At 34.4% G+C, this 71,131-nt stretch overlaps 5 protein-coding genes, 1 long non-coding RNA gene and 1 pseudogene across 9 annotated transcripts; 1 reads left to right on the forward strand and 6 right to left on the reverse strand.

Annotated features, from left to right (window-relative positions):
• Positions 1-5,210: 5,210 nt before the first annotated feature.
• Positions 5,211-18,059, reverse strand: LOC143608980 (187-kDa microtubule-associated protein AIR9-like). 4 transcript variants are annotated; one of them, XM_077083864.1, is made up of 38 exons: positions 17,899-18,059; positions 15,549-16,297; positions 15,295-15,366; positions 15,001-15,066; positions 14,452-14,523; positions 14,293-14,358; positions 14,144-14,206; positions 14,003-14,068; positions 13,798-13,897; positions 12,026-12,127; positions 11,518-11,750; positions 11,327-11,441; positions 11,137-11,257; positions 10,874-11,049; positions 10,645-10,780; positions 10,452-10,552; positions 10,276-10,323; positions 9,997-10,181; positions 9,795-9,912; positions 9,598-9,725; positions 9,337-9,505; positions 9,098-9,216; positions 8,788-8,956; positions 8,431-8,515; positions 8,256-8,329; positions 8,046-8,165; positions 7,763-7,958; positions 7,565-7,686; positions 7,270-7,477; positions 7,119-7,192; positions 6,887-7,025; positions 6,599-6,777; positions 6,358-6,513; positions 6,158-6,289; positions 5,992-6,050; positions 5,877-5,909; positions 5,647-5,778; positions 5,211-5,540 (listed from the first exon to the last, which is right to left on the reverse strand). In XM_077083864.1, the coding sequence occupies exons 2-38, from the start codon at positions 16,245-16,247 to the stop codon at positions 5,364-5,366; spliced, it is 5,010 nt and encodes a 1,669-aa protein (XP_076939979.1). In that variant the 5' UTR covers positions 16,248-16,297; positions 17,899-18,059; the 3' UTR covers positions 5,211-5,363. The 4 variants fall into 4 exon arrangements, with proteins under 4 accessions (XP_076939979.1, XP_076939976.1, XP_076939977.1 ...); XM_077083861.1 differs by having other exon boundaries at positions 8,046-8,168; XM_077083862.1 differs by having other exon boundaries at positions 8,046-8,168; positions 17,894-18,059.
• A 6,938-nt stretch (positions 18,060-24,997) lies between these two features.
• Positions 24,998-30,294, reverse strand: LOC143609004 (multiple RNA-binding domain-containing protein 1-like). Its single transcript, XM_077083882.1, has 16 exons — positions 30,278-30,294; positions 30,087-30,173; positions 29,877-29,995; positions 29,372-29,484; positions 27,844-28,256; positions 27,641-27,772; positions 27,469-27,558; positions 27,275-27,389; positions 26,858-27,195; positions 26,728-26,778; positions 26,343-26,514; positions 25,967-26,071; positions 25,791-25,892; positions 25,544-25,717; positions 25,336-25,467; positions 24,998-25,189 (listed from the first exon to the last, which is right to left on the reverse strand). Exons 1-16 carry the CDS (start codon positions 30,292-30,294, stop codon positions 25,073-25,075), a joined length of 2,277 nt encoding a protein of 758 aa, XP_076939997.1. The 3' UTR covers positions 24,998-25,072.
• Positions 30,295-32,943: 2,649 nt separating this feature from the next.
• On the reverse strand, positions 32,944-38,122 carry LOC143608990 (uncharacterized). The gene is made up of 15 exons (XM_077083872.1): positions 38,040-38,122; positions 36,784-36,891; positions 36,561-36,675; positions 35,806-36,368; positions 35,600-35,731; positions 35,427-35,516; positions 35,203-35,317; positions 34,798-35,121; positions 34,640-34,704; positions 34,393-34,558; positions 34,005-34,109; positions 33,827-33,928; positions 33,590-33,763; positions 33,341-33,475; positions 32,944-33,172 (listed from the first exon to the last, which is right to left on the reverse strand). Coding segments are annotated over exons 1-15 (2,331 nt in total). The 5' UTR covers positions 38,042-38,122; the 3' UTR covers positions 32,944-33,037.
• A 3,383-nt stretch (positions 38,123-41,505) lies between these two features.
• On the reverse strand, positions 41,506-43,265 carry LOC143608970 (pentatricopeptide repeat-containing protein At4g21065 pseudogene; annotated as a pseudogene).
• Positions 43,266-51,276: 8,011 nt separating this feature from the next.
• Positions 51,277-55,091, forward strand: LOC143608961 (vacuolar protein sorting-associated protein 2 homolog 2-like). Its single transcript, XM_077083848.1, has 11 exons — positions 51,277-51,564; positions 52,576-52,620; positions 53,321-53,355; positions 53,431-53,481; positions 53,570-53,674; positions 53,740-53,811; positions 53,895-53,966; positions 54,075-54,155; positions 54,247-54,282; positions 54,399-54,457; positions 54,828-55,091. Exons 1-11 carry the CDS (start codon positions 51,531-51,533, stop codon positions 54,886-54,888), a joined length of 651 nt encoding a protein of 216 aa, XP_076939963.1. The 5' UTR covers positions 51,277-51,530; the 3' UTR covers positions 54,889-55,091.
• Positions 55,092-55,258: 167 nt separating this feature from the next.
• LOC143609005 (putative serine/threonine-protein kinase PBL21) lies at positions 55,259-58,252 on the reverse strand (the record flags this gene model as incomplete). Its single annotated transcript, XM_077083883.1, has 7 exons — positions 55,259-55,324; positions 55,380-55,589; positions 55,665-55,877; positions 55,953-56,092; positions 56,588-57,259; positions 57,847-58,064; positions 58,149-58,252. Coding segments are annotated over 7 exons (1,623 nt in total), but the record flags the coding sequence as incomplete, so codon positions are not given.
• A 3,775-nt stretch (positions 58,253-62,027) lies between these two features.
• LOC143608989 (uncharacterized) lies at positions 62,028-63,261 on the reverse strand. Its single transcript, XR_013149360.1, has 5 exons — positions 63,098-63,261; positions 62,927-62,971; positions 62,715-62,801; positions 62,572-62,631; positions 62,028-62,055 (listed from the first exon to the last, which is right to left on the reverse strand). It is a non-coding gene; the product is annotated as an uncharacterized LOC143608989 (long non-coding RNA).
• Positions 63,262-71,131: the final 7,870 nt, after the last annotated feature.

Raw genomic sequence — 71,131 nt, forward strand, 5'->3', positions numbered from 1 at the left:
AAATCGTCTCACCCTCCAATCATTGATCGCCACATCATCATCATCTCCCCACCCGGTGACAAATTCCCATCGCCTCCTCCACTTATCGCCCCTTTGTCGCCTAGGAGGCGGTGTTCTCGTCCTCGTAGCTCACATTTATAGCCCCGCTACGCATAGCCTAGAACGTACGGATTGGATATGTGCATTTAATTTTGCTACAAATGAATGAAAAGAAATATGGTTTTCAATTTTTCATATGCCCTCAAGAAGAAAAGGACGAACAAAAATTTGTCTTTATCATACACGCCAATTCCTAACCGAGGCGGTTATAAAATATGATGCAAATTAATGGACTTAAAGTACGATCCTAAGAAAATTTGAGATTTTATAATATCTCAAATATTATGTAAATAGCTTAGAAGAACAGGGCATGTGAAACTTTGAATCAAGTTACAAAAGTGTTTATTCTTAAGAAACTTGTACATTGATGCATGCATAGCTTAAACATTATAATCCACACCTTAACTTCAACAAAATTTGTATCGGAACTTTGAAAAAAAGTAAGCACGCTGCAACTGTTTGTTCGGGAAATTTTTAAACCGTAATAACTTAAAAGGTACAAGAAAAAAACAAAAAATAAGAAGTAATGTCGATGTAATATGTGTCATCATATTGTTGGTTCAAGAATGAAATCAAATAAAAATTATATCCATAAATATGAAGGAACAAAAGTGTAAGTATTTTTTACCTAAATAAAACGTAGGTGGATGATTATGTATAAAAGACATTTTTTTTTTCCTTAAACTATTAACAAACTGCGTTAGCTAATGTAGAGCTAACTTATTTGATTGAGACATTTTTTTAGAGGGAAGGTTTCATGTTCAAACATGAACAAAAAAAAATAGAATTATTAATGTAAATTGTAAATAAAGTGACATTTGTTGTTGTTAAAAAAAATAATTGTATTTAAAACTGTACCATAAGAATAAAAAGTTATTGTAGTAATGTAGGGCCCATTAGGTCATTAATCAAAGTTGATTATATGTATATGAAGTTATGAACTCTCACAAAGAAATCATCTTCTCCATCTTAGTGAGAGAACCCATAAAGATAGAAAGTGTAAGAATCCTAAAATATCTATTATTATAATAAACAAAAACTATTATTGTGTCACATGGTACCTAATTATCTCATATTTTGCCAAGCGGCATCATTAGTGTTCAACTTTCAAAATTATAAATATCTAATTAAAACAATTAATAAATATTTTAAACATTCCATATTAATGTTTTAATAATAATTTTATAGTAGTAAATAAAGTAAAAATAAAAAAAACATATGTAGAACTTTTGAAACTCATTTTAGCGTGTGTAAATTTGTGTTGTATGTTTTTAGTTTATTAGTTATTAATTTAGAGGGTGTCACGATTCGTTTTTACTCTGAGCAATAGAAAAATGGTTCATCTCATTTGATTGTTTTGTACTATTTACATAATAAACTTTTTATATGTATTGATAACTTTTGCTAAAGTGACATAACTCAACACTCAGGGAGAATAGTAGATTAAGGGTGATGCATACCAGTACTTTTTATTTCAGATCTAATAATTATGTGCATTTTATTTTGTCACGTGTTAACTGATAGTGAAACCCATTGTGCTTATTCATTGTCACAAACTTGCATCATCAAGAGTTTCGGGCCAAGCTGATATAGAAAATGAGTTGTTTTGATCCCTAAAAGGCTAAAATACAGTGTTGTCATTGTGAGTTTTGTTTTCTTGATCTCAAAATTGTTTGATATATGGGAGGAATGACGGTTTGGTTATTAGTGAGATACTTATTTGTTGTGACTAAAATCTTTGCAACAATTTTTTTGCTCTGATTTACGTAATGGGTTATAACAAGTTTCACTTGAAACATGCCCATTTTTAGTATTGGAACATTTCGGGCAAGTTCAACTTGTATTCGCCGTTTAAGTTTGAGACAAATTTGCTACTTATGTTCACTTATAGCTGGCAAAAAGGACGGGTCGTGTCAGTCGACGCAACGCATAAGAACTGGTTTGGTCGGTACAAGTTAGGGTCAAAACTGGTAATTTTAAGAAAAATATTACTTTTGGTTCCGAACATGTTATCTACACGTTTTTTGTACCGTTACACACAAATATAACACTCACTAACTTTATTAGTATTACACTTTACCGATATTACCAAATATACAGTTGCTCTTGCTTCTAATTTTATAACCTAAGGCATGAATTAGAAAAAAAAGACATGAAATAAGCCATACAAGTTTATTTTTTGTTAGTTATGGATGATTCATAATTTAATATCATTAAACCCTCAATTTGAATCATTTGATAATTTTTTTACCGATAGAAACTCTTGCAACTGTGAGTTCAGTAGCAATATGTGTTGAAACTAACATAAAAATATACTAGAAGCCGTTTTTTTTTACATTTTTCAGCTCTTGAGACTTTTCAAGAGTTTTGATGTGTTTTTTCTATATGTTTATTGCAACTTGAAAAACCCGTGTAATACACGGGTTTATAACCTAGTATAGAATAAATCAAAAACATATATACTAAATCAAAAACATATTTCAAACTATTCTATCATATATTGCGTGCGCGTGCACACACACACACATATATGATTGATTTCTTTTGAGAACCACTTTGAGTTTTAAGAACTTGAAAGAACTCAACGCAACAATTTTTTTTCAAATTTTTTTTACACTCATGTAATACGTAAGTGTAAGTAATGTAAAAAAATTACGGTATTTTTTTACACACCGAATCGACTTATTACACATGTGTAACTAACATTTAAACTTGCGTAATCATCAAAAATACTTGTTCGCTCTCCTGATTCATTTTTTAATCAGATTTATTCTCAGCCACATATTTTATACTCATTTAATTAAATGTGTGCTCGATATTGAGTTCTTAAAGTTCTTACAACTCATCAAGGTTCTCAAAATAACTCTCTCTCTCATATATATATATATATATATATATATATATATATATATAGAGGGTAAGGATCCTAAGAGAACTCTTTGCAAATGGAGAACTTTGGGAACCATTTTGGACCACTAAAAACACATTTAAAAAAATATTTTAAAAAAATCATAAAACAAAAGATAACAAAAAATTTAAAAAAGTAAAAAAACCAAAATTCTTATATTTCATTCCGGTTTCATTAAAAAAACGTCGTATTATACACATATGTATAATTTTATTTAATCTTTAATTACGTAATATACACATATTTTAAAATGGAGAACTTTGGGAACCATTTTGGACCACTAAAAACACATTTAAAAAAATATTTTAAAAAAATCATAAAACAAAAGATAACAAAAATTTTAAAAAAGTAAAAAAAACCAAAATTCTTATATTTCATTCCGGTTTCATTAAAAAAACGTCGTATTATACACATATGTATAATTTTATTTAATCTTTAATTACGTAATATACACATATGTGCAGTATCATTTATCTTAAATTATACATATGTGTATATAATTTAGCTAAACCGAGTTTTTTTTTATGAAACCGGGATGATAAAATAAGAATTTTGGTTTTTTTACTTTTTTCATATTTATGTTTTTTTTTATTTTATGATTTTTTTTATTTTTGGGTTTTTTGTGGTTCTCATAGTTCTCAATTTTAGATATATTCTCTCATGATCCTGATCCTATATATATATATATATATATATATATATATATATATATATATATATATATCATAATGCATCCTATATTCTAATAGAGTAATCTTCATCTTTGGAATATCGGCTTGGATCAAGCTTTAGGATTGAAATGAGAACATTTAATTTAGGGATGAAATAGGGACTAATGACCGGGTTTTGAAGTTCATCATGAGAAACATTCGTTAAAGCATGAGAAACTAGACTTTTATGAAAAACTTTCTCTAAAACATGGGAAACTTGACTTTTATGAGAAACTTTCTCTAATGCATGAGAAACTAGGTTAAGCATGTGACACTAAGTTTTTGGCCATGTGAAAGTCCTAACGAAAGTTAGGCAAAAGTTCTATGAAACTTTTTGAGAAAATTTTTGCGAAACCGTCGTATCAATGCAAAACAGGATAGCTCCTATGAAACTGTATGCAAAATTAGCTATTATTGATGGTTTTGTTATGTGAACCTTGTAAATCAGTCCAAGTGAGAAGTTTAGCCGGTCAGGAACGTGTCAAGTAGTTCAGATGAGTTCTAGACTCCTTCTCCATTAATCGTTTTGGGGCTGACATGCATACCGTGTGACAGATGTTTTTATAATAGTAGTGGTTGTTGTGTGTGTATTCTCTTTTGATTATATATGATGATGTTTATAGTAAAGTGTTCTACATGAACGAGTAGTACGTCTTTTGTGGACAAGTAATATGTTCTTTGTGAACGATCAGTATATTTGTACGGATGCGTAGTGTGTTACAACGGGAACAAGTGGTAGGTCCTATGTGGACGAGTGGTATGTCCTGACGGGGACGAATGACATGTCCTTCCACGGGCGCGTTGTATGTTCTTCATGTATGAGTAATGAGTCTTATTGATGAGTTTGATATAGTTATACACTTATACATATTGTTGTATACTTGTATGTATTGTGTATAGTTTATATGATATGTTTCGGGTACTCTTATACTACACGTATGGTAATGTGTGATAGGTGCTCTTGTGGTACGAGCAAGTTAGGTTTGGTAGGCACTCTCATGGTACAATGTGTCATGTTAGGGTAACGTGTATGTGTTTTATGTATGTTATTAAAGCTAGAACTCACTTAGCGTAAACCGGCATTTTTAAAAATACATAACCTCTTAAAAAGTCGAGTCATTGGGGTTATTAAAAATACATATTTTTTTTCACAAGAATATACATAATATATTATATTTTTTTAAAAATTCAGGCATACCTCATACCTGAGTGATAATGGACAAAGTTCAGTTTCTTCTCAGGCCTTTTAGAAAAAGAAACGTATACATTTACATGTAAAATACAACAAAGTTCAGTTTTTACCGCGCCTTTTAGAGGTTATTAAGATTGTTTATGTTTTCATAGATTAATAAACTATTTTAATAAGTGAATATATATAGATAAAGTTAAATTGATCTAAATAAATAATTTAAGTCACTTATTTTTATAAATAGTTTTAACAAGCAACCCAAGTTAACAACCACAACTTAATGCAAAAGGGGCATAAATAGAAAATAAACATCCATAAAAAAACAAACCACACAATTAAATACATATAACACATGCATTCCAAAAAAAACATATACATCCAATGGGATATTTATCAAGAAACCGAAGGCAAATAATAATCAGAAAAGTTTCAAATACACAAAGATTTGATCACCTGATCATGAATCAATCTTGAGGAGGGAATTGAGTGATGTGCTGTTGAACTTTTGAGCAAACCCGCGAATCACTAGCACAATCACGTCTCTTAAATGTCGGGTCTGAACCATTAAGTCGACTTCATTATCACTGTCCACAACAATCCGCAGCCGGTGTTGATCATTCCCAAAAATCTCCACCTACACAAGTTCATGACAAACGAAATAGTTTATAAACTTTAGAAACTTGATACCTAATATTCTAATAATTTATGTTATTACGAAAGCGTTGAATGAAATCACATACATGGAATGGAGGGGTGTAGCTTCCACGAATCTCGGTTGTCAGGAATGATGTTTTGGAACCGGGTTTCACAACTTTAACTCGTTTTCGATTAACTTCCAGTATTCTTCTTTCAAGACCACCCGCCCCAGAAACCTTTAAAGTAATAAATAGAAATGGAAGTTAGGATAACTGTGAAATGACAATTTTACCCCTTCACCGTCCTTTGCGTGTGTTAATGAATATTATTTTACCTTCTTTGAGGATTTGTCTTTGACACATAAAGCCTGGCAAAATGACAAGCATGTTATGACTTTATAAAGTACGATTTTAAAATAAACGAGGATTAAAAGATTCATAGTTTCATACCTCAAACTTAACGGAACCAAGATCAAGCTTCTGCTTTACTTCTTTATGAACATCGGGTTCTGCAGATAGATACAATGAGATGAACAAAATCAGAAATTAAACAGTAACTTGAATTTATATTTGGAAAAAAATATAATCAAGTTTAAGAAAAATAATACTGGCTTACCGACAATTATTGGTTCTGTGGAAGCAGAAACCGGATGGCCCTCAACCCCGTCTTCTCTTATGGGAGTATAAATAGCAACCAAACGGTAGCCCACGTCATCAACATTTGCGTCATACATTCTTCCTGTCTCGCCTGCAAGAAAACAAATATTTCTAAAAAAGATATAGAATAAAATTAAAAATATGCAAGTTAGAAGATACCTGGAATAGAAATTAGATCTGGACTGCCAACCATTGATCTCAGCCATTGGATTTTACTCTTACCTTCCTTTCCTCCACTATAATTACCGCGAACTGAGTATAAATTAGTATGAAACCCTCTGCCTTCAATTTCCATCTTTTCTATTTTAGGAAATCCTAAAAAGAATAAAAACAATATATTTATTCAGAAATGTGATCCCTGGTGATAATGTGAATGTATAAAGAGAAATTTCTAGAAGACCTGGAGAAACAGGGGCGGTTACGTAATATGCCGGTTCACTAGATCTTCCAAAGGTGTCTATTACAATGCACTCGCATTTGAATCGACAACCAATGTCGTTAAATTGAAGCTTATATGAGCAAGAACATTGTGATTGGATTGGCTCAAAGTGTTCGTTTCCCGTTTCAGAAGAAATATACCTGTTATTTAACATATGATGATAAAATAAACACTCTTTATTGCAAAAACAAAATAATAATAATAATAATAATAATAATAAAGCATAAAGAAAAAAAAAGAAAAACATACCACTGGTATCTGACATGTTTCTTGTATTTTTGCCAAACGTTTTGTTGAGCATCGCTTTTTGGGATAACTTCAATAGCAGTAAGTACTTCCCCCTCAACTGCCTTACCAGTAAGAGTAAGCATCTCAATTCTTGGAAGCTCTGAATGCCAATTTAATTATTAAAAAAAGGAAAATAAAATACAGAAATGACTTAATAAAAAAGATTAAAATAAAAAATAGCTTAAAAAGGTACCAGGGAGAATGACATCAGTTGGTTCAGACAGCTTCAGCTCTCCAACAACAGAATCAGAACGAACAGGTGTATATCTTCAAAATGCACAAAACAATTATCAAATGCACGCACAAATAAAAAGAGTGATCAAGAACAAAGGTGGAGAAACTACCCAAACAGCAATCTGCAGTTGTAATCTGCATCTGTAACTTCATATGTTTTAGAGTTAGCATCATTAATAGGAACCGTTGTTCCCTCCAAATCTTTTCTAAACCAACTAAAGATGCTTGATCCTTCACGACCACCAAAGTATTCTCCTTCACCAAAATAACTGCTTAATGACAACGCCTTCACGCTAACTTTTGAAACTACAGGAAAACCTGCCAGAATATTTGGCATGAATATTTAAATAATTAATATCCATTAGTAGAAATTATGCAAATACACGCACACAAACATTAGTCTACCTGGAGCCACTGGATTGTTGCAAATTGACACCACGGGTTGACCAGATTTTCCATCAGAACGGGTCGGGACCCAATACAATGCCAAATAAGCACCCACATCTTCCAGTGAGGGAGTGTATGTTCTGCCACAATATCAAAATAAACCGAATAAATAATAATTAATATTTTTTTATTTTAAACCACATTCACAAAACTTACAAAGTTTTCCCGCATGTAGTTACATCTTCACAAGAATCTGATATATCCAAGAGAGCAGATGCATCAATCTTGGAGAGACATCTGTACCAAATATACTTTCCATCCCCTTCTTGTCCGCCAAAGTATGTTTTAAGAGGAATTACAGTTTCTTCCTCACAGCAATCCGGGAATACAAGTTCCACACCAATAGGGTCAGCTGTCAATTCATTGACAGAAATTATAAAAAAAAAATTACAGTAACATTGTCCACAATCAATATGTAATTCAAAATGAACCTACTCACCTGGAATGATTGGGCCAGATACAATGCTCTTTGGGCTACCTTTAAGCCCATCTTCACGCACAGGCGTATAAACAAGCTCCACGCATCCTCCCACATCTTCTAAAGTCAAATTTAGATGCTCTGCTATAATTGTACATCACTTGTTAAGCATGTAATTAGGGAAGCCAACTGTACTATAAAGTTATGTACAAAAATTATTTAAAGCCTCACCACCAGAATGTAGTTTCTCCTTGCAACCATTATCCTTCACTCTAAACCATTCAAAGAAGCAATCTCCTTTCGCCCTAAAAGAAATAAAGTACATATTTTGATATTTAGATATGTATTCTTATGATATGATCTTCCTATCCTGAATATCTTTAGCAAAAAGGAAACTTGGTGTTACCCTCCACTATAAGATGCAGTAAAGGTTAAACGCCCTCCTTCCACCAATGACCCATCAAACTCGAGTGACTGGCAAGTCGGTGGCCCTGAGAAACAGAACATTCGGAACTTTTATAACAGTTGTTTGACTATAATCATGTCATCATTCAAAGAAACTTTAGCATACAGGTCTAAACTAAAATTGTGTTGTTTGATGTGCTCGGTTTGTCTGAGTAGTTTCTCAATGTCTTGAAAAGTTTTTGAATCTGTTGCTAATGAAAGGTTTTAGTTATTTCTTGTTCAAGATTGTTCAGTAGTGATTATCCGTTGATTTTAAAGGTTTTGCACAAAAATAAATACAAAAGATTCTGCAGAATACCTGGAGATATTGGTCCAATCTGTTCAGATAACACAATAGGCCCACGGGCCAGATCCTTTCTCACAGGTTCACATGAAACAGATATAAAATAGCCAATATCATCGGCTGAAAGCACGTATGATGATGTGGCAGCATTTGCAACTTCCTTTTGCATGCCATCCGAGCTTGTCTGTACATAGAATTAACCATTAATACGCTGTATGAAATGGCAATAATACAAACTGTAAACAACTTACAACAAAACCATATAAAAGAAACTGTTATCAAACAAAAAACACAAGCTTTATATGCCAAATTATAAAAAAATTACCCTGAACCAACAGAAAACAGAGTTTCCCTCTTCACCACCCCAATATTGTTTGTTAACACATAATGTTGTGCCTTCAACTGCTGTCCCAACTACTTGTAGAGAAAGCAATCTAGGGTTTCCTGATAAAAGTTAATTATGACAAAAACCAACATTAGAATTAAATTCCAAAGTACTCACACATACATAATAGTATTTTTATAGCATAAACATATGACAAATGTGAAACTATTATTAATTACCTGGCTGAATACGTTCTTGGCCCATGCAAGTTCTTGATTCCCCCATAATCCCATCATCACGTAAGGGAGTACATCTAAATGAGATAAATTTACCAATAGCATCTTTAGTGACATTATACTGAAGACAACCCGAAACCTCAGGTATCAAAATACCAGAGTCGGTTTCAACCTGCAGATAGCCATGTAATATGAATGACAACGATACAGTGATGATAAATAATATGAAATTATAAAAATTTGAATATAGAAAATTGGAAATACCTCATGATGATACCAATTGTAAATACTCTTTCCCTCATGACCTCCGATGTACCCATAAGATGCTGTCAGTATACCACCTTCAGTGTAGTCGCCAGTTATGGATAAGAAATTTAAATTTGGCGGAAGAGCTGCAAAGATTTAATTGTGTTTTAAGAACCATTTGCTACCAAGCATATTAAAAAAAATAATTAACGCACTTTCAACTGCTCTGTCTGATATAATGTACCCCGGTTCACCAGATTCGCCATCGGTGTGAACAGGAATGAATTTGGCAACAATGTAGTATCCCACAGCTCCTAAAGGTATGCGAAATGCCTGACATGAAACACAAATAACCTTTTAACAAGAATCATGTGGTAACAAAATGTATTAAGGATAATCTATGCTTAGACAACCAACCTTAGCCAATTTGGAAGTGCTCACTGCTTCAAGACCATTTTCACCATCAAGAATTGAAGAATTTGTTTTGAACCATTGAACTTTGCTAGATCCTTCTGTAGCTCCAGTTACATTACCGGTTACTGTAATCTTACTTCCCTCCTTTAAATCACCAATTATCTTCAGATTTGTTACTTTTGGTGGAGCTGAAATTTTTTTTTAGAAAAAAACAGACATTGATCAACTGAAATATTCGTGTATATTCCTTCAAAACCGTTAATTCCTAAGTAATATAAATACCTCGTTTGACTATTGGAGACAATGCTGAAGTAGATTTCCCTTCCTGGCCTGTAAGTTTGATAAATTATTGTAATGAAGATTAATAATCAAGCTTCAAAGTGACAGTTTAGTTAGATAATATGTAGTTGAAGTAGCCTATAACTACTTTAATTTACAAAAAGAAAGTCTAGACTAACCCTCCAAATTTACAGGAAGATATACAAAAGCCAACCGCAAACCAACGTCTTCCTTGGACAAATTATACTCAGTAGTGCCAGTTAGCACCAAGACAAAGTCTCTGTCAAGATAACATAATTGCAGAATATACTTAAAACACGTAATAAGATGATTATGCTAATAGAAAAACAATAGTTGGAAAAAGGTGCAAACCCTGTATCTTTACTCTCACGTAACCATTCAAATTTGCTTGGTCCTTCTTTTCCACCAAAGTACACACCTACGCCTCTAATAGTATTTCCTTCTGTAATATCTCCAACTATTTGGACATTATTAACTGACGGTGGAGCTGCCAACAAAAAACAGTTAGAAATAACTAATTATGTGTGTATTCCATCAAAATATTTCATGATAATTAATAAAAAAACAATAGACAACACACCAGGTTTTATATAATCCGTGATTGCATATTGAGGTTCTCCTTTGGTTCCTTCTTCTGTTACAGGAGTGTACATGTAAACCAGACATGAATCAACGTCTTCTAGAGTCAATTGATATTCTTCATTTTCTGCACCAACAATCACCACTGGACTACTATTCCATCTTCTCCTTAACCAACTGAAAATTAAAAAATAGTAATGAGTTTCGTAGCAAAAGCAAAAGAAAATAAAAAACAATTTTACTGCAGTCTATGAAAATGATCACCTTGAAATGCCTTTTGCTGGGGTCCCGCCACACCATGCAACCTCTGGGTGGCCTGTAATTATATTTCCCTCCACTAATTCTCCACTCACATCAAGCTTTAGAACCTTTGGGCATCCAGTTCCTATGCAAAAAGTTAAATATTAATGGTCAAACTTTAGTCAACTATATTTGATATGTGAGGAATATGTACCTCGAGACACAGGTGAAGATATAGCAAAAACAGAGGGATATTTAGTATCTCCCAGTACAGGTGTACACTCAACCCTTAAAAACTTGCCCACATCATCATGTTTTGGCCAATATACCTTGCAAATAATCAATTCATAAGATGAAATACAGTTACATATAGAAACATTAATGATAAGCGAAAACATGTGTTACCTCAGCAGTAGCATCTGGAATTGGGGTAAAGTTTGTAATAGTTGTGCCTCCAATGAACCATTGATAACTCAAGACTAAATCTGAATTTTCGGTTACGGTTTTATCTTTGGTGAAAATGAAGTGGCAGTTACAAGCATCTTCTTCAAATGGTTGATCAACTGAGGCTTCCATGAGCATGTAACCAGGAGGAAAATGGTCTTTCCATTGTTCGACCAGGAAATTAAAAGTTGACTCTGGTCAATGAGTAAACGGGTCATTATTAGATTAAGGCAAATTTCATTCAAGTGATTAAAAATACTTTAGCAAAAGAAGACAGCCATCAAAGAGCATAAATAAATGTTGAGTTGTTGATTAATCAGCTAACATAGATTATGTCTGCCTCCCAACAAATGTGGCTTTCAAGCTGATTTAGTTGACATAAGTAATTCAACCTCCAAAAGGGTATTAAAAATTTGAATGTGTCATTACTGACATCATTAAACAAGCAAACTAAAATTGTATAACTCACCCGGGGCTTGTTTAGAGCTGCAAAACTCCCAACCTCCTGCAATGCAGACTGCTGTATGTGCAGGGTAATGCTTTGCGATTGCAATTTCTTTAGGAGAAAGATCTAGCAAAATTGCATTGCAAATGCATGTTAGAAAACAATTGATGGAAACTTTGTAGACAAATTAAATTCAACTTTTGTATAAACATGTGATGCCAAATTAAGCTGAATATGGTAAGTAAAATGGTACCGCAGACCTTCAGCAATGCTCAAATAATTGCAAAAAAAAACTTCAAATACTTTAAGAAACAATACAAAACACAAAATTGTATAAAGATTAAATACTAATACACTTATACACATATGAAGTAATATCAAATAGAGATTTATCAGATTGCATTATACTCTATATTGAAGAAACGGGCATGTGTTAGCAAAAACAATCATCAGAAAATACTAAGTAATACAGTAAATAACTACCAGGGTGAATATGCGTGTGCTTTATAATACATAAAATATACAATCATCAGGTTGTAAATACAAATTCTGTAAACTCTAATCAAGCAGTTATGATGTTGCCCACATATTTCAGTTAATAAGATTGGGATGAGAATCAGAATAAATTATAAAAACATGAAAATAAAAATAAAATTTACGCAAAAAATTTATATTAGAAAGATCATGAGTTAAGTGCCATTTTCATACCCGTGGTTTGTTTAATTACGTCACTTTAGTACCATTTTTTAATTTATTGCAAATGACTACCTCAGTTTTTTAAAGCTTGCGATTTTAGTACTTTTTTCTACCTTCGTTTATTTTTGTCCGTTAAATCAAGGGTACTTTGGTAATTTTGTTATTTTCTTTTCTTTTTAACACCTTCCCCTTAATATCTACAAATCAACCTCTCTCCTCTTTCCATCATCCCTGTAGAATCTGATTTATGCCCTAGGTTTTTTAATTCACTCAAAACCCAAATAATAATCCATATTCAATCACAGTAAACAACATCAATGGTTTCCACCAAGTGAATCTAACTCACTCCATCATCCATGGATATCAAAGGAAGTTATTCTTCATTTATACACTCTTAATCTTCAACGTTTCTTACTGAATAAACACCTCTCAATTAGGTAAGCTCGATGAGCTAGTCAACAACCTAACCGAATTGGTAAGCTCGATTATTATTATTATTATTATTATTATTGTTGTTGTTGTTGGGTTTTTTAGTGAATTTTGGTAATTTGCTTTTTTCGATGATGGAGATGACAATGATGGTGCAGCGGCGACAGGGATGATGGAGGCGGGTCAAGATGGTGAATGTAAGTGGTTGGTGGTGCGAGCAAGAATTGGGTGCAGCCGTAGTTTTGTGCGTTTTTCCGGCAAACAGACTGTGCGCATGTTTTCCCGGCGAACTGAATGTGCAATTTTCCGGAGAACAGAAGGTGCCTGCGGCTGTGGTTGGCGGCGTTTTTCCGGCAAGGATCAAAGTAGGAGAAATGACTTGATTGGGGGATTTAGGGTTTGGATTGTTAAGATCTAGAGATTTGGGGATTTATGGATACAAAGGGAGAAAGGTGTTAAAACGAAAAGAAAAAAATAATGAAAGTAACAAAATTACCAAAGTACCCTTGATTTAACGAACAAAAATAAACGGAGTTAGAAAAAAGTACTAAAATCGCAAGCTTTAAAAAACTGAGGTAGTCATTTGCAATAAATTCAAAAATGGTACTAAAATGGCGTAATTGAACAAACCACGGGTATGAAAATGGCACTTAACTCAAAGATCATCATACCTCTATCATTGAACTTCTTCAGGCTTGGGCCAACAAGCAATATAGAAGCTGCTTCTATATGTGCCATCTCAAGTATAGGATTCTCCTCTAACCGTAAATGCTGCACCACATAGAAATAGAAAGTACATCAAATTAACCCACATTCAGATGCACCTCAAGTTCTTTTAATCAACACATATGGATGTGAAATATAAAGTGAGCTTACCTCAAGTGATGGTAAACATGGAAAACCCTTCAGTGTTGATACTTTATTCTTGCTAGCAGCCAACACCTGCATTGAGCCAAAAGGTCAGAGAGAACATAAACAAAAACACACACAAAAAACTAATAAGAAATGAAAAAGAACCTGTAACCGTGGCTGACTTGCCATTGAAAGAGACTTTAACTTATTTTGTGCAACCGATAGGAACTGTAACAAGAAAAGAAATTTACAAGCACATGAAATGTTGGCAAAATAAACTTTGATATAATAAGAGCATGGACCAAATACTATACCTCCAAATTTGGAAGTGCAGGAAGAGTCTTAAGTGATGTGATTTGATTCCCAGCAAGGTAAAGTTGCTGCATGAGTTTAAAGAGAAAATGATATTGTTAATATAAAACCGTTTGTTACTTATGATCATTTAGGAGACAAATTAAATGTGAGGAAGTAACCTGCAAGGATTTACAGGCTTCAAGTGGTTCAAACCCAGGCCCTTTGAAATCATTAAAGCTCAAATCAAGAACCTACAAATAGGCCATAATAGTCATTTACATATACCAAGCTCAAGGGAAGCCTAAGACAATATCAACACTAGTCTCCTTTTATGCAAATTAACAAGAACGTGTTTAACCTATGAAGATTTTCAGTGACTCCAACGTTCTCATTTGACTTCTGTGTTAGTTTTTATATATTTTGAGAAATTATTGTGATGCATTTCAGATTTTCATATCAAAATCGATGAAATAATTAAGGAGTTCAGACACAATGTCACACCAGTTCAGGTGCAAGTGCAACTCAGTCCAGTCATATTTATAAATGTAGCACAACTCAAATTTTAACTGTCAATATGTAACATTCATAGAAGATTTTCATCTAGTATAGAGTTTTAAATCCTTATGGTCAAATACATAAAACTGGAAAATGTAGAAATGAACTGATCAAAATGAATCAAACAAATCAAACATCCTAATTGTTTAGCTGGCTAAAATTCATGAACAAACCTTCACCCGGTTTAGTATTTCAATGCCTTCTAATGATGATAGCAGGTTGTCTCTGAGATAAACAAACTGTCACAAAAGAACATCAGTTGACATTTCTCATAATCATTACAGTATAATAACTGAAAGAACACATATGCATTGAAAATAAATTAACACTCAGGAAAAAAGTCTTAAACGTAAAATGCAACAAGCATAAAATATTATTATCTTTTAGTATAAAAGTAAATAAAGATTCACAAACAGATAATGAACATAATAACAAGGGTAACAACCATACCGTACATATCAGCTTACCTCCAAATTAGGAGACAAGTTGAGACCATTAGCTTTCAGACTGCGGATTCTGTGACCCCTAAGATCCAACCTCTGACATAATGAGACACGAGAGAAAAAGGAGACATCAGCATGACATCAGAAATTTTAATAAAAACTGGGGAATAGCAAGTAGAACTTCACTTGAACTCATAGATATTATTCTTGTATATAAAAAGCAAATTGCTAAATAAACTTCTAAATAGAAGATGTGATTATTAGAAGCAAATTTTTACCACATCATCACCAGCTTTGGTCTCAACATGTGGAAGCATGATCAAACGAGAAACCCTAAATGAAGGGGTTGCTGCTTTCCTCAGACTCGATGCAGTTGACATTCGTTCTCGAGAAGATGATAAAGATCCGGATCTTGATCCACTAGAATCTGCTGTTGAAGAAGAAGAGAGGTTTGACTTTGACTTCCTCTCTGTGCTGCTCTCAATGTTGTCAACAGATGTTGTAGGAACTCTTGATGATGAAGACGATTTGACATTACTGCTCACAGTTCTAGGAGTTCTAACAGCGGGAGAAGAAGGGCTGGAAGCTTTGCCAGCTGGCGAAGGTAGTGAACTCCTACGGGGTTGTTCAGGAAGAGACCGCCTTAATGGTTCTTTTGTGGCTGAACTAACACTGCTAGTCTGTTTTTTAACTGAAGCTTGTTTTTCTTGTGAACTCCCAGTGCTATTCCTCCTAATTGCAGGAGCATCAATAGAAGTAGTAACACCATGATTTATAGTTGGTTTTCTTGAATTCGGTTTGACCACATTAGAAACAGTCTTTGGTTCGGTCCTCTTTCGGGTGGGTCCAGTACCAGACCCAGATGACTTCAAAGATGATGAAACGGTTGGTTTAGTAACACTTCTTGTTGTTGCTTTGACATCCTCAGGAGTCGAGACCTTGTCTAAAGATCCCTCTTTCTCTTCCATTTCACTCATGAAGTAACAAACTTGACACCACCGGTGCCAATTTGGTCAAAATCAGTCACCTGCTGGTCAAGAAGATAAGAAATGAACAACAAGATACAGTCATAAGTCTTTCACTTTGTAAAGATCATATAAAAATGAAGCTTTTTGGGACAGTCGGAGTACACATTGCAAGTAAGAACACAATTTACCGACCTGTGCCAAAGTCATATAAAACATGTAAAGGAAAATGCAGTTTGATAACCATGTATCTAATAGGCATTGGGAACAAAAATTGCAAGTAAAAACACAATTAACATACATAAGAAGCAAAAGACGACAGCTAATCAGTATTATGAACATAAACAATGATCTATAACCTACAGGCAGTTATGTCTAAGTGAAAACAAACAACCATCTATGAAAAAAATGATGCTAGTTCTTGAGGAAACACAGATAAGAATAATGTGAATACAATACTTGCTAAACTAGAGGGGCTGTGTGAGTACATATACATAAAATGTAAAAAGTTACAACAGTTATCACTACAATGAACATAAACCACAATGTAGAAGTTAATCATGCTAATTCCTGGCCAGAAAAACCTAATGGGACAGTGCGAGTATAAATCGCAACTAAAACACAATTCATATACATAAAAAGTCAAAAACTAAAAACAGTTACCCTACAAGTCCACGATTAGCATAAACTCATGACAAATATTAAACTAGTTCTTGAGCAACATTATGCAGGTTTGATACCTAAATCTATTGTTACAGAACTAGCACAAATTACAAGTAAAATACCAACATGCATATGCATAATTATAAACCATTAAAATGTAACAAAATACAGCAATAAACCACTAGCAGTAACATAAACAACAATCCATCCCCAAACTTATGCTAGGTTTAAATTAACGAATACCTATAAACTGACATGCATATGCATAAACCATTAAAACGTAACAAAATACACCAATGAACCACTACTAGTACCATAAACCACAATCTATCCCCAAACTTATGCTAATTCAAGTAGAGTAAGTTAAATTCACGAACACCTAGAAATTACAAGTAAACACACAAATTGTAAACCTATAAAGTCAAAAATTACAACATGTTCCGCTACAAGTTCACAATTAACCTAAATTCATAACAAAAATTTATACTAATTCAGTAATTCTCAAGCAACATTATGCAGGTTTGATACCTATAACCTAATGAGTTAAAAAACCGACATGTATATGCATATACCATTAAACTGTAACAAAATACACCAATAAACCACTACTAGTACCATAAACACCAATCCATCCCCAAACTTATGCTAACTCAAGTTAAGTAGGTTAAATTAACAGACACCTGTACATTTCAGGTAAACACACGAATCGTAAACCTAAAAAGTAAGCAAACACACTAATCACCACTAGAGTGAGCTCATATGCAGGTATGATACCTAAACCTAAAGTTCCAGAGATAGCACAAATTGCAGGTAAATAACAACATGCATGTACACAAATGCAACAAATTACCACTAGCAGTAACATAAACAACTATTTATCCCCAAGCTTAAGCTAATTCAAATTATGTAGGTTAAATTCACAAGCACCTGTACATTTAAGCTAAAAACACGAATCGTAAGCGTAATTAGTAAGCAATTAGAGTGATTATGATTACGTCACTACTAGAGAGAAGGCATAGAAGGATCCTTGACGATGAAAACTATGCGAATGTGTGTTGATAGTTGCGTGTAGCAGAATGTCAGTTAGCCAGATCTGGTGAAGCTCAGTGATTACAGTAGTTGAGCAGACATTTGAACAAGATAAATTAGGGCTAATTATTATTATTATTATTATTATTATTATTATTATTATTATTATTATTATTATTAAAAAAGAGTAAAGTGAAAGTGATGTGAGGTCTGCAGGGGGGAAGAAAGTAGCCAAATTTTCCAACAAGCTTCTTTTCGCGCCCATGATTATTATTATTATTATTAATATTAATTAATTAATATTCTAGATTTTGTTTTTTTGTCTTTAAACTAATGACTTTTATATTATTATTTTTTTTAAATTTTAAATTTAATAATTGGGTGTCTATTATAGTAAATAAACAATTGGAAGTAGATAATGGAAGTTGATATGCATGGTGGATATTAATCAATCATTTTTTATTTATTGATTAGGGTATAGGCCCGCGTGACAATCGGGTAGAATAACATGTCACTAAACATAATCAACTTAAACATCAATATAAACAAACATATATTTCTTTAACTATTAAAACTTGATAAATTTACATTGTCACTAAACACATCACCATACCAACCTAAAATTAATAGATTTATATTGACTTATTATTAAAACTTTCAAATTACAAGAAGTTAATTTGAGCATAACAATCAAAACACATCAACAAAATAATTAATAATGTTCTTTGCTATTAAACCATCATCAACATCTTGAAAACTTCAACCAAAATAAAATCACTTTTAACACCCCTGAAAATTGTTACAACACAATAACAGATTATATAAAATATAAACCACACAAAACATGTATAATAATTAGTAACATATAAACATTACTAAAGTTGTTATATGGAACCAATAAATCTTAACTTTCAAATTATAGTTATCAGAAAGTGTAAAGAGGTGTTGATCATCTACTACTTGTATTAAATCTAACAACAATATCTAAAGAATTTACATTTTACCTTAAATTCTGAATATAACTGAAATCTTAAATGTTATTAAAATTATTAAATATTGTCTAAACTTTTTACACATAATTATAATTAAAGTTATGTAGTAACAAAAATTATATATTGTTGAATAAATTGTGTAAATTAATATTATTATTTACAAAACATGCATCATATCATGGATTTTAATTTGAATGGAATATTTTATTTTAATTTTGGCAGATATTTTGGGTTTGAAAAATTATTATGACTAAATTTTTAGTGCAATAATGTATGGTATAATCAGGGAATTTAAAGATAAAAAAATATTACATGGTAAAATCTTTTGTGTCATATTTTAGGGATTCATTCAACATATATACTCTTAAAGATTAAATATGGAAGTTGTAATAATGTTAATTAAAATTGTGTAATCAAAAATAATATATTTTTTACTGTGTTGATTTAGTTAAATCGTTAGAAATTATGATTATTAAAATTAAACTCTATAATGTATGAATTCATATTATTTTGAGAATCAGAATTTGATATTCGGTTAGATATATATATTTTATTTTTCACATCTAGGAATAAATATATTAATTAATTTAGTTGAAAGTGACATTAAAATCATAATAACTTGAAATATTTAGATATGGTTATTAAAAATGATTTTTTTTATTTAAGGCATGAATATTGAAAAAATTATAAAATGGTCAATTATTTATTAAAATTCGGTTAATTATAAACTGGTGAAAATCAAACTGTATAACATATTTCTGTAAACTTTATATAAATGGTGAGAATCCGAATTTGAATGGTAAAAATCGGTTTCGAAAATGTCATATTAAATGTGTATTATTTAAAATGTAAAGTATGATAATATTGGAAAATATAATAATGTTTTAAATTGCGTTGACATTGATGATTGGCAGTGATATTAAATTTCAAATGAATCAAAATGATTAAAATATTATAAATGGACTTTGACCCAATAATACAAGATTGATTATATAAAAATCAAATAAATTACATAAATTGTAAAAAATACATGAATAATAACAAAAATATACATCAATATTAAATAAAAAATAAGAAATCGTATCAACAAATTCCCGATCCATGAAATTAACTATATCAAGTTGGAGACATAACCTGAAATGAAGAAAATTAAATACTAATATTAATATCACAGTTAACTAAAATATTTGAAACATAAAAAATGCTGTTAAAAGGGTAGGAGCTTACACTGTTGCATAAAATTTGATTATAAAAAATATGATAAACGATTATGTGAAGGGTCCGTATTATATAGTAGGATGTGAAGAATATACATTTTGGTAAACGTATTATGTATAAAAACTTTCTAAACATAAGTTTGAATATAATTAAATCGGTTTATTATAAATATTTTTTCCTAAAATAACCGATTAATTATATTGAAAATGTATATTTAGAATTGTTTACTATATTTAAGGTCAATCAAAATCAGTTAACAAAGACAATAATAAGTTGCTTAATTTAAAAATGAAATAATAATAAGAATAATATATAAACATTAAACTCTCTCCTTAATTATCGTTTTTATAGTCAAACATTATAATATATTTGAATTTCAAATTAGTGAAAAATAAAAGATTAGTGTAAAATAAAGGATTAACATTTTTAGAAACTTTTAAAATATATTATATTTGGAAAAATAAAAGATTGATCATAAAACAAAGTAAATTTAGAATCTATGATTATATACTATTATATAATTTTATTTAATATTATATAAAACATAAACTATTTCCTTAATTATAGTTTTTTTAGTCAAAACTTTAAATAAGGTACGTAATAATTTGAATTTGAATTTCAAAGTATAGTCAAAAGGTCAATTAACAATGGAATCAGTTATCACCATTAATATTTGTATAAAATTATATAATAAATTTTATTTGGAAGATGAATATAATATTATAATTTAATATGTATCTTAAAGATCAGTATTATAATTTAGTTTAGTAAGTTTAGTATATTTATAATCTACTAAATGTTAATAAAAAATTAGTAATTTTATAATTAATATTTCAGGAATATTAAATTAAAAATTAAAGATCATAACCCAATAAAACATTAAACAGTACTGAAACAAAACTGGCCGGAAAAATATAAAAAATTGGACGGAATTTATGATTCTTAATATTTAGTAAAGAAAAAATAAAAAATTGGACGGAAAAATAACATAAATTAGACATAATTTTAGAACTGAAAAAAACAATAAAAAGTTGGGCCAATTTGAAAAATAACATATTTGTGTTATAACATTGATATTATGGAAGATTATAATTACAATTTATAACCGGATAATTTAAATGTGTCTTACCGGAAAAACGAAATAATGATATTTTCCATTGATGAAGGTGATTTTTTATTTAGAAATTAGAAGAACATGTAAAACAAAAAAAAACAGGAAAGAAAAAAATATAAAACTTCAAATAAATATAAAACAACCATTGTTATAGGTATAACAAATAACCGGAAAAACTTAACGGAAAAACTTACCGGGAAAATTTGACGGAAAAACTTACCGGAAAAACGTAAATACGTCCACATATTAGCTTCATCGCCGTTTTTTATTTACAACCTAAACTGATTTTAATAAAATCAGTTAACAATGAAAATAAAGATAAAATGTTAGAGGAAACAATAACCGGAATAAAATATAATGTTGCCGAAATATATATCAACAATCGGAAATTTTTTATAAAATATAAACTTACCGAAAAACGATTAATACAAATCTAGATCTAGATTAGTCGGAATATTTGAGAGGAAATAAAAATATAAAACTTCAAATAAGTATAAAACAATCATTGTTATTGGTATAACACATAACCGGACAAACTTAATGGAAAAACTTACCGGAAAAACGTTAATACGTCCACATATTAGCTTCATCACCGTTTTTGATTTACAACCTAAACTGATTTTAATAAAATCATTAAAATCAGTTGACAATGAAAATAAAGATAAAAAGTTTAGAAGAAACAATAACCGGAAGAGAATATAATTCTCCCGGAAATACATATATCAACAATCGGAAGTTTATTATAAAATATAAACTTACTGGAAAATGATTAATACAAATCTAGATCTAGAGTAGCCGGAATATATTAGAGGGTGAAAAGAGATCCGGCTAATAGAGAAAGAAAGAAAAATTGTTTAGGGTGAAAAATTATGAATTATTAACTCAAATATACATATGATTTATTTCCATTTTTGAGTTAATTTCCATTGTCCACTTCCAATACAATGTGATTTTTAATATATAGAATATATTTTTCATTCTTAAAGACATCAAGATAGTTTAGTTGGATGGTTTGTGTGCTATGTATTAAGACTTTCATCTCGCTTAAAGCCCAGGTTCGAATCCTAGTCCACACAACTAATTTTTTATTTATTTAAAAAAGGTTTAATGACACGTGGCAGGATATTAGAGCACATGAGAATGTAAACATGCTGACTGGATTGCACATGTGGACAGCCTAGAAGAAAACCATGTGTGCTTTAATAGTATTTAAAGATTGTTGGTCTTGAGTTTTTTCAATGGAGTTTTAAGTTTGATTTTTACTTATATTATTTTTTGTGAATATTGGTATTGAAAGATTTGAGCTAGGTTTTGCAAGATTGTCAGTTTGAGTCTCGATCCCATCCGGGTTTTATTCCACCGTGTGTTACGTGAGAGAGTTATGCTCTTATGGTGGCACAACGACTGTCGAGTAACGACCCACGGTATGGTTTCCCGAATGAACGTCCAAGCCAAACTCTGAAGCTAGTGTTGACCCGGTTAAGACAACATAGTCTGGATAAGATGGGGCAACAAGACTCTCCAATTTAGAAGGCATTATGGTTTAACACACAAGAAAGTCGCCGTTCAAAAAAACTAATGAATATGATATTATCATATATTTTTTTAATAACTGGGTGCCTATTAACAAATAAACAATATATGGGGAGAAAAACCCGTATACACATTTGTATGTAATGCATGGTAGATAAATTATATGTAGCAGGTAAGAAAAAAATGAATAAAACATTCATATGTTTTGTTTGTTTTGTTCTGTTATTGATACAAATGTCGGTATATCACTCTTAATGATAAACTAGTTTTCTTGTACCTTTTATTGTTGAATTAAACTACAACCCACCAAACAACTCTTTACATATATGTGAATTTATATTTTTAATCTTGATATTGATAGGAAAACCAAACTTAGCATTATTATTATTATTATTATTATTATTATTATTATTATTATTATTATTATTATTATTATTATAAACCTCTTCATTGTCTTTTAAATACCTCGATCTTTTTCTTTCTACTCCCTTCTCTCATTTACAGTGTTTTTCAAGGACTACTAGGTCTCGTTTACACGTGTGTATCATCCCTCTCTCTTTCATGTCTAACACGTGTATGGGCGTGGAGCCGTTGGACAATTGTTATGCTACAATAGCAAGAATGATTGCTATCCAAAAACATCTCACGTGCCACACTTCAGAAGACATTCAAAATATTAATTTTGTGTCTAAAATAGTAAGGTATGAATATATAGCCCATACGTTATACATGAGTCTAACATATATTTAAAACCATCCCTTAAATAAACAAGATTGTATCATAAATAGCTATTCAAAATAATAGATAATATTTGATACTTATTAGTGTAGAATAAAATAAAGTCCAAATAAAAGGTATTAAGAGCCATTGAAAAGATTAGCATGTTAATTCGGGAAATAAAACTATACTATAGGCTGACTATTCATAATTAACATAAAACAATATATTCAACGGTGGATACACGATACAAGTGTAGTGTTTATGTCATAACTAGCAAAGTAATGTGTGTGTCTTTACTCGTGAATACAATCATAATAAACACATAAAAGTTTTGGTGAATTCAGTAAAGAATATATTACAATGTATTTTTACCTTAATCGCGTCGAATAAAAACATATTTATAAAAGGTTTGACAGAATAAGTAATCCTTATTTATAAAATTTGATTATCAAAATTTTAGTTATTATTTTAATAAAAAGGAAAATTCCATGAAGACTTTTCATGTGATAACCTTTTATCATAGTGGTATTGCTACACTTTAGAAGTGTTACAAGAATCAATCTTTGTGAAAAAAGAAAGGAATAATAATGAGAGAGTTAGTGCCTTAATGGGTATCCAATGGACACAAATTGAGTTTTACTTTCTTAAATATTTAAAAATATATATAAATTTACACACCAACCCTCACGTGAGGGCGATTGTGAATTAGGACCGAGGTTTATTTGAAAAGAAAAAAAGACAAAACTGTATCTCACATGAGAGACACGCTGATGGGTTTAATAACAAGACTTACAGTGTTAATGAATTCGGGTTTAATTGCAAGTGAAATGAAACCGCATGGACGAAAATCGCAAATTTAAAACTATTTGACTAAAACCAATGTTGTTAAAACCGGACCTGACCGGCCGGTCGAACCAGTCTGACCGGGAATCGGTCCACCAACAGGTCCGATTCTATGCTGCTCGCTCGGTATCCAGAAAACCGGCCGGTCCAAACCGGTTCACCGGTCCGACCGGAAAACCCGAACGGTCCAACCGGTTTTCCTATTAAAAAATATTTTTTTAGAAAAATTTGTTTTTCTAGCATTTTTAAACCGAATTTGTTTGGCCGGTCTGACCGGTTCGATCGCTTGAATCGGTGAACCGGTTGCCCAACCAGTTCGCTATCCGGTCCGGTTATAAAAACATTGACTAAAACTGTATATTTTGATAAACCACATGAACAAAACCTGCAGTTCATTCATATTAAATTTACAGATTTAAAGTTTTGATACACAAATGTATGATATGACATTTTAACAAGACTGACATATTTCAATAACATTTGTATATAGTTTGTCCCTTTCTAAATAATTGTGAACTTCAATGCCTGCAATAATTGAAATGGGCCACAAAAAGTATTATTTCTTAAGGTGATGGATTTTGAAAATGACAAGTGATTTTAATGACTGTATGTCACACATATATCAAATACTACATAACATAAATATAAAGAATCTTTTTTCACTAGTGTTACTATGTTCCCATGTGGGTCCCATAAAAAATATGAAAAATACAAATGACAAAATCTTAAATATCAAGTCGCTTCCTTTTCAGAGATAATTTAGTCTGGTTTTGAAACTGAGCTGCGGTTCGAGCCCGCAACTCGTTTAATCTCTCTCCTTCCTTTGCTGCTCTCTCCAAAACCTGTAATCAACTTGATTTGTCACACACCATAGTGGACGAGTTTTTCTTTAACCGTTCTAACTTCTAATAACTTATTCAATTAATTTTGAAAATGACAAAAAAAAAATAAAAAATAAAAAAATAACGGTAGAAGGATATAAGCATACCAGATGACGTCCATATAAATGAGTGTTTGATAGAGCTTGAAGAGCGTTTTTCATCTCTTGTTTGGTTGCATACTCGACAAAAGCAAAACCTTTATGCTTCCCGTACCCGTTTGGCAGCCTTAATTTCTTCAACTGTAAATACATAAAATTGTTTAAAAAAATATTTTTTTTATTTTTTTGAAAGGCGAAGAATATAGGGAAAATTTACCTGACCGAAAGGACTAAACAGTTGGCACAACTCTTTCTTAGTAGCTTCAAAAGCTACATTTCTCACGATTAACTTTGCTGAACTTTGATCCTCGACCGCTTTCTCTTTCTCCGTTTCGTTATTCTTAACATGTACTAATTGTAATATAAGAGCGTGTCCATCCAAAACCGTTCCCTGTAACGAAAACATGTTAGCATCACCATCTATTTAATCTGAATACTGAATACAACATGATGCATTATTATACCTGTAAATCCCTGCAAACATGTACAGCGGTATCCACAGAATCAAACTCCAAAAATCCAAAACCCGATGAAACGTTTTTCCTGTTTTTCATGTGCTTTTGTATCTGCAAAAAAAAATAATAATAAAAAAATTAAAGCAAATTGTTTAAGGTGGGATAGTGAAGGTCGAAAACTATACCCGAACACTGTGTAGTTTTCCTTTCTTTACGTGCCCAATAAAATGCTTCTTCAAACTCTCGTCTGTAGTTTTAAAGTTCAGATTCTTGACATAGAGTGACCGTGACTGATAAGATCATAAAAACAAAAAAGAATATTATACATTATATAAAATAAATCACACATCAATAAAGAGAATATATTTCTTCTAAACGGTTATAAAAAACCGGTCTTGGTCGACCTTGAACTATATTATCCTAATAATAATGGATTAGCATTTTAAAAACGGGACCACTTTCGACATAACAAGTTATTTCCATTTTTATTCCACCCGTTGAGATAAACATAGCCCAAATAGATCAATTTATAAGTAAACTGAAAATGGGCCAAAATGCAACCTCAACTCGTTCTGTATCCATATCAGCATTCTCTGTTCCTTCCAGTTGTTCTAATAATGCTCGTTTGGTCTGGTGTTCTGCAACAACGGGAGTTTCTTTTTCATCGGTCGCGTACGTTGGATCTTCACTCAGAATATCATCAGGGGCCCACTCCAAAAACAAAGGAACATCTCTAAATCACAAAATAATAATAATAATAATCATCGTACTCAGTATATCCCACCAATAGCAAATCTATGGTAGGGTTTGAGGAGGGTAAGATGCAGAAAATACTATGCAGAAATTAATAATAATAATAATAATAAAAATTAAAAAAAATGATACATAGTTTTAATTAGCTATAATACTATGCAGAAAATTCAATTAACAATAAGCATGAACTTACTTGTACTGTCTGTATAGTAGACCATTAAATGCTCGACGAGCCTCACCAGGTATGGATTATGAAATCAAGTAACGAGTAATTTTAATTTAACATAATAGCTCATTATATATATAATTCAGGTAACGAAAAAGCCTGATAACATACCAAACCGAGAGTTTTCGTTGAAGGGAGAATAACTTTGTCAACGCTTCCAAATTTACCAAACATGCTAGCAAGTTCACTTTCAGAAGAACCGTACGGAAGACTCTTTACTAATATAACATGGTTACTTCTTTTTCCACCGTCTGTCTTTTTACTGGCGAAATTCTCTAAAGCAGTCACGTTAACACCAGCATTTGCAAGAGCCTTTTTTGTCTTTGCGATCACTTGTGTTTCTGCTAACGCAATACGCACAGCTACATCGGAGGCTTCTCGGTCTAGTGATTCACTTTTACTTCTACCAAATTCCCTAGCAATATTCTCAACAACCTATTACAAAATAAAAATAAGTGTCGTCACATTTTCGAAAATTTATAAATTAATAATATGATAGAAGTAAAAACCATACGGTATCTTGTCTCATTAATAAACTGTTCCAAGCTCTTGTATCTCCAGAAATTTCAGATTTCTTCCTTTTTTCTTTCCTTTGTTGCTTAAACGTCTTCGAATGTTGGTCAAAATCACTGATCAAACATATATAATTATGACTTGTATAATAGAATAATAATGGATTTGATAAGTTTACGAAAAAAAAAATCTTACTCTTTTTTCACAGGAACAATTTTCGGCTTTGCTGGCATAATATGCAGAAGTCTGCCTTGAAAGATAGAATTGTCAAGATCTTCTAGTGCCCTGTACATATCAGCATATTAATTACAAAAACAATATCTTGAAAATTTATAACAAGAAATGAACATTTGAAAAATATGCAAACCTGGCTGCAGATTCTGGGAGTGCGTAGAGAATATAAGCAAGTCCTTTTGATCGCTTCGTATCTTTATCGACCATCAGATGAACCTGAGACAAGTTGCCAAACTTGCTAAAATGCTCCCTCAAATCATCTTCCCTGTTTTTTTAAAAATAATATCATTATAAATCATAAAATGTTAGAACTTGAAGGAAGATTAAGAAACATACGTGGCAGTATACGGGAGGTTTCTAACAAAAAGACGACCGGTTTGTAAAACATCATCTTCATTTTCTAAACTTGATGATAGTTCATCCACGTAATCTGTTTCATTAGGTTTGTCAAATTCTGTTTTAAATTTCTTTTTGCTTTCCCATACTTCTTCGACTTTCTTGTTACTGTCTTTTTCTTGGGTGGCTTCGAGCAAATCGTTTGACCAAAACTTTGACTTTTTACGCGGTTGCATGACCTGAAGAAACTCCTGGAACTGAAGGTCACCATCCTCGGTATTATCTTTCACCTCCGGTGCTACTTTTTTACTTGCATTAACAGATTCATTTTTCTCCTTGATTGACTCTTGTTTCTTAAGACTATGTCGGCTCCATGGACGTGACATTTCAGGACCACCCTCTTTGCGCGCAATCTGCATATAAAATACACTCGTTTTTATTAAAATCTGTTGAAAAGTCGATAAACAAACATGATAGAAGATGCATAATCACAAACAGTGGCGAAACTTGAACTCGAATGTCGGGGGGGGGGGGGGGGGGGCGAACTCAAAATGTATTTAAAAAAATCATAAACGAGGGAGACGGCTCAAATTTTTGGCCGAAAACGGGTAAATTTAAACTACGTATAAAACTTTCGGGCGAAAAAAACGGATACATTTACACTACTGCGAAAAAAATAGGGAGTTTTCGGACGAAAACGAGTAAGTTTACACTACATATTAAATTTTCGGGTGAAAAACAGATAAAATTACACTACTGCGAAATAAAATAGGGAGGTCGGGCTCAAATTTTCGGGCGAAAACGAGTAAGTTTACACTACGTATTAAATTTTCGGGCGAAAAAACGGATACATTTACACTACCGCGAAAAAAAATTACGGAGGTCGGGCTCAAATTTTTGGGCGAAAACGAGTAAGTTGACACTACGTACTAAATTTCGGGCGAAAAAAACAGATACATTTACACTACCGCGAAAAAAATACGGAGGTCGGGCTCAAATTTTCGGGCGAAAAACGAGTAAGTTTACACTACGTACTAAATTTCGGGCGAAAAACAGATACATTTACACTACCGCGAAAAAAATACGGAGGTCGGGCTCAAATTTTCGGGCGAAAACGAGTAAGTTTACACTACGTACTAAATTTCGGGCGAAAAACAAAAAAAAAAATTACGGAGGTCGGGCTCAAATTTTTGGGCAAAAACGAGTAAGTTGACACGACGTACTAAATTTAGGGCGAAAAACAGATACATTTACACTACCGCGAAAAAAATACGGAGGTCGGGCTCAAATTTTCGGGCGAAAACGAGTTTACACTACGTACTAAATTTCGGGCGAAAAACAGATACATTTACACTACCGCGAAAAAAATACGGAGGTCGGGCTCAAATTTTCGGGCGAAAACGAGTAAGTTTACGCTACATATTAAATTTTCGGGCGAAAAACGGACACATTTACACTGTTGCGCAAAAAAACAGGGGGGGCCGGGGCCACCCCTGGTCTTAATGAATCTTCGCCATTGATCACAAACCTCACAAGTAATCCTGCAAGTATCCATGAAAGAACCATGGATAAATTTTAGAGCTTCCGCAGCTTCGTTCTCGCTCCGGAAACCAACATAACCAAATTGTCTGCTTTTACCATCTCTGAAAAAATATTAAATCCAACATTTATAACACTATAAGGCCATCCGTATTGAGGCGACAAACTAGCAAAAAGGGGGCGCTTTTTTTTGTAACCCCCCCCCCCCCCGGCGACAAAGGGGTGAAATGTGTGTCTTTGGGGGGCGATGAATTCTTGTCGCCTGGTGTGTGTTTGTGTTTATTAATATTATATATGTGTGTGTGATATATATATATATGGCTACAACACCATTACACCCTTAAAACAAAAAACCACAATTTGCTGACTAGGCGCCACATGGCGCAAGTCGTCCCATTTTGTAGCCCCTCCACTACACATAGCCTAAAAAACTAAAAATACGCAGACACCTAACGGCCCAAACATATGGAGAATTAATAATCATAACTAAAGACCAGATACAGAAAAGTATCGCATGAGTCTGGCATCGGTTACTTCTCCTTTTTGAGAGAAATAATATCTTAGGCGTTCCTCATTTGCATGCCTTGGCAAATTCTTTACACATATTCGAGACCTTCAAAAACGAGTCGTGTTACAAAACTGAATATGGATGAATATTAAATACAATAGGCATACTGTAAGTAACTTATTCTATGTTCAATAACTTAAATGCAAGTGTTTGAAGAGTAACAGTATATAGCAATTGCATATGACTTACATAGTTGCAGATTAAATGAAAACTATTAAATAACCTGCAGAGAAAACAAATATAAAGTTATTACTAGAAAAATAGTTTTTAAATAATCTCAAAGAGCATAAATAACAAAATAACAGAATTCATGCAGATAACAAGTACTGATATAGTGATATCATTATAGACTGTTTGTTTGTATTGATATTATTATTTAAAAATATAATAATCGCGGATAAAACTAGAAGAATTAGAGGTGTAAATTAACCGAACGGTTTGGAGGATTTTGTACGGTTAGCTAAATGAACGTACATGAACATAGGCCGTGCTCGTTCAACTGTGTTCGTGTAAGTTCGATAAAGTGTCCGTTTATGACTTGATAATGTTTGTTCACTAAAGGTTTCTAATATTATTTATAATTTTTAATTACTTTTCTAACGTTATCATATAGAATTAAGCAAAACTATTAGCTATAAAACAAAAACATATACGCGTATTATGCAATTATTTATAAACCGTTGACAATAACACGGAAGAACGTCGTGTTCGGTTCGTTTACAGCCCTATACTGAATACATAGGTTTTTGGAGTTGTAAATGTTAATTACCGCAGTAAACTAAAGAGCAAAAGCAACTAATGGAAAAAGATAGATAGTAATAATAGGTTAATTAATTAATCATGAATACCAACTGAAAAGAGAGCATGCCTGATTGCTACGAGATTGGTGGTGAATACGAAACAAAGTGGTTGAGATGATGACGTAGTAGAACCCTAATGTTTACCGAATTACAGTGGTTGGCTTTTGGGTTTTTACTTGAGAAATCGGGCTTTATCATTTATCGATGGACAATGGAAACGAGTCAAGCTGCTCATAAGCTACTCGAGATTGGTTCGTGAAAAAGCTTGATTGAGCTGAGTCTGAGCCCGAAAATAAGCTCATTAATTAACGAGTTCAAATCCGAGCATTACTTGTCAAGCTCGAGCCCAACGGGCCTATCCTTTTTATAGTATTTTTTTTAATATATGTTCATAATTATTAATTAATATAATAGATAATGTTATAAACAAATAACTAAAAAAATATATATGTAATATATAAACTTATAATTGAAAAATATATATATAATTATAGATAAAAGATAGAATACAATAGTATCTTAACGTACAAAGATACATATATTCACGAAATTGATACTTGAAATCACATCACAAGATCTTGGAATCATCTCAATTAATCATCGATTCACCGAAAAAAATTGGACCGTTAATCGATCAATTTTTTTATATTTCTTCACGAAATCCGTTTTGAACGTAATATGATTTTCTTGAGCGTTTTTTTGTATTTTGGCTTTGAACGTTTTTTTGTATTTTTGGCTTTGAGCGTTTGTTTTTTCCTTGAGCGTAATTCGCATACGTTTTTATACGTTAAGATTATTGTACGTTAACCTAACTCTATAACTATAAATACATAAAAATTAATTAATAAATAATAAACGCACCAAGCTCGAGCTTTATAAATAAATATCGAAAAGAGCTAAGCTTGAGCCAGTCGAGCTTGGGTTTAGCTCGGCTCGTTTGCACCCCTAATTGAAACTCATAATATTTAACCTTTATAAATATTCGTTTTTATAAACGATATACTGTAACTTGTATTTGTTTTTATAAACCAGTGGCAAACGTACTAGTTGTGGCGGAGATGTGAGAATTCAGTCGGAGTCAATTAGACTGATTAAAAACTCGACAAAAATAAACCTAAAAACTGGTGAACAAATAAGTAACAAAAAAGCTTGAGAGAAAAAGTAACAAAGGATGGGGTTCAAACCTCGGTATAAAGCCAGTTTCGTAAATTGATTACAGAAAAATAGTTATTAAAATTTAGAGGACGTATGATAATAACTCTATTAAAATTCATGAATATAAACGCAATATTTGGAATCTTTTTTTATAATTATCGAGCTTGCGTTTATTATCTAACCAAAAATTGTTTGGGTTCATTGACCGAAATGGATCTGAATAACTTAGGCCATGACCGATGTTCAACGAATTAGATAAAGAGTCGTTGATACAAAATAATCAAGTTTTAAATTGGTAAATTATAGCATGTACTTGCTTGATAAATCAGTTGACATGTTATTAACTACAAACATGTATCATGTATGTCTATTTTGTTGAACCTGAACATGTTTATTATATTGTTTAATTCATTTAAAATTTTGATACTGAACTGATATTAATGATTCACTAGTATTTAAAACCCGCGCGTTGCGACGGAGCTGTTAAACTATATAGAAAACATAGACATGAAATCGTTAAACTGTGAATACGTGTTTTGCACGTTAACTTGTGCGTTGAGCCACGTTAAAATGTGAAATAAAATACTTTGGACTATGATATATATAAAAAAATAACAAAAGTTGTAGCACACATCATTATTAGAGCGGCCTAAAAGATGATATACTCAATAAATATATATACTCAACAAAAAGTGAACTTGTTAACAAAAACTATATGTAATAGTATTTAATGGGGACACATTATTTTACTTCAGTTGATGAGGTCTACATGGGCTTCGTGTGAGCCCACTATTATAATTTAAATGAATAGCTGGGTGAAAACAAAAGACACAGGCAGGCAAGTGTGGTATGACGACAAAGAAGAAAAATAAGTAGCAACCAAAGCTAAAAGAGTTGTACAATTCTACAGTAAAATTCCACAGTAACTTTGTGAGGGGAGAAGAATCCACTTTTTAATATATATAATAATGTCTCATAACTCATGAATATCAAATAATATATAAAATAAATATATTAATATTTTTTTCACCAGTGTTACCATGTGGGTCCACAACATAGAAATATATTAAAAGAAATACATATTACAAGAAAACATGCAAAACTGGGCTTCCTAACTTATAACATCAAAATCCTAAATATCAAAATGCTTCCTCTTTAGAGATAATTTAGTTTGGTTTTGAAAACCGGTGCTCTCATCAACAAACTGGGCAGCGGTTCGAGCACGCAACTCTTCTATAGTATCTCCTTCCTTTGCTCTCTCCAATACCTGCAATCAACTTGGTTAGTCACACAATAGACCAAAACCGATCCTTTTTTTACCAATTCTAACATCTAATTATTACTCCCTCATTCGATAAAAATATTAATTTTTTTATTTGTTACATAATAATAGAAGGATATACTAAGTTAAAACTTTTTTCCCAAAAAAGCATACCAGATGACGCCCGTATAAATGAGTGTTCGATAGAGCTTGAAGAGCGTTTTTCGTCTCTTGCTTGGTTGCATACTCGACAAAAGCAAACCCTCTATGCTTCCCGAAGCTTGTTGTTGGCAGCCTTAAACTCTTCACCTGTAAACACATAAAATTGTTTAAAAAACATATTTAACAAAAGTAAATAACCTATTAATATAATTTTTTCTCAATAAACTTTACCAAATCAAATAAACCTTGACAAAAGCTTACCTGACCGAAAAGACTAAACAGTTGGCGCAACTCTTTCTCTGTAGCTTCAAAAGCAACATTTCTCACAATTAACTTTGTCGAACTTTGATCTTCGCCCACTTTCTCTTTCACTTTTCCATTATTCTTAACATGGCATAATTGCAATATAAGAGCATGTCCATCCAAAACCGTTCCCTGAAACAAAAGCATGTTAACATCACCATCCATACAATCTGAATCCAATACGATACATCATACCTGTAAATCCCTGCAAACATGTACAGCGGTATCCACAGAATCAAACTCCAAAAAGCCAAATCCCGTTGACACGTTTTTCCCATTTTTCATGTGCTTTTTTATCTGCAAAAAGATAAATAAAAGTAAGCAATTTAGAACAAATTGTTCAAGGCAGGATAGTGAAGGCCGAAAACCATACCCGAATACTTCGTAGCTTTCCTTTCTTTACGTGCTCAATAAAATGATTCTTCAAACTCTCATCGGTAGTTTTAAAGTTCAGATTCTTGACATAGAGTGACCGTGACTGATAAGATCATGAAGAACAAAAAAGAATATTAAAAGTTATAAACATAAACACGTCAAAATAGAAAATCATTATAATTAATCAGTGTCATAAATGATTTCAAAAGCAATATTATCCCAATGATACAAAATCTGTTTTGAATAAAATGATAAAGCAATTTAAAAACAAAGGCACTTTCGATATAGGTCAACCTATTTCCAATTTTAATCCACCCGTTAGACCCGTTGAGACAAAACACAATCCAAAATGACCGATTTATAGGTAAACGGGACAAAAATGTCACCTCAACTCGTTCTGTATCAATATCAGCGTCCTCTGTTTCCAATTTTAGTAATGCTCGTTTGGTCTGGTGATCTCCCACAATGGGTGTTTCTTTTTCATCAGTTACAACCGTTGGATCTTCACTCAAAATGTCATCAGGGGCCCACTCCAAGTACAAAGGAGCATCTCTGAATTACAAGTATATGATACATAAATATTGAATAGTTATAATATGCATACTATTTACAATCAGATAAGCATGAACTCACTTGTAGCGTTTGTATGCTAAACCTTTAAATGCTCGACGAGCCTCACCGGGTTCAAGAAAGACAACCTGATGGTTTATGACATCAGCTAATGAGTAACTTTAATTAACATAATAGCTCATTGTATATAATTCAGATAACGAAAAGGCCTGATAACATACCAAACCGAGAGTTTTTGTTGAAGGGAGAATAACTTTGTCAATGCTTCCAAATTTGCCAAACATGCTAGCAAGTTCACTTTCAGAAGTACCGTATGGAAGATTTTTTACCATTATAACATGGTTACTTCTTTTTCCACCCTCTGATTTTTTACTGGCGAAATTCTCTAAAGCAGTCACGTTAACACCAGCATTTGCAAGGGCCTTTTTTGTCTTTGCAATCACCTGCGTTTCCGCTAATGCAATACGCACAGCTACATCAGAGGCTTCTCGGTCCAGTAGTTCACTTTTACTTGTACCAAATTCCCTAGCAATGTTCTCAACAACCTATTACAAAATAAAAATCACAAGTTTGTCACATTTACCAAGATTAAATGATAAGAAACATAATATAAGTGAGGATCATACTGTATCTGGTCTCATAAATAAACTGTTCCAAGCTCTTGTATCTCCAGAAAGTTCAGATTTCTTCCTCTTTTCTTCCCTTTGTTGCTTCAACGTCTTCGAATGTTGGTCAAAATCGCTGATCAAACATAAATAACTTTGACTTGTAAAATAGAATAATAATGGATATGATAGCGTCCAAAGATAAGTTTATAAAAAAAATAAATAAAATAAAATAAAAATCTTACTCTTTTTTCACAGAAACAATTTTCTGCTTTGCTGGCATAATGTGCAGAAGTCTGCCTTGAAATATAGAATTGTCAAGATCTTCTAGTGCCCTGTACAGTTCAGCTATATCATTACAAAAACAATATGTTGAAACTTATAAGCATGGTGTCAGATTCAAAAAAAATATGCAAACCTGGCTGCAGATTCTGGGAGTGCATAAAGAATGTAAGCAATTCCCTTTGATCGTTTTGTATCTTTATCAACCACCAGATGAACCTGAGACACATTGCCAAACTTGCTGAAATACTCCCTCAAATCATCTTCCCTGTTTTTCATTAAAAATTAATATGGTTATAAATCATAAAATGTTAGAACTTGTAGGAAGATTAAGAAACATACGTAGCAGTGTATGGCAGGTTTCTAACAAACAGACGGCCGGTTTGTAAAATATCATCTTCATCTTCTAAACTTGATGATGGTTCATCTGCATCTTCTGTTTCATTAGGGTTTTCAGGGTCGCTTTCATGTGCTTCCTTCATTTCATCATCATCATCATCATTTTCAGTTTCCTCTGCATCATCATCGTCTGAATCTGACCAATCTTTCTTTACTCTACTTTTAAAGTAATCCATATCTGACAATGATTTATCACTGTTTTCGTTTAACTTGTCTGATTCTGAATTCGAATTCTTTTTTCCCTTTTTAGCTTTTTTGCTACCGTCTTTTTCTTGGGGGGCTTCCAGAAGATCATTAGACCATAACTTTGACTTTGTGCGTGGTTGCATGACCTGAAGAAACTCCTGGAACTGAAGGTCACCATCCTCAGTGTTTTCCTTCACCTCCGGTGTTACTTTCTTACTTGCATTAGCAGATTCCTTTTTAACTTTAGTTGATTCTTGTTTCTTAAGAGTGTATCGGCTCCATGGACGTGGCATTTCTGCATCACCCACTTTGCGTGCAACCTGTGTATGGTATACACTAATTTCTTTAAAAATATTACAAGGTTGATCTTCATTTCAGAGCTATAAGCACACATTTCTATCTTTTGGATTGATTAAAAATACATTATAAAGTGATATTTTACTAGCTTAGAAGAGAAACAAGAATAACAACTTGTTACAACAAATAAATATGATAGATCCATAATCACGCACCTCACAGGTAATCCTGCACGTATCCATGAAAGAACCATGGAAGAATTTTAGAGCTTCTGCAGCTTCTTTCTCGCTCCGGAAACCAACAAAACCAAATTGTCTGCTTTTACCTTCTCTGAAAGAAAATTAAATCCAATAATTATTACAAAAACTAAACAACATGCAGACACCAAACGTATGGAGAAGTCATAATTATAACTAAAGACAAGACACGGAAAAGTACCTGGTCCGCACGAGTTTGGCATCAGTTACTTCTCCCTTCTGAGAAAAATAATCTCGTAGGCGTTCATCATTTACATGTTTTGGCAGATTTTTTACACATATTCGAGACCTTCACAAACAAGTCGTGTTATAAAACTAAATATGAATGAATATCAAATACAATAGTCTTATTAAAAGCAACTTATCCAGCGTTCAATAACTTGATAGGAAGTATTTGAAGGTTGTCTTTTTAGCATTTAACAAGAATTTGAACAAATCTTAAATAAGCACTAGGTTTTATTTTTAGCATTTAAGCATAGAAAATGTTCAATCATATATAGAACAATGAAAACAATGGCATCATCTTATTTACTTTCCATTTTTTGTTTTGAGGTATGCTTCTGCAAATAAATGTAAGAAAATACACACAATAAAGCATGAGGTTACATATTTTCTGACCTAGCCAGTTGTATTTACAAGTGATATACATACAGAATCCAAGATAACAACAAAACAGTTCAAAAAGTTGAGTATGAAATCAGTGTTGTAAAAACCACGCGTTTTGTCACTGATAAGTATGTCACAAACTTCACCTAATCAGACCAACAAATCAGTTAAAGGCGGCCAAAATCAGACCTCGGTTTTAACCCATTAACCTGAGTTCCCAACCCGATCCATGAACTAAAATGTTAATGTTTGAGCTATACTATGTGAACTTTAAAGTATTAATGTAGACTTTCAAATGTAGCTTTTCAAAATTATACAAATATAAATACACACACAATATATATACACTTATATAAAAGTGAGTTCATTCATGAACCACAAAAAAGTGGAAATCCAAGGAAACATTTACCAACCGAACTCCGATTGAACTCATTCCAGCGGCGTTGGAACCAGCTCGTCGAACCTTAACCAGAAATGCTAAACCCTAAATATACATGCTCAAGTTTCAACGAACCGCTTCCAACGCCGCAATGAGTTCAATCAGAATTCGTTTGGTCAATGAACCTACTTCTCTCTAATACATATAAAATTCCAATCTAATTAATCCGTAGTCGGTATCCGACAAGCGCACCTAGCGATTTCTACAACACTGTATGAAATTAGGTTATTTCTGTGCTACAAATAGATGCTAATAATAATAATAATAATAATAATAATAATAATAAATTACACTGGTGCGGTCTAACTGTTAAAAATCACAATAAATTGTTTTTCATAGTCAATTACACTGCTAATAATCTTCAAATTAGAGATACATAAGCATAAACTTACATAATTGCAACGAGATGGATGAACACGAAAGCAAACAGAACACGTAGAAGAAGAAGAAGAAGAACCCTAAATGTTTAATGTAATAATAATAATGAGTGGGTTTGAGATCGGACTGGGCTTATTATTAATCCAATAACGGCCCACAATAATCTATTATATTTAATAAATAAAGATTTAAAAAATATAGATTTCTTTAGTGAACGAGTTGTACTTGCCCCAAAAAATAAGGTCGTTCAAGAAATTAGCAAACGTTAGTTATCCATGTTTCCGGGAGATGAAAAATATTACCATTTTCCATATGGTATCTATTAGACATAAAATGATACGTTACAAGACATTATTAGTTTCCTTATGCTTTAAATGACCTCAAAATCCTAAGGTTGTCAAGACACATGTTAGTTCTAAAAGCTAATGTTGAAGTAATGTTGCTTAAAATATTAATTAGAAAATTGGTCTATGTAATGAAACTAAACTACATATGAAATATGAAAATACAATATGATAACCGTGCTATAGAAGCCGACATCATATTCAGAAGTAATATTGGAACTCATTCTTTTATTTTTAAAAAAATCATACACCTTTAGATAAAATAACTAATTTCAAAGAATGAAATCTTCACTTTATTTTTGTTTCGCAATGAGGATTAATAAAAAGGTCAACCAATACAGATAGTTTGTTTGTTTTTTAAATAATTTATTTTAGTTTATGACCAGTTACGTGTTGCATTATCTAAAGTTAAAAGCGGAAACAATGTGAAACTACTAAGTTTGGATATAGAAATTAAAGTTATAAATAAAACTACAAATATTGTGTATAAAGAAATATTTTGAGAATTATGAATTTTGCAACAACTTTTTATTTCTATTTTGTGTATTATTCTACCATATAATATATCTTAATATTTGTTGAACATATTATTTTTGTATTTTATATTATGTTATTATTTAAATAAATTTATTTATTCTAACCCGTGTGCTACACGGGTAGGTAACCTAGTATAATATAATTTAGACTTTAGAGGTGCACAAATCGGATGCTAGAAAAATCCGGGTTCGGGTATGATCGGGTATTAACAATACCCGGGTCGGGTTCGGATATTGCCTCTAAAAACCATACCCTATGTATCGGGTTCTGGTCGGGTATAGAACCGGGTATTCTAAAACCAAGTATTTGAATACCTATTTTCGGGTATTGAAAAACCATATTTTCGGGTTTTTTCGGGTTTTTTTTTCGGATATAGATTGGAATTTTTTAGGGGTTGCACTTTTTAGGGGTATGTTTCGGGTACTTTCCAGTTATATTTCGGGTAATTTCGGGTATAGATCGGGTATTTGAAAAACCCGGTTTCTGGTACTGGAAAAAAGCCGGTTCCGGGTATTGAACCGGTTCGGATTTTCGGGTATAAATCGGGTCCGGTTCGTGTACGAGTTTTGATACTAAAGCACATACCCTCTCCGTACCCTACGGGTAGGGTCGGGTACGGGTTCAGGTATTAAAGACCTGGGTATAAAAATAACTGGTTCCGTTATTTTTAGGTCCGGTTCCAGATTCGGGTTCTTTGTGCACCTCTAATATAAATCACCTAAAGGTTTTATTAATTAAATAATTTAATTTTTTTATACCAGAATAATAGAATATTTAACATGGATATTTTTTTCTTTTATAAATATTATATTATAACCAGATTAAGTTGTTTTTTTCGTATTATATATATATCAAAGACCATTTTTGTGTTAGTCTCACAAATTTAAATATTAATAAAATTTTGATTTTTCAGCCACACACACGTGTAATGTTGATTGATGGCACACCTGTAACACCTACTCTTCTCTGCGTTTCGATTTTGTTGTTTCGTTTATTTCAGTTTGCTAATATCCAGAAGAGAAAGAATAAGGATTATTCAAAGACTACTATTTGGGGTTGATGGTGAATAACGAAGAGCAAATAAGTACTGTCTCTGTATAAATAGTTAAAGTAGGATACTGCACTGTTAAAATTAGTTTTACAAACTTTTATCTGGGTTCGACCCATTAGATAAACCATAGCCGACTTCGACCCGTAAGAAAAATAACATGAATTAGATACACTCATTTGTTTATGGGTGGAACTGTTTTTTTGTTGTTGGTTGGTACTCAACCTTGGGCATGAAAAACTTTATCCCTGGGAGTAGTATTTAAAGATAGGAGAGCTTGCTTCAATAGTCATGCATTGTTATTACAATATCAATATTACTATTTACCATACTTTGCATGATGAGTAATGCAGACGAGACAAAACAAAACAAATGATTAATAATAATAATAATAATAATAATAAGATAACTGTGACACATATAATATTCTATTTGTTTTATCGGCCACAAGAACCAAATGAGCCAATTAAAGAAACATGAAAAAATACAATCAATTGAAAATATTGAAGCTCTTGCAAAGTCAAACATTAAATTTAGTTAAAGACTTTTGAACAGTTTGACTTTTAAAAGTAAAACAATAAATTTGGTGTAAATTTTTAAGGTTGAAAAATAAACGACCATTTGGCTTTTGTTGTTGAATAATTTGGTGTAAATTATTCAGTGTTTATTTCAGTACAAGTTGTGGTTTAGGGTTTGAATCAAAGTTCATGCTTCTCATTTTCTTTCGTATGTCTTTACACGTGGTGTTGTTTCTTTCATTATTGAGCAATTTTTGTCTCAACTATATTTTCTTTGTTCTGTTTTTTCTTTTTTATTAACAGGTGATCCGAGATATCAAGGGAATTAGTGATGAGAGAGATTGGGAAATGAAGCTCAAGATTTCTAACGACTTTTCATTTTCATTTATTTTAGCTATTTAATTTAACTTAGGCTTCTATGAATTTTGTGTTGATATATGTGATAGTGGCATGCTAGTTTGTTCCGGCCTTCCGGGTTGAGGTGTTACATGAAAGAAAACAGAGCAGAACCCTAATGTATAGTCACTTCGAGACCGGGTCAGACTTATAAATTCGATTACGCCCCACAATAAAAAAAGTATAACGAAAGGTTTAATTCCCGTATAATTTAACGGGACAAAAGTAAATTATAGATAAAGAATTGATACTCATATAATTCCTAAAACGCCATATAACATAACTCAACTAAGTGGGTTCGTATTCGAGTTAATGTCTGACACAAAAAAATACATATGTTATTGTTGAGGTTCATCAATTCAACTCGTTATCCCAACACCATTTACACCCAATTAACTTTTTAGAATAAATTGTTTGTAACTTAAATAGACCCGTTATGAAATTATAAAAACCAAAAAAAATTGTTTATATGTATGAATTTGACTTATAGCAAACAAATACATTATCATCCTCCATAAACAATAATGCATGACCCATTGATCTACCCACGGACCTATTGGTCTAGTGATATGATTGATATGATCGTTTTCCAATACTAGCAAATGCGGTAAATGCGGAATTTGAGATGTTAAGAAAAATTGTTCCTATCACCAATAATCTCCACAAGAACACTCTCCATTCTTAAAATGATGAAACCGAATGCGATCCCTAATCAATATCTCTCGTCGATAAACACCCGAAACATGTTTCATGAACGAATGACAATCCTCACACGACTTTAAGTTCTTTACAACTCTAATTACAGCCCCAGGCTCGGTTTTTATCAACCCAAACGAAACTGCAAGCTTCTCGCTATGATGAAGTAACTGCGAAGCCTTCTCTTCATCGTCAATCTCAAGCAACACTTCCGATAACTTTGGATCATAACCGTTAACCTGTACAGCCTCCTCTATTTCCTCCAACTTCTTGTATATACTCGCAGCCTCAGTGTGACAAGTACTTCCAGCTGTAAATACATAAACCACACCGTTGATTTCAATCCGACTATGCCCTGATGGCTTCACGAGCCCCTTTTGGTTCATTAACCGTCTCACGTTCGCTTTACTCTTCCATTTCCCGTTAGACGCGTACACGTTACTCAGTAACACGTAAGTTCCACAGTCGTCACACGAATCCATCTTTGCGACTTCAAGGTGTTTAGCTTTAATCAAATGGTCCACTCGCTCGGTATCCCCGTGTACTTTACACCCCCATATAAAAGATCTCCATAACACCGCATCGGGTTCGATAGGCATGGATTCGATAAACTTTTCAGCATCGTCTAGTCTTCCGGATCTAGTAAGTAAATCCACTACGCATCCGTAATGTTGTACAGTCGGTCTTAGTTTATACACTTTCTTAATGTTATTAAAATACGTTAAACCTTCATCGACCCAGCCCATATTCCTGCAAGCCGATAACACAGCCGTCATCGTCTTCTCATCCGGCTTCAAACCAACACGCACCATTTCCTCAAACAACTCAACCGCTTCCTTACACCGCCCGTGACTCGCAAAGCCCGATATCATCGCAGTCCAAACATAAACGTCTTTATTATCAGCCTCATCGAAAACTCTAACCGCATTATTCAAACACCCGCATTTTGAATACATATCAATAAACGCCGTCACCACATTCTTCCTCAACCGAATTTCTTTCCCATCAACAAACTCGTTTAATTTCGTCCCGACGCTCAACGCTCCGGTTTCCGCACACGCTCTCAACACCGAGATTACGGTCACGTCATTTGGCTCAAACCCCTCAACTACCATCCTCTCAAACAACCTCAACGCCTCCACGGGCCGCTTACAATCAACCAACCCGTTAATCACACTCGTCCACGACACGACGTCTCGTTCAGGCATTTCATCAAACACCTTACGTGCACACCCCAATTCATCACACCCGGAGTAAAAATGAATCAACCCGTTTTGAATAAACACATCCAGACCCAACCCGGATTTTAAAACCAACCCGTGGACCTGTTTACCGAATCTTTTACGCTTTAATTTCGCACAAGCTTTAATTACAAACGGGTAAGTGAACCTATCGGGTAAAGGGTGAAATGGGTCGTTGTGATTGAGCCAATTGAGGAAGAAAGTCATGGATTGAATTGGGTCTGAGTCGGAATAAGCTCGGATGAGGGTGTTGTGGAAGTATGAGTTGATTTGGGTGGTGGGTTTGAGTGAGGTGAGGATGTTTTGGGCGTATGTGAGGTTGCCGGAAGGTGATAAAGCGGTGAAATTGAAGATTTTGATTAGGGTTTGGGTTTGGGTGGTGGTGGGTTGTGGGTGTTTGATGAATTGGGCGTGGAGTTGGGTGGCCTGTGACATTGTTGTGATTTCCATGGTAGTGGTAATGGAGATTAGGAACAACAAATGAAGGTTTGGGATGGGAATTTATACTTTTATAAGCCCCACCATCGTTCCACGTCAGCGTCATGTAAGCACCGAGGGCATCGAAACCCCATCTCAAAGATGTCCCGCTATGGTTTAATGCCCCAAAGGCGCCCCTATTATATATATATATATATATACTAGTTTTTATCCCCCTATTACGGTGTTATTTTATATTATTTGTTTTAATATTTATTATATTTTGAGTTTATATTTTTTTATTGTATGAAAGTTATTAATATACTTATGGTTTGGTGATAAATTGTTTCACAAATAAATGATATGTTATAACCCGATTTAAAAGCTATATGGTTTTGATGAGACCCAAACCCGTGTATTTATTTTACTATAAAATTGGTTTTTTAATTATAAATAATATGTATGAAAGTTAATAATATACTTATGGTTTGATGAGACCCAAGACCCGTTTATTTTTTTTACTATAAAATTGGTTTTTTAATTTAAATAATATATATATCTTTTTTAAAATAAATAAGATATTAATTTTTAGTATATCCTATTTTATAAAATTTTTACATCAATAATTTGGTGAGGATAATTTTTAATTTAATGAGATGTTATAACCCGTTTAAGGAATATCTGAGTTTGGTAAGACCCATACCCATGAATTCGGGTCAAATGGATGAGAAGTCTTCATTTAAAAATCAAGCAAATCTGGTGACTCCAAAAAAAAGGGAAGCGACCACATTGCGACACGTAAGATTTTTATGTTTTCGTTTATATATAATTATATTATATATATATATGTGTGCATATGTATGTATGTGTGTGTGAGAGAGATGGAGAGAGCTGTTGAGAGGGGCCCCACCAAATTCTTTCATCCGCGCCGGTTAACGCAACGATCGGATTGTTGGCGCCCACCCTCGAACTACGCCCCACTGCGGTGTTTGCCGCCCTCGGCGCCCAAAAAATCGCCCCCACCAAGCCCATAGCGGATGGTCTAAGAAGTATTTTCATCTGCAGTCAGTCGGCATCATTTCGGTTCATTACGGGTAAATGTTTTGTTCCCAAAGTTGATAATACAAAAGTTTCTAAAATTTTTGTGTCGAAAGTTGAAAGTCTGAAAGTTTTTATTTTATAGTATAAAACTTTTGTAGTTAAAGTTGAAAGGCTAGAAGTTTTGTGATTAAAATTTATGTTTCAAAAGTTGAGGAGTTAACAAGTAAATATGTGAAATTTTGGTAACGATAGTTTAAATAAAAACAGAGTTTCAGGGACCAACATGTAAAGTTGTGAACCTTTTGTGAACAAAGTTAAAAGAACACGACATGTATTATTGTCGATGTTATATTTACCTAAGTTGATTGTGTTAGAGCTAATGAGTAATGACCTATCACTAATAGGGCAAGACCTTATATCAAATGAGATTTATTTTATTAAACTAATAATTCCAATCTTATCTTTCCTAAAATTTGGGAAATTTATATACATAGACAACAACATAAAAGATAAGTTCATATCATGATAATAAACATAACTTGTCCATGTAATGTTTATTGGTTTTGGTAAGTACCAATTTCAAAGTGAATGTTACATATGAGACATATTGTAGAAAAAATAAGAAGAATGGATGACACATTGAAAAGTTCTAAGGCTCGATCAGTACTTAAAGGTATTGATATCTATATAAGGATTTGAAGAGCTCATATTAAAATCTCTATCTTTATAATTTAGCTAAAAGTTACATCTCTTACCTATTGTAAACACGTCCTTTAATTGGCAAAATGCCAAACATAGATGATTAACTAAGGCATGGTAAGCAAAGACGGAACTAGGTACAACCAATCTAACTTGAACGGTGGATTAAATTTTGAAACACAATTGCATAACCAATGCAAAAACACAAGCAAGCCCTAGGAAATCCAAAAGTGATCCATACGAATTTACAAAAGGCTATCATATTCTCCAATGGACACATTTGAAACAAAACTTTCGTGGAATGCTCTTCATTTCTTTGAAACATACACGCTTGTCGTCCACATTTATTAGTCAAAATTGGTTTAGCATCCTTTTATAGACCCACGATTCACCAAACGAATGTCTAAGACAACATGTTAAATGGTGAATTAGTGAAAAGAGTATATATGGAACAACGTGAAGTTGTCATAATATAGGACAAGATAATAAAGTTTCTAAACCTTTTAAATTATTGTATGGATTAAACAACAATGACATTAAACTTGTACATTACTCTACTATGGTTAGGTACTGTCTAATTTACTTATTTATAAAAGTGAGTTTATTTTGAAATGGTGGACGATTGTTGAAAAATTATACTTTTAAAGGAGTTAAAGCGTGTTTTGAGTTTTAGAAAATACAAGGAAAATACCTGAAAGTTGTTTGTTTTTGTTGTCCCGTATAGAGGTGGGCAAATAAACCGGTTAACTGAACTGACCCGAAAACTGACCCGAAAACTGAACTGAAACCGAACTGGTTTGGAACCGATTGAAATCGTCGGTTTGGAACGGGTTGTAATTTTCTCCCCCAAAACCGTTTCCAAACCGAAACCAGCCAAAACCCGAACCGAAATCGATCGTACCTGGTCAAGAAACCGGTTTCAACCCGAACCGAAACCAATCATAAACCGGTTTGACTTTTGTTGACCTAACCGAACCGGTTTTGAGTTTTAAACCGGCTTGTGCACCCTAGTCCCGCATAAAAGTTGGTAAATCGTTTTAAGGATTTACAGTGGAAACTCTATAAAATAATACACTTGGGACCACCAAAATTTATTAATTAAAAGAGTTATTAATTAATCGATAAATTAATAATTATTAATTTATATATTAATTAGTATTTTATTAATTTATATTTTATAGTAGAATACTTAGTTTACAAACACCTTTCAAGCTTCCACTTAATTATACAATGCATGTATATCAAATGAACGGCTCAATTTGAAAGAAACCTCCAATCTCCCACCTTATTATGCTTCTTGTGTTCAATGTAACACTTTATGGACATTAAAAATATTTTCTATATAAATACAAGATCAAAACAGGTTAATACAAACAAATCATACAATTTCTTGTTGAGCTATGAGAAAACAACACCAAAAGTTCTTACCATGCTAAGGAAAATTAGAGACGAGATTCAAGGGGAAATTGATTTCAACAAAAAACAAAAGACAATTGAGTCATTTTTCAAGAAACCTTCAAAAATCATTCATGTAATATGCCATATATAAGGAATTATTAATTTTATTTTATATGGGGTCTAAAGAAATTATCAAAAATGTATTATCTTATAATTTAGCGAATTATTAATTTAGCACCCTATCCCCGAGTCGGGACCGGCAAAAAATATTATCTTAGAGAGTTTATTAAATAATCGAGTATTAATTTTGTGACAATCGTCAATTTCAGGTTAACTCCGTTAACTCAACTCCGTCAATTCAAACTTAAGATCACTGAATCTATAACGCACACTTCATTACATTTAAACTAGGGTTTAAATGACGCTTAACACTTACTACATGTGTAGTCTTTCGGGAGTTGCACCGAAACGCAAACGAGTTGACGCAAACGATTGATGAATAAACGAAAAACGTTAAAACAGTAATTATGTGATAATTATGTGTTAGACTTATGTGTTATGTGATAACATGGTTATAAACGTTAACTCAAGATGTAAACAAGTTAGTTTAAGCTAGGAAAAGTAATACTTAGAAGTGGAGGGGCCAAAGTGTAACATAGATTATTATAAATAATACTAATAATAAAACCCTAACTTATTATTATTCTTCCCCACACCAAAACCGATCAGCCCACTCCCTTGGCTCTCCTTGGCTGCCGTCCACTATACACACACATACAATCATCAAATCAAGCCTTTGATTGAAGAACTAGGTGCTAGGAAGGTATAATTGATTATCCTATACATCCTTGTTACTTGATTTTGATGTTTGTTGGGTTAATTGTAAACCCTAAGCTGCCGATTTCATGAATACATGTAATCAATATGATTGTTGTTGATTGAGTAATGATTTGATAAGTAGAATTGATATTGTAACATGTTGACTGTTGTGTCTTTGATTTGAGTTCAAACAAAAACCCTAATCTTGTATGTAATGTGAAATTGATGTGCATGGATAGTGTTTATGGAGTCTAGAGGGTTATATGAATGCATGATAGTTCATAGATTGTTATTATGTTGAGTTTGGATGCAAACAGTTTCTGGACAGAATGTGTATTTGATGTTTAAGTGACTGTAACGAAGTGTAAATGTGAAAATTGGTTGAGATTATTGGTACTACAGTAAACTAGGTTGAGTCTAGTTTCTAAAGAATATAAACTTGTAATTTTTGGACAAGTAGAAGTTAACTTTTATGATTTTACAAAAACGTTGTGCAAAGCTGAGCTGTTAGACCTGCTGTTAGGTTGTTTTGTAAATGTTGTATCTCATGAACTACGAGACCAATTGGGTTGGTTCCACTTCTGGAAGTTGACTCATTGAGTTAGGAACCTAGCCCAAGTGGTCTTGCATTTATTGGATTTTTCGTTTAACGGGAATTGCAAACAACATTCTGTTGCGCATGAATTTGACTGTTATGAGTTTGCTGTAATGATTTGATGATTGTGAGAAAACTATGTGGAATAAAAATATACTAAAATATGTTCTGGAAACCTAAGACATATATGCTTTTGTGATGATTTTTGGTAAATTAATTGAGATGCTATGATCGGTGGAATAGTACAATCTTTTAAGTAGAATTTCTGTCTCGGTGAAACTAGCTGCTGAGTTTTGTGAAAATGCATGAAACATGATACTTGCTAATTTGTTGTTGTGTTTTGACCAAATTGCCCTCGTGGGGAATAGTTGTTAGTTAATTGTTATGAGTTGACCAAATTGCCCTTACGGGGAGTAACTGCTAGTGATGTACTTTATGAATACACGACACGTATATGATTGCTTGCATATGTAATGTATCACAAATACTCTTGTTAAAGTCACACACGATTCACAAACGAAACACGAAACATGTTATGTGCATAGGTATTATGTGCCGGGTCTAGAGACTCGATAATATTCCGACACTTAGAAAAATCTCTTTGTTGTTTTAGAACGCTAGAGATAGTTTTTCTGTGACGCGCATCTTGGTGATTTAATTTGGGAATTTCTTCGCAAACAGTGAGTTTCACTTTCCCCTCTTTAAACTGTTTTCAAACGCTTTTCACTTGGGGGAGATAACATACTCCACAACGCATTTAAGATTTTGTTATAAATTATATATCACTTGTAAAGGCTAAGTGGCAAACGAAACATTTGAAGTCCTACACATCGAACCGGTTAATATTTAGAATAGCGAGTCACTGTTGAGTAGTACTACTGGGTTTGACAAACCCCACTCAACGCTAAACTCGACTGGAAGTCGAGCGGGTGTAATTTTGGCTAACACGTACCATGGTCTGGAGGACCTGGTGACAAGGCACTTAATAAACGAGTCAGCTTCGGTGTCGAACACTTAGTAATACTTGCTTTATAGGCTAGCTACCTATAGATATATAATTGACATAACACTATCTGGTAACGCTGTAACGCAAAACGCTGTAACGCTGTAACGCAAAACGCTGAACGCAAACGCTAAACGATTTATTTTTATATAATTTGTGAACTCACCAACCTTGTGTTGACACTTTTAGTATGTTATTCTCAGGTAGCCGAGGCGGACGCGCGGTTTAGGAACATGCATTGATTGAAAACGCTTTTATTATGCAAACTTATTTTTAACGGTTATCATTGGTTTTAAGTCGTCCTGCGTGACGCAACTTTTGATTAAAGGTTTTTACGCTTCCGCATTTAATTACTCGTAAACGTTTTCATGGTTTTTGAAACTTTATTTTATGGTTTGATTATAACTGATGATTCCGATCCTGTTAGTTCACACCCTCTGACGGTAAAACTCCGTTAGTGGATTTTGAGGGTGTGACAAATTTATCGAGTTTCTACTGTATAAGTGACAATATGCCAGCGTTCTTAGTTCATTTGTAATAACAAACATGTGGGCTCAAAATGGCTAACACACCCTTTCGCACCCACGTCTTAACCGAGGAGGGGTGTAAATGTGGTGTTTTATTATTATGCGCTTAGCACTCCGCACACTAGCGTCATCACGATCCACTTGAGAGCAACCTTTACCATTTTGGACCGAAAGACGACAAATTGATGCCACAACTCGCATAACAGTGACCAATTCAAACAGAAAAATGAACAATAATGACCTTTTAGGTTGGCAAGTAAATATCGTGCTTGTTCAAAAGTGTACCATACTAGAAACTCAACAAGTTCAAAGGGTGCATTTGCTCTATATATACAACCCTCCACTTTCATTTTTGGCATTTAGGTTTCAAACTTTTAATACATAATCCTTCCAAATATCTCTTTTTTGTATAAAAAATTATATGAAACCTTATAGAAACAAGATTCTTGTAAACCGCAATCATTGTCGAACAACTAGTTCATCTGAGTTGTCATCATCTCATGCGAGAGTCAATTCGCGAATCTACATACATTGTTTCATTGTATTTTAACAAATAAGTCATCAAAATCAACAACACGTATCTCAGATTACAAAATGAGACGAAATTGACTCAAAATTCTCCTTGGCCCCACCTTCATAACGCCTGGAGACTTTTTTGAAGATGAAAACGCCCCAAAACGTCAAGAGAGTGGTGTTCCCGAGTTTTTTTTTTCTGGGGGGGGGGCATAGATAACGTCCACTACGGAGGGCCTTAGAATTTTTATTCTTTTTGGAACCATGACTTTCTTGTGTGTTGGTCACTGTACTTTCTAAATTTGGAGAGCCCCATTGCCGCACTCTGGTCAGACTAATTTGCCTTAACCGAGCCCACACTGACTTTAAAGTTTTGCTTGGGCACTCTTCTGGGAAACCAGACCGCTAGTTGCCACCTGACACTCATTGTGCCACCATAAAAGTAGAACTCTCTTGTTTAACACACGGTGATAAAAATCCGAATGGGCTCAAGTTTTAAACCGACAACCTCGTAGAACTTAGATACATGATAATATGTATTTTTAGAAATAGTTTTATATGATTACTTTAATCAATCTTCTAAAAAACAACCTAGACTTAAATAAGGCTGAGGGGTGGGGGGCGCGAGAGGGGGCGCGAGTGGGGGCTCCAGCCAATAATATTGTGACGTGTGGCAGAGAGAGAAACTTGATAAGATGGGTGTTGGAGCCCCCGCTCGCGCCCCTGGCCCTGGTGTGGAGGGGCGCGAGCAGGGGCGCGAGCGGTTTTTTTTTTTTTTTTTTTATAAATGTATTAAAAAAACGTATTATTAAAAAAACTCATAAATTATTTAAAAAAACACACATTAATTAAAAAAACACATTAATATCTAACGGCTCTATTTCTAAGCCCCAACGGCTTAGAAACTAAAAAAACATACATTATAATCAAAAATCCAAAACATTCATCACAATTTTAGTCTTAAAAATATTGACATGTAGTTTTTTTTTAAGTAGACATATTTAACAATCCTTTTGTAAAAAAAACTTAAGAACAAGAACATAAAACTACACACATTAGCATAGGTTTAAGGTTAACTTTTATAAAACTAAAACTTGCAGGAGGGAAAGTGTAACTTAATAAAAAATTGGGTAGACATATTTAACAATCCTTTTGTAAAAAAAACTTAAGAACAAGAACATAAAACTACACACATTAGCATAGGTTTAAGGTTAATTTTTTTTTAATAAAAATAAAGAGCCAACGGCTCTATTTCTAAGCCCCAACGGCTCTTCACGCATTCCCAGGCCAACTTTACGCCTATTTTCTCCCGCTAGCCCTCTTGCGCCTGCCTTGGTCTGCGTGCTCGCGCCCCTCTCGCGCCCCTCTCGCGCCTCGGTGGTGTGGTGCTGGCGCCCCGGGGCGCGAGCGGATGGGCTCACGCGCCCCCTCTCGCGCTCCACACCCCTCAACCTAACTTATCATACTTTTACCGACTATCAATATTCTTTTCACATGAACTCATTCTCAAAATTGACACCCCAATAAACATGGTCAATGGAAACAGCAATTTGTCCCATAGTGGAGTCTTGGCAATCATGGGCATTAAAGTAATTTCACAAACTGCAACGGCTACATGGCCGCCGACCCTGTTAAAGTAACCAGCCACACACCACTCCAAACCCCAGTTACTTCTTCATCATCTGTTCCAGATCTGCTGCTCAGCCTGCAACCATGAACCTCTTCAAGAAGAAGACTTCACCCAAAGGTTCTTTCATTTTTCCATTTCTTGCTTAAAGTTATCTGCTTTTTGTTTAATTTTTATGTTAAAGTTTCAAGATTTGGTAAATGTAAACTAATTACAGTCTTGAATCTTGAAATTTTGAGATGGGTTTAGGTTAAAGTTGCTTAATTTACTTATTTTAGGTTAAAGATTATTATGTGTCAGAATGATTATGTTCAATTTATCTGTTAAAAGTTTTAAGATTTTCGAAATGTAACCTAATTATAGTCTTGATTCTTGAAATTTTGAGATGGGTTTAGGTTAAAGTTGCTTAATTTACTTAAGTTAGGTGAAAGATTATTATGGGCCGGAATGATTATGTTCAATTTTGATGTAAAAGTTTCAAGCTTTCTTAAATGTAAACTAATTATAGTCTTGAATCTTGAAAGTTTGAGATGGGTTCAGGTTAAAGTTGCTTAATTTACTTAATTTAGGTGGTTTAGGTTAAAGATTAAGTTTATATTTTGCTATAATTTCTCTACCTTTTTTTAATTTTTTCTGTTATAGTTCAAGATTTGGCAAATGTAAACTAATTATAGTCTTGAATCTTGGAAATTTGAGATGGGTTTAGGTTTATGCTCAATTTATTTGTTAAAAGTTTCAAGATTTGGCAAATGTAAACTAATTACAGTCTTGAATCTTCTTAATTCAAGATGGGTTTAGGTTAAAGCTGCTTAATTTAGTTACTTTAAGACGAATTTACACTTTCAAATTGGAGCTTTTAGTCCTTTACCCCCTTTCTCAAAGTATATGGGTTTAGGTTAAAGTTGCCTAATTTAGGTTAAAATTTAATATTTTAAGTGCCTAATTGACTCTGATATGGGTTGGAAGGTTATGTTCATTTTTTGTAGCTATTAACATGTTTATTCTGGGAATGCTTGATTCATTTTTGCAGTATTTTAGTTAAAGATTCTCTTGTGTTGTGTTTTTTAAAATGGTCAAACAGTTATCTTTTGATTTGATGACGAATTGCTTCGTTTTGTATTCGATTTGCAGATGCACTGAGGGAAAGCAAAAGAGAAATGGCTGTCGCCACACGTGGTAAAGTTCATTTCTTTTTATAGTTTCTTTTGTTTTTATGTCAGTAGAATATGTAGTTACTACATGTGTTTTAACAGTAGGAATACAATAGGGGATGATAGAATAAAGAAAGATACATAGTTTTTTATGCCAGTCTCCAAGTACCATAAGTCATTAGTAAGTTAAACTTTTACCACATATTAAGATAAATTTTAAATGCAACTATTTGTTTCTAGGGCGTAATGCTAGGTGTATGCTTATAGGTTGATTTGGTAGTAATATTTTCTTTCACTACTTCAACTTTCACATGTTTGTAACTAGGTTCATGTTTAACTCATCCAATTGTTACAACGAAATTATAAATCTATTAGCAAAATTTTCATTTGGACTGTCTGAGATAAACACGACACCAATCTATCTACTCACTAGCACATAGGTTTCATTCGTCACTTTTATGTAGTATGTAGTAAATTCGGGTATGTTTGACATATATGAACCAACTTGAGGAGTGTTATAGATAATAGGGAGCATGTACTATAGCTAAATCTTAACTTTTATAATTCCCATTTTAATTAGGATTTTTTTACCTATGCTTATAGATAAATGCTAGCGTGCGTCTATATTCTAATTTGATTCCATTTTTCATATTTTCTAACATTATATTTTCAAACATATATATTTCTTTTTTCTCTTGATCAAGCTTGACTTAATTAAATTGCAGGTATTGAGCGTGAAATCGCATCCTTACAAATGGAGGTATTTATAACATTCTTATGCTACATATGATTTCTTTTTACCTTCATTAAAGTTCACACACGATTTGTATCTCAGGAGAGGAAATTAGTTGCAGAGATTAAAAAAACAGCTAAAATTGGGAATGAGGTTAGCGCATCTTCTGGTTTTTGCATCTTTTACTACTATGATATCATTTATAGAACATAAAGATTACTTTTTTAATGAATATGGTTAGGCTGCCACCAAGATATTAGCTCGCCAGCTTGTTCGTCTTCGACAACAAATAACAAATTTGCAGGGGAGCCGTGCACAGATTAGAGGCGTAGCAACTCATACACAGGTATGACTATATAAAAATAATATATTGGTATAGCATGGTTACTAACTTTTGAGTTGTTTTTGCAGGCTCTTTATGCCAACACATCTATCTCTACAGGAATGAAAGGTGCAACAAAAGCAATGGTTGCCATGAACAAGGTATAACTTAAAAGATTTAACCGTCACAAAGGTAGCTTCTATCTAATTTGGTATTGATGTTTTTTTTTTAATTTTGTTTACAGGAAATGGCCCCTGCAAAACAAGCTAAAGTTATCAAGAATTTCCAGAAGGAGTCAGCGCAGCTGGATATGACGGTAAATTTCATTACATTATATGCATATGAATATCTTACCATTGCAGTTTTGAAGTCACATTAATAAGTTTCTATCAGCTGCAACTAATTGTTACTTATTTGTTAACAGATTGAGATGATGTCTGAATCCATCGATGAAACCTTAGACAAAGATGAAGCCGAAGAGGAAACAGAGGAGCTTACAAACCAGGTAGATATTATTATGCAATTATGTTTTCAAATTTTTAATTTTAGCATCTCTTGATAAAAACTTTAACTTTTTTGGCCTACGTGTTGTGTAGGTGCTTGATGAGATTGGTGTAGGCATCGCGTCACAGGTTAGTTCCGCAAGTTGAATATAATACGGTTTTTCTACACGCAAATATGATTTTTTTTTCAAGAAAATGGACAAAATGTTTATTGGTACAACTTTCTAATAACATTCTTTTTACAGTTATCTTCTGCACCAAAAGGCCGTCTCGGACCCAAGAAAGTTGACAATACTGTCCCCAGGTATGCCAATTAGTTAACTTTTTACCATATTCACCCCTACTTGCACCTATGCACAAGAAAACACAAGTTTATAACAACAACAACAACAACAACAATAATAATAATAATAATAATAATTGTTATTATGTTTTGAAGTAAAATTACTCTTTTGCATAGTTACATGTTTCTTTTTTTAATGACAAAACCATAAACATATTGCTATTTTGCATATTGCCTAAATGACAGTTCACTTTCATATAAATAAATAACCTCGCTAAACATATATTTTGTCTCGTAGTCAAACATACACGAATATCAATTATTGAGGTTTTATTCTACTCGTTTTATTTCGTTTTTTTTTTTGTAAATAATTTGTATTTGTAATGTGCAGCTCTGTGTCAAACGATATTGATGATCTGGAAAAAAGACTTGCTTCGCTTCGACGCATTTGATATGGGAAACGCAGCATTTGAAGGGGATCGGAGTCTTAAGTATTTTTGTGTATAGTTGTGTATTGTCTCCTTATAAATGTTAGTATAACATACATTGAAAACTGTTTATGTTTCTTTACAATATGTAATCAAAACCAGAGTTAAAACCCTTGAAACAAATTAGAACCTAATGCTAGTAATTACTGGATTTTATATAGTATTTTGTTTTGAGTGAATTTGCCATGGTAGTTTTGATAAATATTATGGTCCAATAACACATTCATGTGGATGTCACATTCGAATATATTTCACGATGAAGCATATACGTACAGATTCGGATATCCAACCATCTAAGTTCAGCGTGGCTCTAAACCAGTTTATTTCAATTGGTTTAACATTGCTTTGCTTCTACGTACCGTGTAGTTCCATTCTTAATGCATTCTAACTCCTGCACAACCTGAATTATCATTATGAATCAATTTAACTAAAAATTAGTTCACAACAAACTATACATAATTTATCGAAAATTTAATCATTATAAGAAAACGAGTCACATCAAAACTTACATCTTCCATTGTCTCTCTTTTGGCATGATCTTTCTTAAGACAACCTTCCGCTAATTTTACCATAAGATAAAGCTGGAAGACATGAACATCATGTGAATCAAGAATCTTCTCATCGATTAGAAGCGGATAATTCTTGTCTTCAAGAAGCGGTCTTGCCTGCAAATACAATTTCAAGTTTCAAACTTTATAAATCGATAAATTTGATATTAACTAACTAACCCCGTGCCTTACCCATTCCACTAAAGTTTTATCTCCAAATTTGTCATCTCTTGTCCTGCATCCTGTAATAAGCTGTAATAAAACGACACCAAATGAATAAACATCCGTCTTTGTCGACACTTTCCCACACTCTGCATACTCGGGTGCTACATATCCAAGGGTCCCAACCACACCAGTTTCATCAGTATCAACACATACCGTTCTTGCTAGACCAAAATCACCTAGCTGATTTACATTAAACAATAAGTTACTCAATACATGACTTGTAAAATCTTATTATTTTGTGAAACGTTTCGTTACCAGTGCTTTGTAGTCATGTGTTACAAGAATATTATTCGGCCTCATGTCTCTGTGTATAATGTTTATACTGTGAAGATAATCTAACCCTCTTGCTGCTCCGAGTGCAATTTTTATTCGTTTGTCCCAAGTAAGTTCATGGCCTGCATATTATAATAAAATGTCATTACTCATTTATACATTCACCTATCACATATATATAGTAGGTATCCTTTCAGAACTCCAAAAAAGTTAAGAACATCTAGGAACTCAATACAATCAAACATTTTTTAATTTTTTTTTCATATATTAACATTGTTTGAGACTAGTTTTACTATATTTTATATATAAATTTTTTATTACATATATAAATCATAAGTTTACATATGTGTAAAAATTTATGTAATAACAAATTTACATATATGTAAAAAAAGTTTAGATACGTGTACTAACTAATTTTCATAACTGTAATCATATATATAGATATAAAAAGTGATAAACCTACACTCAAATAACATTAACATATAAATTTTTTTATAAAAAACGTTAGTTATTAAGAGTTCCTTTAAGTTCTTAAATAATTTATGAGTTCTGTAATGATACTCATCCTATATACACACACACACACACACACACACACACACACATATATATATTTTAATTCTTACTTGATAAGTGTTGATCTAATGAACCGTTGCACACAAACTCGTAAACAAGCAGCCTATGTGTTCCTTCCGAACATGATCCCAACAACATGACTAAATTCTCGTGTCTTGCTTTACTTAGTACCTTAACTTCAGATTTAAACTCCTTCTCACCTTGAGAACTCACATCTTTATGTTGTTTAACAGCAACTTTTAACCCGCATCTTAATGTTCCTTCGTAAACAGAACCGAACCCCCCTTCTGATAAATACTTCTCTTCAGAGAAACCGTTAGTAGCTTGCAGCAGCTCGGCGTAAGTGAAGTCTTGCTTTAACCGAACATTGGGACGTTTGTTTTCACAAACCGAACAAACAGAATATTCAAAACCGTCTTGTTCTTGAACACCTTCTTCGTCGAATGATTCTACATCGGTTTGATGTTTACTTTCAAGAATAATATTTGTGGGTTGTGTGTTTTTAAAATATTCGTCTGCAGTGGACAAGTTTCTTGCGTCTGTGCAGCTTGAAACTTCAGAAGCTGTGAAGCTTGTGGTGGATATTATTGATGCGGATGAAACGTCGGAAGTTGTGAAGCTTGAGGTTGATACCATTGATGCAGATGACCGGTAACATGAATATCCGCCTTCTGGTTTATGTAAAGTTGTTGCTTTTTGAGCATTTGAAGTTTCTGCTGAAACAAAAAAAAAATAAAAATAAATTATCATTTGCCATCCTGGAAATTATGGTCGCGAGACCCTTCGACCACTGAAAATTATTTTGCGAAGGTTGTGCCCATATATAACTCGGGCGGGCTTTTTTGGCTCCTTCCGTCAGTTGACCAAGCGTTGACCTGTTAAAAAATGTTGATATTACGTTTTTACCCCTAAGCCTTTAATTCAGTTTAAAAATAAGCATCCAAAACCATTGTTAAACTGATTTAAAGGCTTAGGGGTAAAAACGTAAAAACTGACGGTCAACTGACGGAAGGAGCCAAAAAAGCCCGCCCGAGTTATATAAGGGCACAACCTTCGCAAAATAATTTTCAGTGGTCAAAGAGTCTTGCGACCATATTTTCCAGGAAGGCAAATGATAATTTTCTCAAAATAAAAATAATAAAAAAAAAAGATGGCAAAACGAGTCAGATATGCCAACCCAAAACCTGATATTTGTCACCCTTAAGTTGAACTATATTCTATAGCTAACGGGTCATATACGTAAGATTAAATACTTTACTTGACTAATGTTGACCCAAGCTAAAATTAGTTAGTTACTCACTCTTTTGTGAAAGTTCTTGTTTTGACATTACGGGTATCATTTCACCATAAGTTACATGAGAAACATGATCACTACTTGCAGTCCTTTTAACCAGTTTTTGCTTCTTGTCATCGATCGTTATCAGCCCTCTAAGCTTTTCGATTGTTCCGTCACGTTTCATCCTTAGTATGCCACATGTCAGCTTCTCCATAAAGTATTTTCTGTCTTTCTTCATCTGCCTGAAGAAAATAATAAAACTAAGGTTATTATTATTAGTTGGTTATAAATTTGAATAATATCATTAGAAGTTTACTTTCATGTACCTCTCAAGTACCACACATGTCACACTTAAACTTTTTGCAACTTCTACTGCAACTTTCTTTACCGAAGATCCAACTTGCACGTCGACGTAGAATTTTATCTGAAAAATGCATGTTTTTAACTTCGTTTAACGAATATAAAATCATGTTTAAATAGAAAATCGGTTAACAACCTTTTCGTCTGCGCAAATGGTAGACAACCGGATCACATCCTCGCGTTTACAATACTCTTCCCTCATATGTTCATCGTCTTTACTCTTGGTTTTCGCTACATAGAGTAAGTTTTTTAGACATTTTAAAATGTTACATTAAGTTTTTAAAATTGTAATGATGAATGAAATGTTGCACACATGGACTAGGATGGTGAATAACTACAAGGAGTGTGAGCTCGTCCCCTGGTCTAACCGGTAAACTTTCAAAGGCCGATATGACCGAACTTAAACCATCGTTCCTTGATGCATCATGAATTACCATTAATGTTTGTACTCCTTTAGACATGTTGTTGTTCTAACTTGTATAAACTGCAATATGGTAGATTTATCATTTACGGTAGAGTAAACTGCGGTTTTCGTTCCTGTGGTTTGTTTAAATATACGGTTTTAGTCCAATAGTTTCAAATTTGCAATTTTCGTCTCTGTGGTTTCATTTCACTTGCAATTAAACCCGAACCTGCTAACCCCGTTAAGTCTGGTCGTTAAACCCATCTGCATGCACCTCACATGAGGGACAATTTTGTCCTTTTTCTCCCCAAATAAACCCCAGCCCTTCACGTGAGAGGGCTTGCGAATTAGGCCGGGGTTTATTTGGGGAGAAAAATGACAAAATTGTCCCTCATGTGAGGTGCACGCTGATGGATTTAACGACCAAACTTAGCGGTGTTAGTTGATTCGGGGTTTAATTGCAAGTGAAATGAAACCACATGGACGAAAATCGCAAATTTGAAACTATTGGACTAAAACTGCAGATTTGGACAAATCACAGGGATAAAAACCGCAGTTTCCTCTTTATGGTAAGTTACATTTTATTATTAACTTTTGCTAAAAGATTATTAATGCACTAGTTATTATTACAACATTACTCTAAATTTGTGTTCATTAATAGTAGACACCGAAAACAAAAAAAAAAGGATAGTAAAAATCACACCATGAAAGTTGAAGTTGAAGTTGAAGTTGTTCTTATAGAAGTAGCCTGCAGCCTAGTTTGAGTTCATTCCTTCGGGCATCCTTTATTTGTGGCGACGGGCCTACGATCTTTAATATTGTTAGGAACAAGGAAAGATTGTGTATTTAAGTTACGTGTTTTCACAGCTATTGGATCTTGTTTTATCTGATGGACAGCCGGCTAGATGATTTCAAGTGAAGATTTCAAAGCTTATTTTCAAATACAAAATTTGTAGTTTGTATTGTTGTGTGTTGTTTCTGTACAAGTATTCATCTTTTATGATGATCACAATGTTGGTTCATGCAAAAATGACCGTTGAAGGTTGTTGGTTAACAGGGTATTGGCGGGCCCTTTCTTTACTGATAGTTGATCAAAGCGGGATTTGGTTGGCGTGAAACAATGTTTTGCCCGGATTACTTTTATAAAATTATGTTAAGTATTTGTTTAATCACATTTTGAGCATTATAATTATAAGACTTATGATAATGACACAATTTTAAATAAACCTAGAAATCAAACAGAATCTAGTCAACCAATGATTTTATTTGGATAATGGTAATATGTTTAAAAATCTCATCTTATCTAGCAGTTATTAAACGGTTGATTCTCGTGTTGGTAATCGACAAAAATCGCAACCCGACAGTTAAGATATAACCCATGGAATGAATCACCATTTGATCACAATGCTATGCATAAATTTCATCTACATGAATGTTGTGTACAAAACTAATCCAGATACAGAGCCACATAAGTACTAGAATAAAATATAGTGATGGAGATATATAGTAAGAGAAACAGAATATAAATGTTTATGATGTTTAGATAGGAATAGGAATCAGATATTAAACTTTTATAAATCAGTTCAAAACTCGTCGAACTAACAATCCGTTTAAAGTTAAAATAATATTTATAAAGGTCCACCCCAACTTGCCTATGACATTTCAATGCCTTTACAACTATATTATAGCCACCAATCCGTTTGACTCGTTAATATAAACATATTAACCATGTCGTATTCGTGTTACACGATTTTAAGTGGATGTGAGTTAGGGTTGATGTCTGTGACACTTCTAATAAATTCATAAACATAAATCACGATAAACAAAATTCATTAAATGTAACAAAAAGAGTTTGTGTTGGAAGTAATTTTGGACTCCAAGTCACAAGTCGGTGAACTTGAGGGACCAAGGATGACAAGTCGGTCATAGTTGGTTATGTTTCCTAATTACGTTATGTTTCCTAATTGTATTGTAATTATATTAGGTAATGTCTTGGCTAGCAAGTTAGGTTAGTCCTATATAAACCATGTTATGGTTAGACATTATAGGGTGTTGTGTGAGATGTAACCGAGTAGGGTTCATCTAGAGACACACACGAGATGTAACCGAGTAAGGGTTCACCAAGAGTCAAACCGAGTTAGGGTTTGATAAAGTTGTAATCAGTTTTTTGAGTTATATTTTCTGATTCATATAAACGAGAGTTATTCGTTTAGTTGGTGTTTGATTATCGATCCGGGACTTGAGTTTGTTAATTCTGTTAAAAAAGTTAAAATATTTATTCTTATTTATAAAATGGTGGTTGGAAGGGGCCAAGGATCGAACCCGGGCAACTTGAGTGAAAAACACTGGACCAAAGAAAATTTTATACAATAATACGTTTGTCAACCTATTCAACTCAAGAAAAAAAATAAAGAAAAATAAAAAATAAATAGAAAAACAACATGTTCTCCACATGTTGTTCATTATCACATAATTCCATTCATCATATTATCATTATTGTCTTCGCTCGCAGTTTCTTTCCCGTTGGCGTTGCTAACATCATCGACACGGTGTTGCTTAGGGTTCGGCACCTAAAACATAAAGAATATATAGTAAACTTCTAACAAAAAGCTTACAAGTTAAATTGGCCCATTTAACCATTTCACAAATATTACTTTTGTATACAAAGTTAGAGGTGTAAACGAGCTGAGCCGAGCTACTTGTGAGCTACTAGAAGTAGGCTCGCTAAAAGCTCGAATCAAGCTGAGCTAATACGAGCATGAGCATCTGCTGCTCATTTAGTGGACGAGCTTGAGCCCAAGCTTTAATTAACATGCTTGAATAGGCTCGCAAGCCTAACGCAACAATTAGTTATATATAGTGTTTTTTATCTACTAAATATATATATTACAATATGTTGCATAAATATATATTACGTGCTAACTGCAAGACCTTTGTAAAGATCAAGAGTTGTGTAAGATGAAATAGTTAACATCCATTTACCACTATAAACATTTGTGTTTTATGTTGATATTTCTTATACTTTAAACTTATATTCATACTGTGTAACAACCAATAACATCTTAACAAGTAAATTTTATTGAAGTCACAATCAACCAATGATTTGCTTTGAATGGTGGTGTTTAGTAGGTTGATTGTATAAACATATGTAACATAATGTTCAAAAATCTCATCATATTGAAAGCTTTATTCTTGTTCAAGTAACCGACAAAACTCGCAACCCGACAATTTAAAATTTTATAATTATATAAAAAACTGATAACCGATAAACAGTAGTGCCAAATTAAATTAACATCCCACATCTTTCATTACCATAATAATTTTAAGTATGCATCCCAACAAGAAAACAAACTCTTCCACAATACAATTTCATTATAAAAAAAACATAGTTTAGATAGATGCTAAGATCAAATCTTAAATTAATTTCCCACATCTTTCATTGCCACATCTTTCATTGCCAGGCTTCGGTCCTAGAACATATAAAAAAAAGACATTAAACTTCAACCATAAAGATTAAAAATCAAACTGACACAAGTAAATATTTCCCAAATATTTACTTCTATAAGCAAATTCTAAAGATGTAAACGAGCCGAGCTACTCAAACTTGGCTCGCTAAAATCTCGAATCAAGCCGAGCTAAAACGAGCATGAGCTTCTAGACTTTTAGTGTTTTCAAATCAAGTTCAAATCTTTGACTTAAAACACAAAAATGGTTTCTGTTATTTCCTTGTAATTTGCTTTATATTAAAATATAAAAATAAATTTAAAATATGCATAATTTGATATATAATAAATAATAGTAATAAATGGATGTAAAAGTAGTTTTAGACGCATATAAATAAAAAAAAAAAAACGAGTAGAGCTCAAGCTCTCTTAAGTTAAAGAAGCAAAGCTCCAACTTAAATAAGCTCGGGCTCATCTCGATGACTCCCCTATTTCTTAATATGCAGCAGATTATGAAGCCAAGATGAAGAAAACATCGGTTACCTTCTCAAGGTAATCAAAGAGACGATTCAACGCATCATAATTAAAATTTGAACCAAATTTCTGCATGTTTTTTTTAAAAAAGAGAACCAGTTAAGCCAAAATACAAAAACAATCATCGTATAACTTATTTTGATAGAAATTACCTTCTTAAGGCGTCGAAAAAGAGCTTTTCGGTCAGCTTGGGTAGGCTTGCCAGTCTTAGCCTTCGACTTTTTCTTTCTTTCGAGTTTCTGCTTTAACATCATACAATCAAAAAAGCTAGTTAATCATGCATCCACAAGAAGTCAAAATACACTTATTGTTTCATTTTATGCTTAATGTTAATACATAAGTAATGAAGAAGTTAATTAATCACCCATTTCTCGCTTCGCTTCTTTTGGTAACCCAGGAGGCTACTGATCTGCATCACAAAATATATGTAAATACATCAGCACGAAATAATCACTTCAATATTATGATTATTACTATTAAATAAAAGAGTCGTGGCAAATACCAATTATCAGCGTCAAATAACAATTTCACTTACCTCTAAATACTCATGGATATCAATCTTATCAGCAACGCATTCGCCTTCTGTTGCGGTGCCTATATTTTCATTTTCTTTAATGTTAACCTGTGTTCCCTACAATAATGAATGATCAAGTCAAATCCTGAAATCACACTAAGCATAGTAAACGCAGTCATGACTTCTACATGTATACGTATCAATGTTGGAAAATTGGATCGAGCAAGCACACATTAAGACGATTTGGGTAGCATATCACAAGTCATCTTTTAAACTTTATTAAAAACTAAAGACAACTCATGACCCCTGAAGAAGCGTGTATCGACTTACTTGTATACGATCAACGTTCCTCGGGTACGAGTGTGCTATATCACCGATGGTTTTCCGAGATACGAGTTCTTCCACCTACAAAACGAACAGCACCGTGAGCTTACCCATCAGAAAGGGACAGAGGGGTCCTCTTTGGGGTAACCCTCCGGTGTGAGAATCAGGTATTGTAGGAGAAGATAATCAGGATGTAAAAATGAGTAAAGGACTTAGAATATATTTTCTTGCCTCCTCTTGCACTGTTGAGGTAGTGTGGTATTTATAGTATTAGGGTTTCCAATGATTGGCCTCAGACCCAATTAGGGCCTTTTTGGCCTCCTCCTATTGCTTCGCGCCACGTGTACTTAGGACACCTGGTACTTTTTCATTGATTATTCTCTGACCAAGGTATTTCACCTGACCCATGTGCCATCACGTGGTGGCACATGGGCTTTGCTGAGTTGTCCACCCTTCATTGGCAGCTGTCAACATCAGCACATTCTTTATTCCTTAAAAGATACATTCTGGAAGGTTGCCTGATGAGTACAATCATGGTTGTCCTTATCCTGATTTGGATTAGACTATTGTCTCATTTGTTGTGTGTCGCTTACGCGTGGCCTTTATGCGCCTATCCCGGGGATGCGCAAGGTCTTCTCTTTATTCTCACAGATGTTTCATGCGCTTGCGCGTACGTGATATGCGCCACGCGCAGATGTTTCATGCGCTTGCGCATAGGTTTTGGCTTTGTGTCTTCATGACATCCTGATTTCAAGCCTCTTGTCTATATCTTGTGGGTTGACCCGCCCCGCTCGATGTTAAGGCGGGTGCATACCCCTTCAAGCCCCCCCAGTCTAATGTGTGTCTTGTCTCGCGCGAGCGAGGTAAGATAGATATTAGACTTAATAGTTTGCTTTTTCAATAGGGCTTGTTTTTTCCTTTTCTTTTCTTGTACGCGCGTTGCGCGAAATTCCATCCCTTTGGTTAAAACGAATCGTCAATGCACGTGGTTGGTTGGTGTTGACATGCATCAGAGATAGAGACGTTATGTGTCAGACCTTTCGTGTGCTCGAGGTGCTACAGTGGCCTTTCACGTCTCCTCATGCAGTGTCAGGAACACGTGTCGCGCTTATGTTGACCTACGCCTGCGAGTGGGGGCGCGTGAGCGTAGATCTGATTATTACTTGTTTCTCTCTCTCTCTCCTGGGCCTATAAAACCAAACCTTTTGAACGGTTTTTTCTTCATCTCCATTGTCATTTTCAGAGCTTTTGCCTATCATTTATATTCCGATTAAGAGCTTTCGTCTTTGTCCCTGAATTCCGTGCTTAAGGTAACCATATTGTTCGATTCGCAATTGTATGTCTGATAACCCAGACACCACAATTTCCCCTAGTAAAGGCCGTGTAAAATCAGTGGTTATGTCTACTTTGAAGAAAACCGGCAAGGGTACTCGGGTTGCCGAGGCCTCGTCGGAGGAGGGGGGGAAGAACAAGGCGGTGAAGAGATGGGATGAGATTCCCTGCAAGTTGAAACAACCTGATTTTGATAATCTCGTCGCCTCTCAGGGTTTTCTCCCTGAGTATGGTTGTCTGCTCCCGGCGACCGGGCAAACGGCGGCGGATCCTCCCGCCGGCTATATCTCTTTATATTCTCACTTTTTCACCCACTGTAATCTTCGTCTTCCGATGACGAGGTTTATAGGTGCGCTCCTCCAATTTTACGGGATTCATATATCTCAAGTCCATCCCTGTGGATTAGTGCGCATGACTCATTTTGAGTTCATGTGCAAAGCTCAGCGCGAGGAGCCCACCCCTCGGCGCTTTCAATATTTTTATAAGCCGAAAATCCAAGATTCTTGGTTCTCATTCACACCGCGCAGTCAGAAGGTTAAGTGCTGCACTGTTGCCTTCAAAAGCCTTCATGACTGGGCTGAAAAATTCTTTTATATCAAGGCTGGTGTTATTCCCATTCGTATGACCGTGCGCGCGATTACTTCCGCGCCCGCGGATGATGACGTTCTTAAGAATCCATCTGGCGAGTGGGTTAAAAAATTAACTGCTGAACCATCCCCCGCCAAGAATATTTGCGAGGAAGCGTTGGTGGGGGTTGGTATGAGCAAGAGGTGGACTGACAGCGAGACTGAGCCTGTCATCCATGTTGATGGCTCAGGTGGGTTGTTTGTTCATTGCATTAATTTTGCGCGAGTATAATTCGTTTTGCTGATATCACTTGTCTTGTTTTATGCAGAAAGCAAGGAATGCATCCACGCCGCCTATGACGAGCATACAGAAGGTGGCTCTGTCGCCCTGAACGCTGGGGAAGTTGCTTTCCCTGATCGCTTCGATGATATGTTCATCCCTGTCGACTTAGAATTTTGCTTTGACAGCGATGCGCCTGGTAAGCCCTTGTATTTGTGTTTAGGCCCTTAGAATACCAAATTTGGTTTTAACATTTCTGTTGCGCGTATTGTAGATGCGCTCGCTAATTATGAGTTGGAGCCTGTGGAAGAGGAAAGGGAGGAGGAAGAAGCTGAAGCGCGAAAACTCAAGCGCAAGGCTAAAGGCAAGACTGGCGCAGGGGCCAGTAAAAAACAGAAAAAAGATGATGCCTCTGTTGCCCAGAATCTTCCTCCTACTCAAGTGAAGGGACTTGAGAAAACCAAGGGTTTTACTTCCAAGTTTTCCTCGTCTTCTTTGCCTCAAGGTGTGGGCAGTCCTCCAGTCCACACGAGGTATGGTGCTGCCACCTCATCTCTGTGCGCGGGTGACAAGGGAAGCGGTGCTGCGCCTGCTGTTTCGTCTTCTCCAACAGGTATACTTTATTTATATTTTGTGATTTTATGGGCGTGATTCCAATAGAGTTATTAATGAAGCTTTGTTCACTCAAATGTTTGTAGAGCCGGCAACGTTGGTGGCTCAACCTCAGGCGCAGCAAGGTGCCAAGGCTATGCCGAAGGTTGTTTTGAAGTCCTCTGTTTTGCCCTCAAAAAGGGGGAAAATAGACTTCATGGCGATGCTTAATTCGCGGACTGCGGTGCGCCAAGGTATTTATTGCGCTTTGATTGTCTGATTTTTTCCCTTAGTTCAAGTCATGAATCATTTCTCCTTGTTGGTTTTTTCATAGGAATTATAGCTGGCACACAAGCTGCTGGTGGCACTGCTAGCGCTGGCGCCGTTAGTTCTGCTCCTGCTCCAACAAGTACTGAATCTCCCCTTATTGGGATCACTAAGGAGCAGGAGACTATTTTTCGCGCTGCTCTAACAGCGTCAAGACCTCCCTCACCTCCTCCTGCGCGCGGCCCTCCTCGTGAGAATATTTTTGATTCTTCCAAGTCGCAGGAGAAGAGACCTGTTATAGAGGATGATGAGGAGGTTAATTTTGAAAATTCTGATGGTGGCCGCGTAAGCCCTATAGCGCCACGAGATTTCGTGGCGCAGCCTTTTTCTCATGGGGCAGGCAGGAGCTCATCAGCTGGCGCTAATCTTTCTGCCGGTTCTCCTCAGGTATAAGTTTATTTTGCTCCGCTGTGCAGACTTCCAAGTTAGTGTTTAGATAACTAAAACGTTTCTTTGCGTTGCTTTTGTGTTTGTAGGGAGCCGATCACATATACCGCCCGAGCGGGAGTATCACTGAAGAGAGCTCATTCCAATCCTTGGGCGTATGTGAAGACTTTTGGGCTCACTCTGTTCCTCCAGCTGAAAGGAGGTTTCAAGAGGACCGCGCTCGCGTGGATTTGCTTAATGACCACCTTTTTGCTGGGTCTGCGTTTTTTGCTGCCTCCCAAGAGCTTCGCAATGATTATATAAAGGTACGTGATGCCCTTGCGGAGGCCAAGCAAGAGGCTAAGATTTCTGCTTGGAATCTTTCTGATGCCCGAGAGAAAGCTGAGAAACTCCAAGCAAAACTTAGCGAGAACCGGGCAAGTTCCAACGCTGCTTTTGTGAAGCGCGGGTTTGAGCTGCAAGCTGCGCGGGAGAAACTGCAAGTGGCAGAGGCAGATGCGGCCAAGTACGCGCGTCAAGCGCGTGACCTGGAGTTGGCGGTGGAGGCGCGTGACCAAACTATTGCGCAGGTTAATACTGAAAAATCTTTATTGGAGACTGAGGTTGCGCGCATGAAGAAAGAGCTCGATGCTGCGCGAGCAGAAAAGAATGAAGCCTTGGCGGCAGCAGCGTCTGACAAAGAAGAGCTAGAACAAGTCAAGGAAACTGTTAAGTTATTAAACTCTCAAATCCCTGCTCTTGAGACGTCTGTTTCTTCCCTCGTGTAGGACCGTCAATGGCTGATTTCACAGGGTGTGACTCGTTGCGCTTATGCCATGAAATACTCAGACGAGTTTCAGACCCTTGTGATGGACTGTAATGCGGCGTCGCGCTTGGTGGGTCGGGCTGAGGGGTTTAAGGATGGTTATGAATATGGCATGCTAAAGAAGAATCCATCCGACTACCCTTATCAGCTCGACGCTGTCTGCGCTGACATGGCTGAGGTGGGGGAGAAGTACTTGAATACTCCAATTCCCATCCTTGAGCAGGTATTTTAACCTTAATGAGTTTACTTGACTTATTTTCATAATCTTTGGTACTTATACTGTTCCTTGTGACTTGCAGATAGCCGCGCTTGCTGACCAGCCCGATCTTGGCGCTTTAAAGAAATTAGTTGATGAATGTGAAGGGACTGGTGGCAATGATGATGGCGCGGGCAATGCTACCTCTGCCAGCGGCTCTGGCGTGGCCAAAGGACCTACTCCTGACGCTATCATGACAGAAGACGACTATATTCAAGACGAACAGCTTGATTATGGTAAGTTTGGAGATGACGAGGAGCGGGTTGCGCCAGATGCTGAAGGAGGAAATAATGATGAGGAGGATGAAGAGGCTGATATTAACATAGAGACTTGAAAAGCCCTTCTTGTTTTTTTTTTTGTTTGTAGTTTTTACCTCATCATTTGTAAATTTGTAAACTTCTATGTTTCGGAATGAAATTTTGTTTTTCCCTTATTCGCATCTTGCGCATTCCCAATTCATCTCTTTATATTGCATGTGTGTGTTTGTTGAATATAAGGTATGCTTACACATTGAAACTTGAACAAGGTTGTAAGGAAATTATTTTTACTTAATCCTTAACAGTTGTCATATTTCAAGTTTTTTTTTTTGCGATATTCTGAATATGCTGACTCGTGCCTTGGCATTTCATTATTCCTCTTTTGCGCGACGTTATCGTGCATTTATTATAGGGAATTATGAATGAGTTTTTTAGCCTTTACGTGTCAGTATGTGTTATTCTGCTTATATCCATTATAATCCCATGCGCGGCCCCGACCTGAGACCTTAACAACTATGCTTTGGCATGTGCTTTGCCTTAGTTGTGCTTAGGTATTTTTATGGTCCAGCTGCGCAATACGTAGGATGGATGCTATGAGTAATTTGAGCTAAGGCTCATATTATTGGGCTAAGGCCCTGACGTTTTAGAGTTAAAACTCGTTAACGCGTCTGAGCTTGAAGCTCACGCATGTATGTTTTACTTCGTTTTATTTTTAGTTTGATGTCAATACAATGTTGTCATATTGCTCAAAATTAATAAAGGGAAGTGCGAAACATGTATGCAAAAGGTAATAGAACGCATATAGAGCGTATCATTATTCATAATGGCTTAAAAATCCTTGATTACAAACTTGAATACTTTTACATGAAATTTTCTAAGTTGTGCTGCGTTCCATGTGCGCGGGATCTTCTTTCCATTTAAATCTTTTAAAGCGTATGCGCCTTTTCCCAATTCTTCCGAGACTTGATAAGGTCCCTCCCAGTTGGGAGACATCTTTCCCGGGGGTATTGCGCGACTAGCTTCATTGTTCCGAATGACAAAATCATTCTTCTTGAAGTGACATTCTTTCACGCGCTGATTGTAGTATTTTTCTAGCTTTTTCTTGTATTTGGCTTCACTGATGATAGCCGCCTCTCTGCGTCCCTCAAGTAAATTGAGATCCAACCTCCTTTCTTGCTCGTTATCCGTCTTACTCATCATGAGCACCCTATAGGATGGGCATCCAATCTCTGCTGGAATCATAGCCTCTGTTCCATAGGTTAGGCTGAACGGGGACTCGCCATTGCTGGTTTTGCTTAATGTCCTGTGCGCCCACAGGACATTAGGTAACTCCTTGACCCATGCATGGGACTCTCCCTCCAACCTTTTCTTCAGCCCATTCAGCAAGCTTTGGTTCGCGCGTTCCACTTGGCCATTCCCTTGAGGGTGGTATACTGAAGTGAAGACCTGATTGATGTGCAATTCCTTGAACCAACTGGATATCTTCCTGTCAGTGAATTGTTTGCCATTGTCGCTCACGATTTCCATGGGCAGGCCAAAACGGCATACGATGTGGCTCCAAATAAATTGCTTCATTGCCTCGGCTGTGATTTTTGGCAGTGGCTTGGCTTCAACCCATTTTGTGAAATAGTCTACTGCCACTACCAAAAACTTTACTCGCCCTAGCGCTTGTGGTAAGGGACCCACAATATCGATTGCCCACTTGTGGAAAGGCCATGCAGAGGTCACCGGGATCAAGTTGTTCTTTGGCCGCATGGTATTTGGCGCATAGCTCTGACACGCTTTGCATTTTTGGATCTCTTTTAACGCGTCCAAGTACATGCCTGGCCAATAGTAACCTGCATTCATTGCCTTGGCGACCACCATGCGCGGGCCAGCATGTATTCCACAGATTCCTTCGTGTATCTCTCTGATCACATAGCTTGCTTCCTCAGCGTCTAGGCATTTCATGAGTGGTCCAAGATAAGAGCGTCGATATAACGTAACATCGAGCATTTCGTAGTTCTGCGACTTGTGTCTTATCTTCCTCGCCTGTGCGCGATTGTCTGGTACCTTTCCCTCCTTCAAGAATTCCATTATTGGAGTTATCCATGATGAAGGTGTTGTATGAATTACAAGAACAGACTTCGCTCCCACTGACGGGTTGCTCATTACTTCCACCCTGACATCTTTGCCAAAATGATCGAAGCTGGTTGATGCCATCTTTCTTAGCGCGTCGGCAGACTTATTTTCACTGCGCGGAATGTGTATGATTCTGAAAAAGTCAAATTGTTCGGTGAGTTTCTTCGCCTGCTCTAGATACAGAGGCATGGTGTTCTCCTTGGCATCATAAAGGCCATTGACTTGTGCTGCTACCAGGTATGAATCTACATGAGCCTCTAGCCTTTTAACTCCGAACTTGTGCGCGATGCGCAAACCAGCCAGCAGGGCTTCATACTCAGCTTCATTGTTGGTGCTCTTGAAATCCAACCTGATTGCGTAAGTATACTCATGATTTTCTGGATCCACCAGTATGAGGCCTGCGCCGGACCCTTCGTTGTTTGAAGCTCCATCAGTGAATAATCTCCAAACGTTTTCTTCATTATTGGCTTGCGGAGGGTCTACTTCGCGCTGAGCCTCTTCGACTTTTCCTTCAGGGATTTCTGCGATGAAATCAGCTAAGACTTGTCCCTTGATTGCTGGACGAGGCTTATAGGTGATCGTGTGCTCTCCTAGTTCCAGCGCCCATTTTGTCAGCCTTCCTGAGAGCGCGGGACGTCGCAAGACTTGCTGGATGTTGTAATCAGTCAGGACTTCAATAGGATGACCATTGAAGTATCTGTGAAGCTTGCGCGACGCATGCGTTAGTGATAAAACTAACTTTTCTATGATGGTGTAGCGCGTCTCAGGATCTGTCAGCACCCGACTTACGTAATAAATTGGTGTTTGGA

Source organism: Bidens hawaiensis, unplaced genomic scaffold (assembly GCF_021521415.1).
Source record: "Bidens hawaiensis isolate Kalapana, Puna unplaced genomic scaffold, B.hawaiensis_p1.1 tig00419464_1, whole genome shotgun sequence".
Lineage (NCBI taxonomy): Eukaryota > Viridiplantae > Streptophyta > Magnoliopsida > Asterales > Asteraceae > Bidens > Bidens hawaiensis.

Coding starts and splice junctions, on each gene's coding strand:
- LOC143608980 (XM_077083861.1), bottom strand. CDS start 16,247: ATGAGTGAAATGGAAGAGAAAGAGGGATCTTTAGACAAGGTCTCGACT. Junction 15,367..15,548: donor CCAAAGCTGGTGATGATGTG/GTAAAAATTTGC, acceptor TCATTATGTCAG/AGGTTGGATCTTAGGGGTCA. Junction 14,359..14,451: donor AAGCCTGTAAATCCTTGCAG/GTTACTTCCTCA, acceptor AAACTCATGCAG/CAACTTTACCTTGCTGGGAA.
- LOC143609004 (XM_077083882.1), bottom strand. Junction 27,559..27,640: donor CTCCCAGAATCTGCAGCCAG/GTTTGCATATTT, acceptor TGATATGTACAG/GGCACTAGAAGATCTTGACA. Junction 26,779..26,857: donor GGTTTGGTATGTTATCAGGC/TTTTTCGTTACC, acceptor TTCATAATCCAT/ACCTGGTGAGGCTCGTCGAG.
- LOC143608990 (XM_077083872.1), bottom strand. Junction 34,110..34,392: donor TTGATACAGAACGAGTTGAG/GTGACATTTTTG, acceptor TGATCTTATCAG/TCACGGTCACTCTATGTCAA. Junction 33,476..33,589: donor TGTTTAGTCTTTTCGGTCAG/GTAAGCTTTTGT, acceptor ATGTGTTTACAG/GTGAAGAGTTTAAGGCTGCC.
- LOC143608961 (XM_077083848.1), top strand. CDS start 51,531: ATGAACCTCTTCAAGAAGAAGACTTCACCCAAAG. Junction 53,967..54,074: donor CAGCGCAGCTGGATATGACG/GTAAATTTCATT, acceptor ATTTGTTAACAG/ATTGAGATGATGTCTGAATC. Junction 54,156..54,246: donor CAGAGGAGCTTACAAACCAG/GTAGATATTATT, acceptor CGTGTTGTGTAG/GTGCTTGATGAGATTGGTGT.